The 72089-nt window shown below is 45.2% G+C and overlaps 1 protein-coding gene across 1 annotated transcript; it reads right to left on the bottom strand.

The window, feature by feature from the left end:
• Nucleotides 1-45083: 45083 nt before the first annotated feature.
• LOC119394645 (protein GVQW3-like) lies at nt 45084-46089 on the bottom strand. The gene has a single exon (XM_037661962.1). The coding sequence runs from the start codon at nt 45918-45920 to the stop codon at nt 45084-45086; it is 837 nt and encodes a 278-aa protein (XP_037517890.1). The 5' UTR covers nt 45921-46089.
• Nucleotides 46090-72089: the final 26000 nt, after the last annotated feature.

The raw sequence follows: 72089 nt of genomic DNA, 5'->3' as shown, positions 1-72089 counted from the left end.
GCACTTACATCGCTGCGCACATAAATGTTATTTCTTCTCGTCTAACATAATCGATGTTATGAAATTGACGGCTCGTTGTCGACAACTGTTTACTTATCACTGTTCTCGCCGCCGTCGATTGCGAAACGTGCTTCATCATCTCGCGCACGCGCAGTGAGAAGACACTGCGCCAAGAGACATGCAGTCTAGTTATCTAGCCTCTTGGTCGTTGTTGACGCATTCTGTGGCTTCGTGAATGACCATTTCCCGAATCACCGCGTCCTGCGTGAAATTACCATTTCCCGAAAAACCGCGGACGTTGTCCTTAATGAGAAGTTGCTGTAATACAAGTGGCGTCGTTAATTTAGGCTCACCGTCACGCTAGCGCCTTTCAGAGCTCCCACGGTAGCGTGACAAGAGTGTTCCTGCGAACAAATATATACTTTTGGAGCAGCTGCAAACGCTTGCGTTCGCTGTTCAGATTAGCGCCGTCAGATTTGTTGAGAGCATGGGGAGCGAGAGGTCGCACGTGCGTTTCCCATGAGACCGAGCCCGCCATTGTGATTCGCATTGTGTGGTTTTCCAATGGTAAGCAGTCGTTTACCATCGAGTATGGAGAATGTAGACAAAGCGCCAGTTAAGAACACTTGGTAAACAAACTTATAATATCTAAGAGTCTAAAAGTGGACCTCAGGTTTGGGGTAAGTCAGTCTGGCGCGCTTAAGTTATGTCAAAAAGGGGACCTTGCAGCATCTATTCTAAATACCGCGAACCCGTGTAGATAAAAACGCCGTCTTGACGTTTCCACGGCCGATGTGAAAACAAACACCTGGCGGTTCCCCTGTAGCATTTTTCATTCCATAAAAAAAAATTCCATGTTTATTGTGCTAACTTCCTTTGAAAGCGTATGTAATTTTCTATCTCTGTCGACGACACATGGCGTTTCAATAACGAAGTGGCCTTACGTGTTCGCGAAACAGAACGAGACATTGCTGATGTTAATCAGGGGCGAAATTGTGTATCGTTGTGTCTCACTGTGATGCATCGTACTATATATACTATCATTCATACTATATATCCTCTCAGGAAAACTAATCTCACGAGGACAGCTCCTCTGGCAGGAGTTAAAATTGTGAATCTAATCCGGCACATACAGCGCACTATAGCACGGACGAGAATGCTGAGTGCGAAAGCCAAGCATCATTGACTCAATACGGTGCGCATCACTGTATGTATGTGACGGTAGAAATGGGAGGTGGTAGAGCATGAAGTTTTCTAATTTATTATGCGGAAACAAAAAAAAAAGTGGCTACTTCATACGTTTATTCGCATCCGCAGAATGCGGGTGTTGTGCGAGATGCGCAGCGCTAGTTTGTGTGGCCTGGCACAGCGGATGTTTTAACTCACAAATTTCATTTGTCTGGTGCGAGGTTCGATTTGGAGGTTTCGCATATAAATGACTAGCAACTCGTTTCGCTGTGCCCGTTGTGATTAGCCTCTCGAGCGGTGTGTTCGAAGGCGATGATAAATGAATGACGGTGGCCAGCAGGGCGTTTCTCAGCTCAGTGTTGCGCCTGCGTCGAGCGTGCCGATACGTGGCATGGTCTGGCTTGACTCAGATTGCGAGCGCCGCTGCATGCACCCAGTGGCATTCGCCAACCAGTCTAGGTCACGGCGTTTACATCAATGTCACGAGCCCGTGCGGATTGTGTGCCTGTTAGGGCTGCTAGATAGCAGCGCTCATTACACCATGTTTTGAGTGGTAATTAGTCAAAGCTGAGGAATGACCAAAGAATGTTTGCGGAGTAATATGTTTAGTTACTAGAGGTTTAGTTTCGGAGTGCGGTTGGGGCTGTCTGATATATAGCTTTCAACTTAAGCTAAACTTGAAAGTAGAATCGCGACTTACGAATCACGATTGTTGGCGGAAACAGAGCTTCGTTTGTGCAAGTATACGGACGAGGGTGATATCATCGTTACATATAGTATCAGCGAAGAGAGTAAGCTAGGTGATATTCTTCAGGTACCGCGTTTTTCAAAGCATGACTCGATTGTTATCGCCCATATGCGCCATCAACCCTCATCTTTATTAACCGCCGGTAGCACCGTTATTCTTCATGATTTAAGTAGCGCACTGACGGTCGGTACGACTCTCTGTCCTCGTCCGTCAGTGCGCTACTTAAATCATGATGAATCCGTACCAACTAGCTCAAGTTTCAATTCTCACACCGTTATTCTGTATTTTCTTTGAACTCTTTCTTGCGCTCTTGAGGGCGGCTGATCGTTTGTGCGACTATTTTTACAACGACCCGGTGCACTATGTGAAGGTTGTCGGATCGTATTACGCATCACACGTTTGCGCAATGAAGACCACAGGCACGCACCAATGCAATATAATACTGTATTGGTACCCGTAATACGTGAAAACATTATAATTAGTCATGATCCTTAAGCACCTAAACATATTGGCTCACTGGACCTGGATAATTATCTCAGTCGAAGAAAACTGCAATATGCGACGTCAAATTATGATGAGCGCAAAGTTGCTCGGTGTCGCGAAATTGCCGTTTTTCTGCAGACTGAGTATAAATAAAAACAGGATCAAAAGCATGGCGACAAATCCGAAGCACTTAAACACTTAAACTGGTTCATAGGTAGTGTTCTGGTATATTTGCGGAGATTTCTTTTCTCTGTGTTTGTGACATATGTAGGAAGGGTTCGCTGAGATTTAGCCACACATTCTACCCGAAGTCTTTTCTTCCCGCAGTGGGCAATTATCAGAGCATCGAAATACTTGGTACAAGAAAACGCTCCTTGAGTAAAGAGCATAATGAAGCTAGGAAATATATTCAATTTTCAGACCATACAACATTATGCGGTGTTATGTCACGATACTGTATTCATTAGTCAGACGTTCGTAGAACTGATTACGAAGCATCGAACGGCTCTTACGAAAAATTTCGAGATATCCAATTGCATTTTAATTAAAATCGTAGAGAAGATAACACAAGATAATTGGTATATAACATTGCAGTAATTTCTATAAGCGTTTCTGTAAGGGGAATGATGAAAATTAAGACCGTTGTCAATCATCGCAAAAAAGCATTTGGGAGAAATTCAATCTAAGAAGTGCCAAATAAGTTCGGGTAATTGTGTCTGATAAAGAGGTCACCACCGCCTGCTGCCTAGGAAACGATTAGAAAGAAGTTTGGACCAAACAGTAATTGACGAAAAGGCAGGCGTAGGTATTTACTCCCCTTCGCTTGGCTGGTCATTTTTATTAAGACTCCCGGACTTGACCCCTGTTTTTGAGGCGGTATTCTCGGGAATTATACTAGCGCTGCGCAAGCTAGCTTTAAACGACCATTGCGCAGTAATAATAACAGACTCCCTGTCAGTATTGTTACGAGCGGCGTCGTTGGCCGACGCGGACTCGGGGGGTAGCGTGGAGCTGAGCGGCGACAGTAGTACCGCAGGCCCAGGGATGTGCAGAACAGCAGGAAGCCGAGGCAGATAGACCGGCGTTGAGGAAAACTTAACAGACGTTTATTTACATCATAGAGGACAGGATCGTCAGAACGACATCTAGTCCGATTGATCCCTCCCGAGCAGACGCTCTGCTGCTCCTTAAATACGCTTCATTTCCAAGATAGGGAAACTCCTTAACCGCAAATGTCCAATCACAAACGTGCATGCCTTTGAAGCTCCATAACTAGCAAACGTCCAATCACAAACGTGCATGCCTTAGGAGGGTCCGTCTCTTCGACACATAGGCCACCGCTCCCAGGATAGCAATGCCAGGGACCACTGCACTCTTACTCTCCATGTCCGACCACTTCGGAAGAAAGGGGGAGCAATGTCACTTCGGGGAACTGAAAATCCCTTTACGAACAAAGGCACTAGCTTTCACCAAAAACACACTCGTTGCGAACACGCGTTCCACGGAGGAGACCCGCACGTAGCTGCCACCTTCCAGTCGAAGCGCCCAGTTCAGGGAAAAGACGACAGGTGTAGGTGACAAATCCGTTCTCCGAAATGAGGGGGGGGGGGTCCAAGAAGCGAGATGACTCGCTTTGGGACAGCCGGCCCAGGACCCTCGCATCTGCTTTGTAACAGTATGTACTACGTCTCTAACAGCTTCATCAAAATCCTTAAAGACGCTCCTTACGCTAGTTCATCCACAGTTGAAACTCTTGAAGTTATTATGGGCACCTGGCCATTGTGGATTAGAACTAAATGAAATGGCCGACACACTAGCGCAAGCGGCATTGAATGGTCCAATACTTTCGGTTCTTCCTGTAGTGGCCAGCATAACTGCGATTAGGTATAGGAACTCTTCCCTTCGTGCAGACGCCATAGAATCAACAACTTCATGGACAGATTTTAGACATTTAAAATTTCCGTGGGAAATCCAGTGGTGTCAAACTAGACAATTGGAAGTGATATTAACTAGATTAGGATGCCGAGTGGCCCCGTTTAATCTATATGCACACAGGGCTCGTCTGGCGATGTCTACCCTGTGTCAATTTTGTTCAGAAATCGAATCAATAGAGCACTATTTTTTATCGTGTCGCCGCTATATATTACAAAGAAAAAGACTTCTTGAAACTCCATTTGCTAAGCTGGGGATAATCTTAACCATAGAGGCTATACTCACCTTCGGTGCTTCGGCTTTGGGCTTCAGCCTCAGGAATGTTTTTGATGCTGTTAGTGCTTTCCTTCACGAAACAAAACGAATGCGTTTTTAAATTCCTAATTGCAAACGTATTCCTGTAGTAGCAATAAATCAATAAGAACAAAAAAATCAATAAAAAAGGATAAGACGTTCGGTAACACATTAATTTCATTATTCTAATTTCTAGTTGGAATGAGTAGTCTGGTCTGAATGTACAAATAAGTATTTCACTCGTTCTTTTATATGTTTACTTCTCTTTTGTCTTTAAATCATTAGTTATAACTTCAGAACTTCGTATCAACAATTCTTGGTCAATCCCCAAGTGGTGGTATGAGCCATGTTTAGAGGCACATAATAATAATAATAATAATAATAATAATAATAATAATAATAATAATAATAATAATAATAATAATAATAATAATAATAATAATATAATAATAATAATAATAATAATAATAATCAAAACGTCGCGCGATAAATGCTTCTTGAAGGAAAACAAACGTTCTTCATAGAGTCCGAATTTTCTGTGGTTGACTTCAACGTTAAATTAACGATTGAGAGGAGTCGCAAAGTTACGCGGAGAAGGTCACTGTGTTAGTGCAACATTAATTACAGCAAACTTTTTAGTTATTTGCACGAGCGCTTAAATTCTCGTTCAACTTTTACGAGAAAAAAGTCGCGTCTGGTAAACGCTACGTGAGACAACGTTTGACCAGTAAACGTCTAATGCATCAAGTTACGCAATTGTTTCCGAGGTTGGTTCAGTCGTCTAGAGACCGCTTTCGTCTAGGGGTGTGCGAATAGTGTAATTTGATCTCGAATCGAATTCGAATCGAATAGTGTCGAATAGTGGCCAAAAATATCGAATATTGAATCCAATACCGAATAGAGAATATTTTATTGAAAATTGAAAGAAAGAACAAAGAAATGAAATCTGCTCATGTCCTCGAGCACGTAACGTGGTGAGTAAGCGGTGCGCGCACTCCGTCGCGTAGACCTTTCTGTTGGTGTAGCAGTGCAGTTTCACCGTTGTGCTGCAGCTTATCCATGCTCTGTTCGAGTATGTTGGATTCGCCGGTCTAGTGTTATGGCTCATGCCGCGGCAGATGCCGCGTGCCAACCTGTAACCATCATGTACCCATTACCTCTGCTCCTGATGCCACCTTCTGACACTGTGGACATTCACAAAGAAAATCTTCGACGCACCACGCGAGCTCTCATACCTCCGCGTGGTCATGACCTCCCGAGTGGACTTACTCGTCAAGAGGAGGTATCGCTCCGAAGAGTTCGCGTGAGTGCGGCTGTGACACCTTCAATCCGCGCTAAGTGGGGCTACACCGACACAACTTCAAGCTGCCCATTTTGTCCTGCGCCGGTGTGGGACGCATACCTGAACCACCTCTTATGGACATGCCCTGGGCTACAAGCGGCACGTCGACGCCATCTGCGGCGTGCAGGACTTCAGCACACCAGGCCACCGGACTTGCAGCGATGGATATACGGTCCGAACCATGGGTCCCTCCTGGACTTCATGGAGGAAACACAACTGCACCATTTTGTGTAATGTGTATCGATGCTGCAGGTCAAACTAACGCAATTAAAAAAACTGCTACCGAAAGACTACATTTTGTCACGCAGAAACACAAGTTGTTCCACATGACCTGGCTTCAGGCTTTCTCGCTGTGATGTTTCGGTGTTTCCTGCAGTTGAAAACATTCGCTCACTGGGCGCCTCAGTAGCAAGCATATCACAAAGTAATTTTGGCGATACTTGGATAAAGTGCAACTCCATGTTCTTTCCACTATTTCAAAGGATCATCCTTTCTTGGGATCAGGAGCTCATTGAAGTATTTTTGGACCGCTTGACTATCAGGTGTGAGCTCAGTGTGCTGGTTATTGTTTGAGGTTAGCAGTTCGACAGTCTCCCAGACTGTTCCCTGGCCTTCTTTGCTGTAGCCATGACGTGCGGGAATTGCATAATCTCTTTTAAAATAAACATGCGCTCGCTTTTCAAACAGGATATCGGTGAAAGTTTTTACGAAATGCCTACTGTAATGACGTTGGCTTGAGTTTTAGCCACTCCATCCTAACCAAGTTGCACCATTGGCCTTTTCGCGGTTCAGTTATTCGTCCGGTCGAATGATTCGAAACTTCGAATACAAGCTATTCGAAAGTGAATCGAATTATTCGAATAAGTATTGTTTGATTCGAATTCGAAACACGAATATTCGCACACCCCTACTTTCGTCACATTGTGTTGGCGGTCGAAGTTGGCAGGCTGGTTTTGGCAAGAGAGCCGGACACATTCGTGGTTTTTCATACTCAGAATATGACAAGAAAATCGCGTAAAGGATTCGCAAGAGTTGGCTTATCAGACGCCGATACATGCGGTTATACTGTGTTATTAGAATCGACATTGTGGAAAGCGAACGGCGCCTTGAAGCTATAGCGGGTATCACACTGAGCGCAGGCGACTTCTTGAGCTACACAGAGAGAAAGGTTTATCGTGGCAGAAAAGCAGAGAGCTAGGAAATGAAGGGAGGTAGGAAACGGGGTTCGCTGCATTACGTAATTGCGAAAACTCAACATCTGAATGCCTCCTTGCCGCCCGTGCGGGCACTTCACAGCCAGAAATGCGGCCAGCCGTTATTGGAAGCATTTCATTTTTGGCGCTTCGTAATCCGTCATCATTCAGTCCTTTCGTTTTTCTTTTCTTTGGCTCTTACCTCGAATCGCCCAAGACGAAGGTAGCAGTGCCAGCTTTTCTTCAAATAAAGCCTTTTCTCGGCCAAGCAGCATTATTTTTCTCGCGTGCTTTCACAGCCCTCTCACGCAATTAAACTGTCATCGCGAGAGGGTTTTAATGAATGGGCAGCATAACTCGCGACGAAAAGTATGCGCATTTGGTTGCTGGATTCACTGAGCGCATAAAAAGACTTCACGTTTTTTCTTCTTTTTTTTTGCTTCCACTAAGATTGCGAACGATGCTAAGTTTTTCCTGTTCATTGACTGCGTGGCTGAAACTTATGGAAAACAATATTTTTTTTTGTGTGTGTGTTCGCCGGATATGCAGCTTACGCAAGACAGATAATAGTCGCGTTGATGTCTTATTCATCTTAAGATGATTATAAAACGTCGAGTTTTTATTGATCCCATTGTCGCGACAAATGACAAATGACAAATGACAAAAAAGGACAAATGAGTGCGCCCTAACAAATCCACTATTTCTCCATTGGAAACGTTTCTTACTGAATATTCGTTTGCGCCGAAGTTGCCAGTAATTAAGCATAAGAAGCCTAATGCCGACGAAAGGGAGATTCGAAATATGCAGTAGGTACCAAGAATTGTTGAGGCTGATGAAAATATAGCCCAACTACAAATTTGCCTATTATCTCCGGACGCCGGTCGTCACTCACAATAAGAGCTTTGTGCTATTCGCAGGAATCGGAAATGAACCACTCGTACACGTCCCACAAGTGAGGTAACCATGCTCTGTTCTCTGTTGTTACATGGCATATTAAGATTTAATGACACTGGACTGTAGGCCCATAAGCCACCGGAAAATTCTAGGTCCATGCCCACAACACGCCTTGCAAAAACGCTCACTATACTAGCAGTCAGCAAGTTCCTAGAAGGGTGTGGTAGTCTTGGAAATTATCGAAGAAACCTTTTTCGACTGATTTTATCCATAAAATCTGACATGACCATGACGCGTTATGCGTCTCTTCATATGCGGACTGATTCTGCGTCCCTACGACTGGACTTTGCCGGTTTCAGTGCTGGTATCTGACTGGACGTTGATGTAGTATTACTTACAGCATAGATGGTGTTCGTGTAACTGCATTTTAAGTGAAATATAGTGTTATGCGACGGGACTGTGTTTTGTGTTTTTTTTCGAGTTGTTCTGTGAATGGACCTCCATGAACTCTGCCACACTGCTCTTTTATCTATTTTCTTCCTTTCATTGCTGTGAGTTTCACATATCCTATTACATGCGCAAATGAGTAGCCGGCGCTATAGAAAAGTGCCAACATTTCTTAAACATCACATAATAATAAAAAAAAAAAAGACGGAGCTGGTGAGTTAGCTTGGTGTGCATGACGTTGCTGTCGGCGCGCCATTTCCTCCACACTTCATTAGTCGTTGTGTCTCTCCCTTTCGCGCTCTGCCACAAGACTCAAGTGGCCCTTTCCCAGCATTCGGTGGTCCCGTATTTACCTTTAAATAAAAGTAAGTCTCCTCTCTGCCCTCCAGCTGTAAACAAGCATGTGTCTCGCCTCTGCTGAACTAAAATTTCACTTCTTCCGATCTATTCATACCTTAATCCCCTTCCTCCAGCGTAGGATAGCAAGCAGAACGCCCGTCTGCTTGGCCTTGCTGCCTGTCCTTCCTCCTCGTCTGTCTCCCTCCTCCCTCAATGCTCATGTAGCACCATGCACAGAGCACCATGTATAGACGACGTTTTGCAAAGAGCGAAATATATACATTTCCCAAAAATTCTATCATTCTCCCGGCTTACACTTTGTGCAAGGTGCGTTTATTTTGTGCTGGGCAAACGCCTCGTTTGTTGTTGTTCTCTTCAAGCGTCCCGTAGCGAACCGGACGTTAGTCTGGTTAACCTTCCCGCCGTTCCGCTTCTTGCTCTTTCTCTTCAAGCTCTCGTGCTTGGTCACCCTGACTTCGCCTCATCAATGTTCCTAACAAATTCACGTGGATTGCTTGGAATCCGCGGCTGCAGGGCACAATCTATACTTAACACGGCTGTATACGTGAGCGTGCGCTCTTTTCTACCTAAAATTATACCTCATTTCCATAGGTTGCGCCAGAGTCGCTGTGCTGCTTCAATGTGCCTTGAGAAAGAGTGAAGCTGTCGCACAAGGTCAGTCCTTTTTTTTTTTTTTTCATCCAACGTATGCCCACGTTACACAGTCGAGCAGTGAGTAGGTAGCATATGCAAAAGCGCCGGCTACGGTATAAATAAAACAGGGACAGTAAATATAGATGGCAAGACTAAGAGGTGAACGAAGACTTCCATTTTCCTGGCAGGCTGTTTTAGTCTTGCGCCCTTAACGTCTCAGAAGAAGTCGCTCGAACCGTTCGTGCTTCTTCTGCTCGTCAGAATAAGAATTTGCATGCGGAATTTTTGGCACTGAGTGGACTGAGCGGACACCCTGCTCTGTTATAGGCATAGTCGGCTGGCATAGGCCCAGTGTTGGGCAAGGTTAGGTTATGTTCGAAAGAGAACGTTGTCAACCGAAACTTTTCCAGATCTTGTCTCTATGAACCAATTCTATCCACACTGTTATGCGGACAAATTGTCCGGGATGTGGCAGGTCACCCTCAGTCTTCCATGTCACGATCTATCTTCTGCGATAGCAAAGCAGCCCTCCAAGTCTACCCGGCTTTACGTCATGGCTCACATGAGCAGCTCGTCGCGGAAATCAGGCAAATCCACCATGAAGCAATAGAAAAAGGACACCGAGTAGTATTCCAGTGGCTGCCTAGTCACTGCGGCATTCACAGAAATGACCAAGCGGACGCAGCTGCCCGATCCGCTCACGACGGTGTCAGCAGTATCACCATTCTCCCTGTCAAGATCGGACGCCGCAAGAGAACTTCATGTGCTAGCTCGTCGTATAACGTTGGACTTGTGGAAGTAATCATAGACATTTACAAGTACACAGCTGCATGCCTTGGACCCTGATCTTGAATTACGCATCCCGTCCACCTTATCACGACGTGACTCTACCCTGCTGGTCCGTCTATAGCTTGGAGTGGCCTTATCAAATGCCTATTCGTATATTATTGGAATGGCTGAGAGCCCGTCGCGTGAAATCTGCGGGTGCAGCGAAACAGTCGCGCACCTTTTCTGTGAGTGCACCCGCTTCAACTCCGAAAGAACGGCCCTCTCAGCCGCATTAGGCCAGCTGGACAACCGCCCTCTCACGGAGAACAAAATCCTAGGGCCCTGGCCTACCCGGTCTTCAGCACGAGCCGCTCTGAGGGCGTTGTTGCGCTTTCTTCAAGCAACCGGACTCAATGTCAAACTGTGACTGCTGGAAGAAAATGTTGCTGTGCAGTACTTGGACTGCGGTTATGACTTCGTTTTGTTTTTTGTTGTTGTATTTTGTCGCGTGCTGTCGTCACAAACTCTTCTTCTCTTTCATTCTTTTACATCCCCTTTCCCCTTCCCACGTGCAGGGTAGCGAACCGAAGACTGCTTGTGGTTAACCTCCCTGTCTTTCCTTTCTCCCTCTTCTCTCTCGAGTGCATCGCAAACCTCTTCCCTCCGTTGCCAACTCTCCTATACCCGCTACGCAAAAAAGAGCTGGGGGACGATGCCCTCTACAATGGACCTGCCGAGGTCCTCCGAGCCATTACACAACAGGCTCGACACATTGCCGGAATCATCCTAGGCATAGGCGTGCGCACAGGGGGGGGCAGGGGGGGGGCGGCCGCCCCCCCTAATCATCTAAGAGGGGGGGGCGCAAAATCCGACCCGTACATTGACCCTTCTAGTCACCGAAGAGGGGGGGGGGGAGCGCAAAATCTTCCCCATACATTGACTTAGTAGGGTGGGGGGGCGTTGCGATGAACCGTTGGCCCCCCTAATGGGGAACCCTGCGCACGCCTATGATCCTAGGGACCCCGGACTAGGGGTTCCTCCCTGCTCCTCGCTCAATGGAAATTCGTAATAGAGATGTTTCACTCTCTCTTTCATTTCTTTAATGATGTCATATAGGCTTATGATTGGGTGTAATGGCATATATGTTACTTATAATAACGATGTCATGCAAAGCGTAATTCCGCCATAAAGCGGAAAAAGGGAAGTCGTGAAACGAGTAACATTAAGCTGTTCAAGGCTTTCAACAAACGTAAGGGTTTGTTTTTATTAGGCCATCTTATTGTTACAGGACGGTGGTGCACAGTAGCTGCAGCTGGGATTAGACTGCCGATTATCCGGTAGTTGTTTCATCTGAAAGATCGGAGTATAAAACCAAACGTTCTTTTTTGGTACCGGAGTCTTTTAACAAGATAACTTGCCAAGCCTGCTAGTGTCTTATACTAAGGCCTTTTAGGAATGCAAGATTGTGCAGGTATGCATGCTCGAATGAATATTGTCTGCACATTTCAAAAAAGAACATTCCCTACATCGTGGTAACCAGGATAACTGGCTCCTAGCTGACCCGTGTTTTGTAAAAAAATCGGGCGTTATTATACCGCAACGAACTGAAACCCCGACTTTAAGTTCGTCTTTGAAAGAGATCTAATATGACGCAATAACCAGTTGTCTTGCCCTTCTAGGAAACATGCAACGAAGAAGGCGCTTTTGTTGGTACGCGCAAGCATTCTTATTGGTTAGTTATTTTACGCAAGTCGCACGAAAGATGCTTTATGATGTCTGTACATGTATCGTGCTTTCAAACTGGACCGAGATAGCACAGTTTCCCACAGGAGGCAACGCACTTGGATGGCCAGTGCGATCGGTAAAGGCACTTAAGACTTTGGAGCTGAAGTGCCGAACACGAGTTCAGAGAGAGAGAGGAAAAAAATATAGGGCCCAGCAATTTCTATCTTACGCAATAACAAGTAAGAAAGAGACTCCTTATCTAGGATCTGAATTTCGTCACGCGAAAGGAAATCCATAGCTCACACAAGGAGGTTTCTCTACTGCTAAAAAAAAAGTCTAACTTGGGCTCACTGCGGAGCAGGTTGCTACCATGAGTCGCCAGAAGACCAGCTTCTCCACCATGTGATGGCGCGCCAATGTCGTCAACGGGGAGCTTCGACGAACGAAACGACATGATTTGCTTGCGCCATGAGGCGAGCGTGACTGCTGGTTTCCTTTTCGTGATGCTTTGAGTATAATATGTTTGTTAGGCATCGACTGGAAAGTGTCTTGGATTATGCTCCTTTGTGGAGCACTTTGCGAATCGCTCTTTGCATCCGCTGACGACGTTGCAAAATGTGAAGATGGTTGTTGTGATGTTGCAGCAGGCGGGGTTAGCCTGGCCTACGTGGCCGGTAATATTTCCGCCTGAGCATCTCCTGAATTGTAGGGGTCTGTCCCCACGTGTTTAACAGCCCAGTATCTCTCAGAAGGCTATCAAAATTCGTTCACGTTCATCCACGCTCCTTGCCGCGGGCCCTTCAGGTGGAACGATATCCTCAAATGTCCGGCGCCTATGACAACCCCTTTGCAGACTGCGGACCATCGCTGCTCTTTTCCTGTCAAACTGCGGGCAAAGCCAAATAAAATGTTCAATGTCGCCGATGTCAGCGCAGAAGGCACAGAGCGGGGAAGCGCACTGCCCAGATCAAGCAAGTGTGATCCACGCACTTTTTTGAGAACAAGCGACACTGTTGCATCGGAAGATTCCAGCAGTAGAAATTGATAAATAGCAGACATAGAATAACGATCTAATGGCACTCATTGGTGCTTTCTCAAAATTTGTATAGGCAAAACCAAAAACCAATTTGAAAGTCTGGTAGCTAATACATGCGTACAGAAAAAAAAAAAGCTATATATATATATATGCGTAAGAAAGCCTTACGACGCAAACATTTCGTGCCTAAACAGGAAACTGCGCTTGGATTCCGATTTGTAGAGAACAATTCTCAAGTGCCATCTTTGATATTACGTAGGCGTTTGGCTTGTTCTTGTGAAGCATTCTGCAGTCTTGCAATTGTTTTAACGGAGTGAAAAAAAAATGCACGCATCTCCACAAAGTGAATCATGACGAGTGGGCGAAGCTCTGGGTATCGTATGGGTTAGTAACCGTACGTTACACGAGCGTTGCTCCACATGATGTAAATTGAGTGACATAAGAGAGTTTGAGAATTGGGGCCCCAAGTAGCTTGGGGACCCAAGAAGCTTGCGAGCCGCCGGGACGCATGCGCAGAACCCAAGCCACTCTTGTGCTCTTGCGCTCGCGTTGACCCGAGACGCAAAATCTGAAAACTAGCGTGGGGCCCCAAGGCGTCTTGGGTCACCAGCGAGAAGACACAGACGCAGCGCGGGCCACGGCGCAGTATGGCCCGCGTCTCGCATGATTTTAAATTTCGTCACGCGTGGCGCTCCGTGCGCTTGACCCAACGCAGCCTGCGTTGGCCCAATTCTCAAACTCTGCTGATCATCCGAACGCAAGAGTACGCTGCCCAACGCGGCTTGGTGGCCCAGCGTCTTGGGTCCCCAATCCTCAAGCTCTCTATAAAGTAATATAAAGTGGAATAAAGTGACATAAAGAGTCGACGACAAAGCTAGCTCCTAAGGTCCATAACGTGTACGTTGAAGTCGCCGGCTAGTATAAAGGGTTTGTGCTTGTAGGTGTTTTATATTGTTCCGTCGCAATTATGATTGATATTAGTTTATTGTTAACCTGATGTTTCGATTTTACAAGGTGCTGTGCCGTGAGCACGGACAACAACGCACTACGGACAAGCCTCCACTCTAATGCTTTGCCCCTAAAAAAAAAAGACAAGCGGCTGACGCAGAACCTAGAGGTTTGTTGCTTCTAGAACTAACAACAAAATGATGGCAACCATTCCTTTTTCTTGTGCTGCAGATCGCAGAGAAAAGAAGTAGCTGAGGTGCTATTAGCCTCAACCGTTCCACAACAAATAAGTTGTAACACAACGGAACAGAATAGAACAGATGCTAGTAAGCGTCAGCTGGAAATGGGTCGACACTTGGTGGGGATCCATAGGTAGCACATCGAACAGCAAAACATGGAAGATGGCGCCAGTACCACAATGCGAGAAGAAAACATTGCTTTTCAATTTGTAGCCAATAAAGGAAGTGGTCCCGAAGGCAAGTAAAAGCTTCGTAAGTGCCACGATACGATGTTGGCAGTCGTACGAAGAAACACAACGTTAATTTACGAAGCGCGGAAATGGCATTCTTTTTGTACTCTACGAGGGAGACTCGCTTTTTGGACGGCGCTTTCGTATAGTTCGGGTGACAAGCGGTAGAACTGCCGGGCACCTTTGCACTCACAAAGCAGAGACTGTCCGCGCCAGGCGACCGGAAACGTAACGCAGACGTTTCCTAACGAACACTGTGCTTGGGAGCCTTTCTCGACCTCCCGCCTGCTTTTGCAGTTACCGCTGGCGACACGTCCGGGTTTGGCGCTCCTTCCCGAGTGTTTGCTGTTGTATCCGATTTTCGCTATTCCTGCAACTTGCCCTTGCTCTAGAGGCAATGAAAGCAGGTTTAGAAGCTACAAACCTGGTACTGTCACTCGCACCGTTCTTTCGTTCTTGTGCGGCTTATTTCTTGCTTATAATCTTTGGTGACATGCTTAAAAGTCAAGAACACATTTCTCGTTGCTGCTTTCAGATTTGCTCAGCTTATCCACACTGCCTTCCGTTCTGTTCTGTTCTAACTGGCTTGCTAAGGAGAGGTTGAAGTTTATAACCTCTCGGCTCACCTGGCGCGGTGGTGTAGTGGTTATGGTGCTCTAATGCTCACCAGAAGGTTTCGGGATCGAATTCCACGACTTTCTTTTCGCGGGATACTTAGCTTTAGGTGCACGTTCAAGAACCCCAGGTGGTCGAAATTTCCGGAGCCCTTCACTGCAGTGACCCCCCGTAATCACATGGCGATTTTGTAACGCAAAACTCCAACAATTATTAATCCCCTCGGCTACTTTATTCCTGTAAGTTCTTTACGAAAAAGAAAAGATTACCTTAAAACAATATTGAGCAAATAAAGAAAGAGACATAACACACTGAAGCAAATAAAGAAAAGGAAGTGGGAATGAACAGTTCGCTTGCAGGAGTTCACTTTGCAATAGAACACTCACACGCACACATATCTGTCCAAGTTCTACCAACAGTATACGGCCTAACATGCAACTTCGCATACAGCTACACAATTTTTTTCGTTGGTTTTATTGAATCTCATTCTCCTGAGAAGAAGTAATCGGCATATGTTAGTGGTCTCAAAAGATATCAATGCTTCAACGCAACCAAAACACTGGTGGTTGTAACGTGGGTCGCAGCACCATTACCACGTATCAGTGTGACGTAGAGCACTGGTGAGAAACAACGCTACAAACTTCGGAATTTCATATGCCACACTGTTTGCCTGCTTACTAGACAAATGAGCAAAACACAGAGTTCGTTTCTTCTGCTTTGAAATTGCAACCTACATAAAAGGCCAACCGAAACGAAAAACAAATAGTGACACCATAGACTCGTAAGCTTCTTAGCCTTTCCCTTCAAAAAGGCTACTCTTATCAGCTTTGATAAAGCAGATAAAATAAATAATCATCACTCGTAGCGCAGACATTTCCTAGCGTGCAAGCACTGATAGCATATTTATAAGTTACTGACTGCGTTGGCGGCAAACGGAAACATATGCCCTCTCTGAAGGCGTTTTTCAAATCGAAAGTAGCATCGCCAAAGGTAGCGAGCTCATGAGTTTCGGCCCGTAAGCTATGGTCTTGTGTACAGTTTTTGTGTTTCGGGTTTAAGCTTTACAGAGTTTTCTTTGCAAGGAGACATATCGTTATACCCTGCTGCGACACTTCGAGTATGAATCAGAGACCACGGTGGACTAGGGAACGTGGCAACTGAGCAGGAGAGGAACTGAAGTGTTTATTGGCTGAGAAACTGAGACATACTACTGTCGCGTGTGTGTTACTCGAACTTGCCACCGTACGGCGTACCTAGAATTTGCGCGAAGAAACTTTGCATATAAATTTGTATTCCCAACGTGAAAGCTTGCTTTACGTATATATAACAAAACTCTGCAGAGATAAAACATTGCCAGGAAAAAAAAACAGACAGATTTTCAAGATTGGGGAGTTGTAGTTCAGCGAAGGCTTCGTGCGTTTTATCCACGACGCAATCTCGCAAGCCGGTGTGTCAGCTTTCTTATGACTGAGCTCCTGAATGCATGTGTCTGAATCGTAAAAACAGACCTGAGAGAAACCTGGTGTTACTGGATAGATTTCTGTTCAATACGTAGTTTAAGATAGACAGTGTACACAGGCAGTGATATCACGTGATGAATCGATTGGCCCTTTAAACCGCTTTCATAAGGTCACCGAGGTGTTGCGTGATTTTCGAAGAATAAATGGAAAAAATTTGGACGGTGGAAACAACCCTCAATACTGTCACGTGGTCGTGACGTCGACGAAGACAACAGTCAGCACGTCCGAGATGAAACTGTTTATTTGGCCGAACTTGTGGCCGAGAAACTGAAAGTCAAACTACAGCAATACACTGATAGCGGCGAACAGAGCGTCGACCGTCGATCAACTGACAAGCGGTCAAGCGCGTCGGCTTTTATACAGGCGCTATCGAACTTTCCAGCAATATCGCTGGTGGCGGCGTTATCTCTAGACAAAGCTGGAACATTCGCGTGCGGGGTGCAATCATAATAAAACGATCTACTACAATCGAGAAGCTTCTCGAACACTGCTTCGCGGACAGCGTCGAGCGTTGACAACCGTCCCTGCCGGTGAAATTCGAATACATCAGAACAAGACAAGAAGTGGGCGTGGCAATACGTTGATTGCGTAATGGCTGCATGTCCCGTATATTTATTTATGAAACTCCTACGTGATAGCTTTTATCGAAAAGTGCACCTCATTTCGAGCTTTATAGCGTATCTAAAATACATTTTATCTGTTGTTTTCTATGCGAAGGTCTTTTATTGGGCTATAAATGAACTTCAGGGAACATGATTACTTTAGCCTGAGAAGTTTTTGAAGTCAGTGGGAAGTCGACTGCGTTTTTCTTACTTCTCGAACATTTTGTTTATGAAGATACTACACGCGCTGCGTAAAAAGATAAAGTAAGAATTTTTTTTTATATTTTCGGTAGCCTGGTTCTGCGCAACAACAGGTATGAATAAAGGCGAAAAATATCCGCAGTATTTCTCTGTCATACGAGGTATTGCGGAACAAACAAATTACGGTCGGAGCAGTTGGAGTTGTACGTCTTGTCTATTCCTGCTACTCATACAAGGTGGCTCGTGTGAGCCGCCTTGACTAACTTCTCATTTTATATTTATTTTTGACCTATATGTCATATGAACTTCGATCGCATGGCATATGATCATATAGCATCGTCGCGTTACCGCGACGATGCTCGCAGGTCACGTAATTCAGTGAGGCGTTACTGATGAGGTGCATGTAAGTTGAGCTCTACGGGATGATAATTGAGAGACTGTATTTCATGCGCAATGTTTCATCAATCGTATGCAAACTTTTAATTAAAATTTACAAACAATAGACCTTTTTCAAGCACATGAGCGCTACCAACGGGCGCGCAGGCGCTCATGGGAAATGTGTGTACGCCGCAGCAGCCGCCGCGATGAGCGCGCGGACATCGCGCTGTAGCTTTCCGCTTGCGCCGTGCCAGGACTTCTTAGACGCAGTGAATTTGGCAAGGTGCAACATGTTACTGCGCAATTCAATCACGAACCTCAGTGTTTAGCTGCGACGGCCTCTCGACGAGTTCCATCTGTCTCACTGTTGAACCAGTTGAGCGGCTCAGAAGCGTCAGCTCATGTTTCTTATTATTTTTTTTTTGCGCCAGTGCGCCTTACGGCATAAGTGAAAAAGAAAATGCAACTCGGTTGCCTATGAAGTGCAGGAGCAGCCTATGATTCGCGGATGCATTTGGAATCAACGTCTATCGACACTGTCGACGAGTACAGTGCGAGGTTCTGATATTTAAAGAGTACACTAGAAAGTGTAGTCGGCATTTGGGGAAATAAGATACATTCATTGCGTCGCTTGCACCATATATGTAACGAACGATAAGTGCCTACTAACCTTCGTTGGTGCTATAACTACAGGTTGGAATAATACTTAGAGCGAAAAAAGAAAGGAGCAGTACAAGGAAGGAAATGCACACACAAATGAAAGTTTATTGCACGCGTGAAAAAAAGCATATATACAAAAATGGGAGTGCATCGCGCATTTCATAAAGAGGTACAAAAAGTCAAACAACCAAGGCGCGTGCTTACAGTCGATTAATAAAGTTGAATTCCTTGTCTTGACTGACACAAAGTGTGGCGTTATTTGTGACATGATATGCCTCCGAAATTTCTCGCGTTGTCTGATTAAGTTGATGGTACAAAATTAGTGTGCTTTCGAAGGTGGGATTACATTTTCATGACTGACATAGCGATGCGAGATGAGACGGCTCCATTCATTGAATTTAGATGCTCGCTGAGGCGCGTATTATTAGACCGACCAGTCTGGCCGATGTACATGTCGACGCAAGAAAGAGAAATTTGCGGTTAACTCCTGCACAATTTACAAAACAATTGGCATGCCTCTGACCGCATTTTTATTTTTTTGCCCACCGCAGACCCCTGCGACCTTGATGCGACTAAGATTATTTGGGGCGGCAAATACAACCTTCACTCCCACATCGCTTCCCTACGTTCTTCAGGCCATGCGACTTCTTATACAAATAACTGCAATATTTCTAGTTTCTTCATTATTTACGGATGCAAGACGTCCGTGTTAATCTTTCTTTGCCATGCGAACAGATGTTCGCAAACCGATACAACGATACGCAGGATATCCCGCCTCTTTGATCACTTTGCAGCTGGAAACTGCTGCTCATCTTATGCGCGTAAGTATTTTTTCCAATGCCGTGCGTAATCATGACATCACAATTCCTCATTTAACAATATTCGAATGCGCCGACGCGATGTTAAACACCTATTTCGCTGAGCGCGGACTATACTGCCCGCAAAAGTACTCCGCAGTGAAACTTAAAAGCACGTATCAAGAAACTGCAAATTATCAGACCAAGGCATCTCGCAAGTTAATTGTAGTCCCATCCCTTTTTCTTTAAACACGTTTAGAATGTGCTCACTTCTTTGTACAGCGTCTGACTTGTCAATTAAGATCAAATAATCATGTGTATACCTGAACATTGTAACAACTCTACAGTTTGGTTAAACCCGATCACGAGCCGCTATGGTATTAAATGCCATGGCGGCTTGTGAACAAGTAATCATTGAATAAATACGAATTCGGTGTTCCAGCTCACATCGTTCACGAAAACACGTTTTGACTGCATGTATCGGCACGTACGTGATAACTCGCATGCCGCTTAACTGCTACTTCCGGTATACATCCGCTCGGTAATACCTACACTGACTGCATCATTCCTTTCGCATTTAATTTCATTGCAGGTGCGTTAAGACATGTGTAGTATTTAGGATTTAATAATAGTCAACCAGCGGCGACGCGTTTTTTTTTTTTTTCGTTTGGTGCTCCCACTGCGCCAACGAGCAGCGAGCGACGGAAAAGCCGGTGGGCTCGCCGTGCACACTTTTCCAATGGTGCTTCGCACGTCCGCGGGGGGTTCTGGGATTACTTGAAAAAGGTCTATTGTCAGCTGTCGTAGTGGAGGTCTTATGCCTAACCTTTCTTTCTAAAAAAATCTTTGGAATACTTCTGAACTGCGCATGCGCTGTCTTCTCTTCTGTCGGTAGTGTTCATAGCGTCGTTAACACTTTCGTGAGCGTTCCCATCGTTAGTGTGTTATCGATGACTTCAAGTTCAAATTTTGCGCTCTTTTATCGCTTCTGGACAGCTAACGCCATTTAAAGGTTAAAAAAGGCAGCATTTTATCAGTTTCGCATTTAAGTTTCTTTTTTTCCTCCGCGGGGGAGTTTTTAAAACTCAGTCGCAGTCGGAGAGGTGAGCGTTCGTGGTTTCAGTTATGGCGTCGAAGCCGCTCGTGGGTGCTCGACGAAAACGGCGAAATTCGACGGATTCCGATTAATCTGAGCGTCAATGTCTGAATGATGGTAGCAGCACAGACACGAAAGACGACTTAGATTCGTCAGACTTCAGTACGGACGGCGATAATGAGTCAAGCCGCCCCGGAACATCAGAGTGCACCTCAGATGGCCCAGCACCAACCTAGAAAAATTGAAGAATACCAGAACTGCAAATTATGCTGCGAAGAAAGGAAAATTGAGCAGAAAAAAAATGCTTTCTGCGAAGTGCAGCAGCCTTTGTTTCACCGCGTTGAGAAGCTGCTTCACTTGGTGGCATGATATGCACTAGTGGTTATATTTTTATATGTATATAAATAAATTTCGTACTTACAGAGCTTATATTTGCAGTATTATTTGACGAGGTCTTTTTGTTCAAAACGTATATTTTGATTTTTATTTATGTTCACCACGTGCAAAGTAGCGTTCATGCTTTTATGGTTTTTTTCTTTTTGTTACATTTTCTTTCCTTTAATAATTTTTTTCAAAACGTTTGAAATAATTCTGTTGTTAGAAATTAAGACTAATAGAAAGACCAATTCTTCTTCTATTATTTGATACTCTACAGTTTAACATCAATCAGTATCTGTGACAGGAAAAAAAATATTTCCTAGACTGCTGAAAAACAACCAATTGTTCTACGGTCACGAAAGTGTTAAAACTATTTCAAGATGAACTTCCACCAACTTTCCCAACTTGGTGCTCTAGTATAGAACATTATATGCCTGTTTCCCAGAACGCAGCACGAATCATTGGTGCCAGTGTATACGAAATACAGCAGAACATATCAAACAGTTATGAACATCATCGCAGCATCCATTCAACTGCATCAACAATGAAAGTTTGAGCGATTGGCGTCAAGATGCTGCGCAAAAAAAAATTATCCGTAGTGAACAGAATTACTAAGTGTTTCATCCGTCGACACTTATTGTGGATGGCTTGGTCGTTTCTTACAACGCGGTAAAAACAGCGTACCAAACAAGAAGATACAGATGTTGACGCAGAAGCAAATTCCAATGCTTAACGCAGCATTGTGAGCTGAACTCACGTGGTTATCAAAAAATAGCTGAACATGAAAGTGGTATATATACATTCCGGTTACTATTCGCCACCGGCTAAAAATCTTAACTAATTTACGACTCTTGGAACTCTATTGGCCCCACTGCATCGGGGAGCTTGTGATAGTTTAAAAAGACAACTTTGAAACAAAAATGAAGTGCCTGTCGAGTTCTTTTTTTTAAAGTATATTGCTGCGCCTGGTGCGGAATCATTAGGGATTTCCTCAAACCACGTACGGCCTCAACAAATTTTATATCCACGTCGAAGTCTGTCGATTTGATTTTTTGGCAAAATATAGGAAGAAATAAACGCTGTTATGTGCGCACGTCAGACGGAATGAGCCTCGATACCAGAACAGCCACAATATATACTGCTGTTCATTCTTACTCGCACTGAGACCGCAGAATACAAAGCAACACAAAATTCGTTGATGTCGAGATTACTGAGATTACTTCCGCTCTAGAAATTTTTCGTCTTCCCAGAAAGATCTGATAATCTGAGTTCGAAAGAGGATGGCAAACGACAGCAGTACGATGTGTGTGTGCGTCTTTTTGTTACATGGGGGTTTATGCGATTGGAAAAAAGAGTTACTTTCGATGTCTTCTCTTCGTGCCATCTAAAGTGATTTGTTGAGGGTCTGTTCAGAACGGGGGGAAAAAAAAAGAAAAGCGAGAAATTGGGACGGTCCAGAAAGCTTTGCGGGTATAGTGTGGAATACAAAGCATCTCTTCCCGCTTTTTAGCATTATGACTCCATGAAAAAATTAAAAACAACGAGAGGACGCTTGTTCGAAGAACGTTTGTGTGACATTGAAGAATCAGAATGAGTTTCATTGCACAGATCTCATATCAGCGCTTGATTTTCAGGCAGTTTGCTGCAAAGGGTACTGCAGACGTGGTGACTCATGAAACAAAAATTAAAGAAAAAACCTCAATGTTATATGCATGTCCAATACATGCCTTCTGCGTACCTGTCGCTGTGACTTGGTTGGTACGATGCTCTGTTTCTGAAAACGATGCCTTGTGTTTGATTGTCTGCCTTTTTTTATTGAAATGGTGAAGTAGGAGAGGTCGGTGCCATTATGGTGGCACCGGCTACTCCTTCTCGCTTAGCAGACAAAACATGTAGTAAGAAAATTAATAGGGGCACAAAATGCAACACAGCAGAACACACGATGTGAAAATACGCAGCCAAACATCACATGGCAGTTCAGATACGTCTAATAGGTTCATATGTACACGAGTGCTGTATCACACGTTCAAATAGGAAAAGTCAGTTCACATGTAGACGTTCAAACTGAAATATTCCACTTGACATACAAAGGAAAACACACTGACACAAATGATTACACGAAGTCAAACGCACTATCACAACAGTACACATATCCTTAGTGGCGGTTGCATTTCACCAGGAAATAATGCGTAGATACACATGTATATCTACGTTTACGTCTGCATTAAGACCCACATGTGGGTTAGGATTTTTTAAATGGGCGGAACCTTATTCGGCCTTTGTGACCTAAGTAACCAGAAATCTGCTATATGCTTGCTTGGTTAAGAGGACCACCAGCTTCGGATAAAAACACCGACATGCGTACCTCTAGTGATTTGATAAGTGAAATGTGGAGTTACATGTTTTCACCGTGTTGACTGTACATTGTAAGTTAACTAGCGTGTGCATCAAAGCAGACGTTTTTATCACCTTCAAGGTCAAAGACTAAGCAATTGTAAAGTACGTAGATTTAATATGACATTAAATACCATTATATAGGTTTATTTAACATTATTACCGTCAAGAGTGATGTAGCTAGAGAGAGTTTATCTAGAGAAAGAGTTTAACCAGAAAAAGGTCAGGCTTGCGTCCCTACAAGATATTTAAATAAAGAAGACCTCAATTCAACCATAGAAAACGACTCACACAAGTTGAATATACATGTTAATTACCGAGCCCAGAATACAAGATCTACAAATGCAATGCAGTAAGTGGTATAGGAAACTATGCCACAATTTTGCCACAAGACAATCGATGTTTTATCATTAAACGGTTCTCATTAGGTTTTTCTACAAACTTTTGCCGCTTCTGTGTGCCATCATTTGGTTTACAGTAATTATCGGGACTAAAGAGAGATACATGTACCAATATTATAATTTTGTACAATGGCTCTCGTTGATGTAGTTTTCTGTTGTTGAAGCTCGTATCTTCTCTTTGTCATGCTCATGTGCTTTTATGTAGCGTCCACGTTCTTATCTATTCGGCATTTAATGGTTTATGGTGAACATCATTAGCACGCTTGCCAAAAATAAAAAAAAATGAAGTAACGGGAGAGAAAAAGAAATGTAAGTATTCGCCCCCTTTAAGCTGTCTGTCACTGCGCTTTGATTACTTTCTTTCGCGGAGAACGGCGCTGATCAGATGTGCGGAATTAAAAGCGGCGAAACGAAAGGGCAACGACATGAAATCACTCAACAGAACCATTACGCAGACGTTTACTCGGAGAAAAAGAGCTCGGCTCTAAGCTGACACGCTTAAGGCCGTGGACCCTGAATGCATAACGACGTCTCGGACCACTTTGGACGGTCAACCTTTTGAGATTTCATTGGGGAGGCGCCGTCGTTAACTCTCACCTCCTTCGCTGCCCGGCGTGGGAAGGGTCGCCCCATTATCTTTCCTCAACGACGCACTACAACCGTTAGGCGGCGAGGAAGCGCACCCCGCGGGCTCTTATCTAAATGCGAGTGCCTGCAGCCCACAGCGACGCTATTGCTGGGGATGTGGCAGCGCCGAATTTGTTGGCGGGGGCCAAAGACAAGGAGCCCGATGCAAGGAAGAAATTAAGAAGATCAATTTATCTCGGCCATCGAATTGCCCCTCCGCTGCTCATAACGAGCAGGTTCGGAGAACATTATCTTGCTTGCAGGACGGGCGATGTACGGCAGAACACAAAATGGAGCTTGGTTAAAATTAACGCTATGCCGGTCCCGTTTATTGAATATGGAGAATCCTTAAAAGGAAAAGGAAAGAAAACGCTGCGCAGTCACGAATGAGCACCTTTATATAGAGAAAATGTTTTGGCTCCCTGAGCAGATTTTGGACAAACTTAATAGCTAAAACAGAAGCTTGATTTATGGGCACCTCAGATATCAAAATGATATGTATTAAATGGCAAACCAGACATTTTGGCCGTATCTCCCTAACCTCCTACATCATGGCTCTATTGTGATGGTTTTCATTAAGTTCGTATTTATCAGGATTTGCATGACATGATGTGAATGGAAGTTCATTACATGAATAACATAACATAACATAACATAACATAACATAACATAACATAACATAACATAACATAACATAACATAACATAACATAACATAACATAACATAACATAACATAACATACCAACGTGCATGTCATGACATACATGACGAGATGCCATCGTGATGAAGTGGTGTTTGTTTCATTACCTTGGTATGCGTCAGAATATGGACGGCATAACGTGCGTGTACGACTCACACAAACAACCGGTCGTGATATAAATGGCATGATATCTACGTCACGTATGTCATGACATAAATGACGATATGTCGTCTTGATGAATTGGAGGTCGTTTCGCTGCACGGATGTCGTGACATTAATGCACCATCTAACAAAAATGACAAGATCGCCTTACAAAACATAAGTGACACTGCAGTAGAATATAAATTATACGCATTTCATGTCATAACGTGCCATACCTTAAGATGTCATGACATTCGAACGTTGTGTCACAGCGAAGATCCGGGCTTCCTGCCGCGGCTTCCTGTCAGTGTAAAAAAAAGAAGTGGTTTTGTATGCACTTCATACTGAACTAAACATAGATACGCTAATTGCATAGTCGCTTTCGTTATAATTCAGTACATCACGCGTAAGGTATTGCAACCATGAGCTGTCAAGGTGTGATGGTTTTATTGAAAAAGGTTGGTAAAGGCCGTTTGCGAACACGCGTGGTTATAACAGCCACATGCTAATGAGCAGACACTACCAAAAATTAAATAAGAAAGAGTATATATGCGGAACTCTGTCTTGTGCCACGGCAACTATTAATGCGAGGTTTTGTTAATTTCAGACTCGCGTAACTTTACCAGTGGATAGAAACTACAAGAGAAGCTGTTTAACCACTGTATTTTTTGTTCCTGGCGACGCACACTACACGCCGAGAATAATTTTTAGAAGGACTAGTGGGTTCGCGAACAAAGAGTGTGGATCATTAAAAGCGTCGGACTCATTCGCTCATAACGGATGGATACTGATCCGCTATTCATTTACACTTTGCAGAGCACGTGCCAACACCCATTAACACCGGGCGCACACACGCGCTCTGTCGGGCAAAAGCATACTCGACCGTGTGAAAACAAAGCTGGCGTGCAAGAACTCCGCCCCTGCAGGTAAGCTTCCGCACGCCATTGCATTTGATTGTCAAGCAAAATATCTGCGCGCCGTTTGGTTGTCCGCATAGCGTTCTGGAAGTGTAAAAATAAGTAGTGTGCTTGCTGCTCATCCCATCATCTGCAAAGAGGGTGATATGAGGGACCAGGTAAAAAAAAGAATAGCTGTCTTATTCGTAGTTTTTTTGATGTACACGTTCCGCAGTTTTTTCTAATATTCCATTGAGAGAAATGAACAGTTTTACAGGTGGCGCTCCGAATTTTTTTGTGCATGTATCGTGGTACTGTTTCTTTATGTTAACGTTGCCACATGCCGCTTTGTGTTTTAGCATTTAGAAGGTATTTGGAAGAGGTCAGGCTTAACGTGACAGTTAGTACGCTAGTTAATTACTCAGCGCAGCGTTTTATGCCGTTGTTCTAAGTATCCCTGGCGCATTGTGGGTATTCGAAACTCGCAAAATCTTCTACCATTCTTATATGGCCACTCATTCTGGCCGCTCCGTGGGTACAGCTGAGGGTGTACTTGACCCACGAAGGTATACACTGATGAGAAAAGAAAAAAAAAACAGGAAGGCAACAAATTTACGAAAAACGCAATTGTGTATGAGAAACGGTGCACTGTGAATGCCATTTTATTGCGATAGCAATTAAATGGACAGTCTCGGCTGGTTCTTGCCGTCGCCACCGTCATGCACCGTATATGTATGAATATACATATATATATATATATATATATATATATATATATATATATATATATATATATATATATATATATATATATATATATATATATAAAAGTCCCAAAGAAAAATAATTCCGAAATGCTTCCGAAGCGCGGAATCAAACCAGCGACCTCTCGCTCCGCAGCGCGTGGCGCTAACCACTACGCCACAAAACGCAGATCCTTCAGGTAGCTAACGACGAGCGTTATATACACACCCTTTACCGCTGGCAGTACTCCCAGACGGCAGGCGCTTATAAGCGTTTCTTCATTACCAGCGAGATGGCGCGTGGAGCGCAACGGGCGCATTTAAAAGTCGTCGGCCAGCTCACTCGCTCCTTCTAATATTTGCGCAGGGAGAACCTTGCCCTTCTGCTGTTTACTCGCGCGGTTATCTCGTGGTGAGGGGAGGAGGGATGTTCCGAGCTTTCACCGTGATGTCAGCGCTGATGTTACGGAGCGTACAAAAGTCACTCGAGCTCAAGGGACGCCACTAAACGAACAAACAGAAGATGAGTGCGAACTATCAAGTGTCACAGCTCGACACTTGAAGCACGCTAGTTTCCTTCGCTGCTTCGACTGCCTTTGCAACAGGAGCGCTGTTCAAACTGAGAGTATCCATTGGCGAGCCTCACTTTGTATAGCATTACAATTTCTTGCTGTCGCATTCACTGCTTCACCCTTGCGGCGAAACTGTGACATTTTTTTATAGTTGAGGAACACACTTCACGGCCGAACGTGCACAAATGAAGTAGAGGCACGTCTATACGTGAGCGGCTTTCAAGCTTTGTAAAAGTACGATGCGACTCAGAAGAAAAAAGAAGTACATTCAAAAACTCGTCAGCATCTAGCAGGACCAAGGGGGGGGGGGGTTGGGGGGGTTCAAACCCCCCCCCCCCCTGAAATTTTTCAGTTTTGCTTGCGTATATATACACGCACACATACAAACGCACGCACGAACATACATAAAGTATGGTTGAACCCCCCCCCCCCCCGAAAAAAATTTCTGGCTACGCCCCTGGCATCTAGCTATATTAATCAATTGTTAAAGCACGTGGATCCTTTCAAGAATAAGAGAAATAGAAAAGAAGGGAAGCCACAGGGCAATGCTCACTCTTGTTTTGGAAAAATTAATGGAAACTTTATGCACGCTGGTCCCTCATTTGAATGCAACTGGGCTGGGCAGAGATACTCAGAAAAGTATTCCGGAATACAGATATCGAAATACATGAACTGCAAGCCTAAAATACAGATACTGAGATACATTTGCCTTTAACGTAACGGCATATTTCGGAGATACTTTTGCAATATGACGAAAAAAGTATTCCGGAATACAGTTACAGCGATACAGATACTGGAATACTTTTTTTATTTCAAGGATGCTCATACTACGCAAAGGCACTTATTAGTGCAGCCTAATGTTGTAATTAAAGTTACAGCGCATCGAAACGTTCAGTTCATTTATTTATACAGTACCATCCGCACTATTAAGACATTGCAGGGGAGGGGGGGGGCGGACAAAATACATATTTAGTAATATTGACATAATTACAAGTATCAATTGCAATAAAAATACAATATTTCACAGCAACAGTAACAAGGATTGGACACCGAAATCGACATACTTGGCGATCAAACTAAGCTATGCTAGAAATAACACACTTTAAGCAAATCACTCGAATCACTAATGAACACCAGTGAATTGAGAAAAAACACATATTTATCTTGAAGATCTGCTTTGCTGAGCAGGTTGCTGTGTAGGCTTCTCAAATGGGCTGTCTTCTAACAGCGTCGGTTCAGGCTCAGCACAAGACTCACGAAAGAAAGAAAGTCTGTCTACCGCTGAAGGCGAGCACAAATTCGTGTTATAGTGAATAAATATCGCCTTCATAGCCGGATTGCCCTGCACCGTGGCGATATCTCTTCTCGGGTCACCTAGATACCGAAACACTTCCGCCCTCACTTAAGTTGTTCAGACTGTTCAGAATCCGAAGTCGGTCCCCATCTTCGGAATCTTCAGCCGTCTGAACCTATCGGCTTCACTGAAGCTGTCACCACCACCGACGCTACCAGCACCCATTTCAGAAAGCCGCAACAGGCGAAGTCGGCTCCGGCGGTGGGGAAGCCTGCTACCACAAAAGACCGTTTCACGCATGTAATCAATTAGGAACGCATCCTGACATTGGAAAGGTGGCTGAAAGCGCGTCAAAGACAGCCATCTTCTAGTCACTTCCGCCGCTACTACGGGAACTAACTGCTTTTGGAAGTGCCGCCGCTTTGAAAACTGAACGCACGCGAAGCCTGTTGCAAGGCGGTATCCGCGCGGGGGGTCGCGAAGTAGTGGCTTGCCAGCCGAAAAAAACTAGGCGTGCTGCATTGACCTTGAGAGACAGTGACTTTCGTCGGCAGAGGCCGACAACACTGCCCCCGCGATTCTGCCGTCTGGGGCTTCGCGCGCTTTACCACATGGACCATTCTGTGCTTGAGGGGAACCATCGCCGCCCCATCTGTCGGCGACCGGCGGCGCGCCTTTGCTTGTCTTGGCACAAAAAAGAAAAAGAAACGTCATTCCCCCATTGGAAACACGCCCCAACTCATTTCCGACACAAAAAACAATGTAACGAGATACCCGTGTCCTGCATAGTAGCGCGATACAGGCGATACCTCGTAAATGTATTTCACTACTGAGATGCAAATACATTTTTCAAATGTATCTCGATACAGAAATACAGATACTCAAAAGTATCTCTGAAATACTATCGCGATACTTTTGTATCGCGATACTGCCCAGCCCTGGGTAAAACCAATCTCAGAATTTCTAAGGCTTCGCGTAGGGAGTTTATAGAATCTAAAGATCTAATTTTTTTGGAATCACATATCACGAGCGAGCATAAGCGTAGTACTGTTGAATGTGCCATGTTTTTTAGGCAAACTTGAATTCTTGCGGGATGTTGCATATTGAAGGGAAGTATGGCATGTGATTTCGCTACTTATAACATTAATTATAACTTTTTTGAAAGTTTAATACTGTCAGTTTAATCGCGCAAAGGTGCTAGCACGTGTACCGTCAGGCAACAGAAAAAAATTCGTGAGATGTGTGTATGCGTCAGTGTAATAAATTCATCTCGCATGGACGTGAGTTAAGTCCGCGTGGGGGTTATACCACGCTCTGCCACAACAAACCTGATGATTTCCAAACGTTGGAACGACGAGTTGCAAAGAACTGCAAAATCCTGAAGCGTCCATGTGTGACAGGAAACCCAAGTAAAAAAGCAAGGAAGAAACCAAAATTTGAATCGGCGCACAGAAACCGAGAAAGAAAGAAACATCACCTAACTCTTTCTGTTGCTGTTGGACGTAGGTTGAAAGCAAGGAATATTTTAAATTTGAAAGTTTTCTTTTATTTCAATCTATTTGTTTTCCTATAAGGAACGGAATTCGGAAGTCTCAATAGGAAGATGCCGAACGAGGTCTACCGTAGATTCCGTGGAGGCACTTTGATGCATCTCTTTTTTAGGTATCTACACGAATGCCCCTGAATGCCTACTTTGAATTCGTTTTTACGTGCATGTCAGTTACATTGAAATTGTACAGCTAACAAGAACACGAACGCACACAGAAAGAACGTCGTGTTTTTCTATTCGTCGATAAAGAAAAGAAAATAGAGAGAAAATAAACCGGCCTTTTTTTATAGGCCTCTTCGCTTAAATATAAAACAAAGGATCAGAAGTTCCTGAGAGGCTAAAGAATGTCACAAATGCTGGAACCTGGACGAATCATGCCCGCGCGCAGGGAGTGGGCAGTCAACGGCTGTGTTCCTTCTAGAGCGCTGGGCTACTTACTGCACCGTTATAACGGCGAAGAATTGCATTCTCGGAGGACAGTATTGGACGGAAAGCGAAGCCTGAATGGTGATAGAATCCTTAGCAATAAGGCTGTACGAAGTGACGCGTAAAAGCGAAAGTGAAAACGAAAAAAATCTATTGGAAGAGAAACACGAGGTGAAGACTGGAAACCGGCTATAATAAATGCGCGCAGGAGCGCGACAGACAAGCAGGACTTCTTTCAGGTTCGCATTCCTTCCGAGCGTAAATGGATGCTTACTGCCGATCGTCCACTTTATTGTGTCCCCGTAAGGTTGCAGAGTGCTCAAGGAACACCGTAGGGCATAAATAAAAAAGAAGAGAAACGAGGATCACACCATAAAGAAACACTAAAGATTGGATGGAACAAAACGCAAGCTTATTCTGCAACCTATTTTTGAGGTTCTCGTAGTAGCAATTCAGAAAAGCGTCCTGGTACAATCTAGCCTTGCCGAGCTGTGACTTTTTCCTTTAAAGAAAAGGGGGTGTGAGGGTGCTTTGGCTCTACATATTCTGCTCGCAAAGCACGCCGGCGAACCTCTCTCTCTCTCTCTCTCTCTCTCTCTCTCTCTCTCTCTATATATATATATATATATATATATATATATATATATATATATATATATATATATATTGTTACGGATGATATGGGTTTATTTACAATGAGCTCAATGAAGTGGCAGGCAAAAGACAAGGGACGGTCAGATGATGCCGATCACCAAATCCCTCGCGCCCATTCTACTTCTTCGTTCTCTTTCGCGCTCTTCCAGCGCCGCGTTACATTTTCCTCGGGGCCAGACGAAGCTCACCGAACAAGTCAGAGAGCTCGCTGAGTGCAGGGCTTCAGTCGTGCAACATGCACAAGTTGCGTCTTGCGTGAACGGCGGTTGCCAGCTGTCACTTTTGCGATGACGTAGGTGACGTCGCTCAAACCATTGACGACGACGAATGGGCCGGTGTACTTAGAAAGAAGCTTTTGGCAAAGTCCCTGCTTTCTTACTGGTGTCCACAGCCACACGAGATCACCTGTTTCAAAGGTGACTGGCAAATGTCTTGCGTCGTAACAGGCCTTAGCACGGGAATGGGACGAGGGAGTTCTGAGCCGGGCCAGTCGACGTGCTTCTTCAGTGCGACACAAGGTCTGCGCGACACTTGCGTTTTCGTTAGTCGAGAAAGGAAGCACGGTGTCGAGGAAACTTTGAGGATGGCGAGCGTAGAGCAGAAAGAAAGGTGTATAGCCTGTTACTTCGTGTTTGGCGGTGTTAAAGGAATACGTTATGAAAGGTAGTATGGCATCCCAGTTCTTATGGTCCGCTGAGACATGCATTGAAAGCATGCTAATGATGGTACGATTGGTGCGCTCAGTCAGCCCGTTGGTTTGCGGGTGGTAAGGCGTGGAATGCCGATAGTGGCACCCACAGAGCCGTAGTAGTTCTTCGACAACGTCAGCGGTGAACTGCCGGCCACGATCACTTATTACCACACGGGGAGCTCCGTGACGGAGGATAATCGAATGCAGTAGGAACCAGGACACATCAGATGAGGTGGCTGAAGCAAGTGCCATCGTCTCGGTGTAACGTGTTAGATAATCCACGCAGAGGATAATCCAGCGGCGTCCAGTGGAAGACTCGGGAAAAGGGCCGAGCAAATCTATGCCGACTTTTTCGAAATGCAAAGTCGGTGGCGTAACTTGTTGCAGTGTACCTGCAGGAAGAGCAGTCGGTTGCTTGTGCCGTTGGCATACATCACAACTGGCGACGAGTGCTTCGTCGTCTTCCACAGCCGAGGCCAGTAGAACCGCTGTCGGATGCGATGAAGCGTCCGTGCAAATCCAAGGTGCCCGGACGTAATGTCGTCGTGCGTTGCTCGGAACACCGCAAGGCGCAAGCGTTCTGGGACGACGAGAAGCAGTGGGGCACCATTGCTTGAGTAATTCTTGCGGTACAAAACACCATCACGAATCACGAATTGCGTTGCGTGTCGAGATCTGTTGGTCGCATCAATAATTGGTCTCAGTGATGGGTCGCGCAGCTGCTCCTGACTGAAGATGTCCAGACTCGGAAAGTCCAAGGAGACCGTCGCAAGGTAATTGTCGAAATCGTCGTCATCGGTGCTTGTAGTTGGAGATGGTAGACGAGATAAGCAATCGGCGTCAGCGTGGCATTGCCCAGTCTTGTAGGCAACAGAAAAGTTATATTCCTGAAGCCGCAAGGACCAACGAGCCAACCGGCCAGCTGGGTCACGTAGTCCAACAAGCCAACATAGGGAATGATGGTCGGTTACGATCTTGAAACAAATAAGGTCTGAACTTGTGTATGGCGAAAACAACTGCGAGGCATTCCACTTCTGTTACAGTATAATTGCTTTCAGCCTTTGTCAGAGCACGACTTGCAGACGCAACGACGTGTTGGCGCCCGTCATGAAACTGGACAAGGACGGCACCAACGCCCACGCCGCTTGCATCGGTATGCAATTCTCTGAGTGCCTCCGGGTCGAAATGATGCAAAAGGGGCCCAGAAGTGAGCAAGAACTTCAACTGTTCGAAAGCATCCTCATGCTCAGCGGTCCTCCGGTAGGGGGTGTCCTTTCGAAGCAAGTCTGTCAGTGGATGAGCTAGCTGGGCGAAGTTTTTAATAAACCGGCGAAAATAAGAACAAAGGCCCAGGAAGCTACGAAGGTCCTTCACCGTCTTTGGTGGCTTGAAGTTGCGGACTGCAGTGATCTTGTTGGGATCTGGTCGTATGCCGTCCTGGTCGACTAGATATCCAAGAACAACGGCTTGGCGCTCACCGAAGTGGCACTTCTTGGCGTTTAAAACAAGACCAGCTTGTTTGATAAAATTGAGAACAACGCTGAGCCGCTGGTTATGCTCGTGGAAAGTCCTGCCGAAAATAATGACGTCATCGAGATAACACATACAAATCTCCCATTTGAGACCGCGAAGGATGGAGTCCATGAATCGCTCGAAGGCTGCTGGAGCGTTACATAAGCCAAACGGCATAACGTTAAACTCAAATAAGCCGTCGGGCGTAACGAAAGCAGTCTTTTCTCTGTCAGACGGATGCATTGTTATCTGCCAGTAGCCAGACCTGAGGTCGACGGATGAAAAGTACGAGGCGGAGTGAAGGCAATCAACAGCATCGTTGATGCGTGGTAAAGGATACACCTCCTTCTTCGTGACGGCGTTAAGGTGGCGGTAGTCGACACAAAATCTCCATGAGTTGTCTTTCTTTTTGACGAGTATAACCGGAGCTGCCCAGGGGCTGCATGACTCCTGAATAACGCCCTTCTGCAGTGCGTCGTTGACCTGATCGGCGATCACTTTTCTTTCTGAAGGGGATACGCGGTAAGGCTTCTGGCGTATCGGTATAGCATCTCCCGTGTTGATACGGTGGTGCATACGGGATTTTAGCAGCGTAAAACAATGATCGCTTTGAGCAAAATCAAATACTGGCGCGTACCTGGCGAGTACCTCTTGAAGAACGTCCAGCTCAGTAGAAGCCAACGACTTGTTTATCATGCGCCGCAAGTCGGCTGAGTAGTCAGGCGATGGTGGACGGATGTCTGGGGACACATCAACCGTCCGGACGTTAATTGTGGTCTTCTCCTCAAACGTTCCCAATTTGAATCCGGCTGGCAGACAGACAGATTCTGCAGAAGCGTTGACTGTCCACAAGAGAGCACATCCGTCGATGACTTGAATAAACGACCGAGGGACCAACACGTTCTTCTTAAGTGCGTTGGTATGATCTGGTTCCACTAGGCCGCTGCAGGATCCCAACAGGACACGAGAAGAGCACACGGGAATAAAGATGGCTGAATGACCAGGAATCAACGCGTCTTCAGACAACGAAAGAACATCGGCTGGTTGAGCTCGAATATCATCAAGTACGGTAGTTGGCAACGTGCTTTGGAGAATAATTTCCCCAGTCCCACAGTCAAGCGTAGCGCCTCATTCACGCAGGAGGTCTATCCCTAAGATAACACTATGAGTTTCTTGCGCCAATACAATGAATTCTGCTCTAAAACTTTGTCCTCCAATTGTTACTAAAGCCGAACAAACACCAACGGGGCGCAACATTTCTCCTCCAACTCCACGAAAGGTTTCATTGCGATCCCACGCAAGCATAACCTTATGTCCTAAAAAGTTACCTTTAAAATGAAGGCTCATAACCGAAATAGTCGCACCAGTATCTACGAGAGCTATAGTGTTTACACCGTCTATACACACGCACTTTGTTCTTCAACATCACAGCAGAAGGAAGAATTGGCGAATCTGACCGTCCCGCGACCGCACCTCCATCGGTCGCACCAGCTAGTTTCCCAGCTGGGGAGGAGAAGGCGACCGAAGACGCGGGGACGGCGAACGGCGTGGTCGTCTCGAAGGCGGCGTAAGGCTTCGTTAGGATGCTGGGGACTCGTCGCGCAATCTGTTAGTCCACTGCTGTCGTAGAGGTCTAACGATAGATTGAGAGGTCGAGGTTTCGTGTACACGAGCCGGGTATGCCGAGAAACGTGGCGCTCGCGGCTGGCGGCGACAGAAGCGTGAGATATGCCCTCGGAGGCCGCACGTGTAGCATATTGGCACCTCACGGTTCAAATTAGTGGTAGCAGAGGTTCGCGGAGTTGGGTGGTACTCCGCAGGCGCACGTCGTGACGTCTCGTAGTAATCTGCAGGATGACGTTGTGGTGTCGGGGGATATTCCGCAGCAACACGACGGGGTGGTGACATCCGGCGGCGACCGTGACTTGTCGGGAGCGTTCGGAAGTTCGTGCTGGAGTGCGCCTCTTCAGATTTTGGTCGATACTCGATGCGACGCTCTCGCTTCCAGAAGGATGGTGGTTCGAGGAACTCGTCGAATGCGCATTGATAGCCAGCCTCTGCTCCCTGAAGCCGTGCTAGCTCTTCTTGAACTACTCGACGCACGAGCAGAGGGAGGTCTTCGCAGGCGGCGACGTCCATACTTGCAACCGTAGGGACGTTGTCCAAGCGCCCGAACTTCAGCAAAATTCGTCGGGTCTTCAGCGCCTCGAATGCCCGACATTGCTGCCTAACCTCGGAAGGTGTGTTTAGGTTTTCCTTTGTAATTAGAAAGCTATAAACATCTTCAGCAATGCCCTTTAACAGATGTCCGACCTTGTCTTCGTCGGACATGTTCGTGTTCACAATGCCACAAAGCTTCAGTACTTCCTCAATGTACGTCGTACACGTTTCGCCGGGCAATTGTGCTCTACGTGCGAGTGTCTGTTCAGCCTTCTTTTTCTTGGTACTTGTGTCCCCAAAGCAGGCCTTCAGTTCCTCAACAAAGGTCGGCCAAGTGGTCAGCACGTGCTCATGGTTCTCGAAACAAAGCAGGGCGGTCCCGGCGAGAAAGAATGCCACGTTCACGAGCTTCGCCGACGTACTCCACTCGTGATAGCGGCTCACTCTTTCGTAGTGCTTTAACCAATCGTCCACGTCCTCATTGGTCCTACCTGAGAATATGCGTGTTTCAGGTGCCCAGTAGCTAGGTTGTCTTGGTCGGTGGTTGCTTTGCTCGGTGGCGTTGCCGGCCGAAGTGCCTTCGCGGGCGTCGGTCATGTCTGTGTGTTCCGGAGGTAGTCCGGCTAGGCGTCGGCTTCTTCGAAGGTCGTCTGCGACAGCGTTGTCCAGGGCGTCGGTTACCCCGCACCAGTCCACCAAAACTGTTACGGATGATATGGGTTTATTTACAAAGAGCTCAATGAAGCGGCAGGCAAAAGACAAGGGACGGTCAGATGATGCCGATCACCAAATCCCTCGCGCCCATTCTACTTCTTCGTTCTCTTTCGCGCTCTTCCAGCGCCGCGTTACAATATATATATATATATATATATATATATATATATATATATATATATATATATATATATATTATGCAGACGTACCGGTCATCCCAGCTATTACCTACGCACAGCCCTGACTAACTACTGCCTTACTTAGTTAAAGGCCAACTGTAAATGCCTCTTTTCAGCAGAGTAAAGTTTGGAGATTCCTTTAGGTCAACGCCGCTGTTTAATATGTGCCTTGTTGCGCCTGACGATGTGATCAAATACAACCATACGAAACCTATGGCATTCTTTTATTGGAAAGGAATTAACATGCGGGGTGAGGAGGGTGACGGAACTTTATTTTTTCTTCTCTTTTGATTGATTAGTGCTATAGATCTGTGCGAATAGCAATATTTTGGGTGCGAAGCGAAATCTAATAGTAAAGTCTGAGTGCGAATCGAATCGAATATTTTTCAAATACTTGGAAGCGAAATTACAGAAAAAAAGTTGAAGAGGATCCCTAAGCGTATTCTTATGAAATAGGAACATGAAAGCGTTTCTTTCGGCTATGGTGGTGAAGCGCCGGAGGGCTGTTGCTCGCTATCTGTCTTATCAAGGATGATGCAATGCAGAGGCCGAATTTCATTTACTTACACGATTTGGTGAAACCAACGTAGCGTCGACAACAATTTACACGTGAAAGGAAAAGATGCTATTTCCTCAACCTCTCCTCCTCCTTCAACTTCTGTGGAGGCCCAAGTGATGTGGCGGACAAGGGCGCGCTACCTTCGAGTCCGGAAGCTGCAGCATATAGATGTCAATGTATAAGAAAATCTGAAATTTCGGACGCTGAAACTCTTCAACGTCCGATTTTTTGGACTTTCTGTCCACATTTCAGGTCCTAAACGGCATTAATTAACGCCCCTACCTCTGTCGCGTCTATCATCTCGTAGGGTCGAACCAGCGCTTTCGCAGGTCGGTCCGTTTGCGGCCGTAGCAGAGTCCGAAAGGCAGCTCTGCCGGAATACCAGAGCGTGGACCATATTGAAAATTTTAAGGGGCCACTGTCACGGCGCAGTGCGACGATGTCTTTACGGATAAGCACCGGAAATGCACGGAGGCGTGATAGTGGCAGGCGGCAAACGCGCCATTACGGCTTAATCACTGACAACCCTTCTCGTAAGCATCGTCAGCTAACTGCCCAGTAGTGCATGTGTCCTAGCGCAGTGGTACGCGTGTAACCCAAATGCGCCACGCCGCCGTTCATGCTGCCTCTTTGTCCGAGATCGCAAGGTGCGCTGCACAGACGCGTTGCCTTCACGAACGTAAGCAGCTCACCATCGCCGCGCCCGTGTGCGGTCAGGAACGGTGCGAGCATCACGAACGCTTTCATGACAAACGCGTGCACACCAAGCGCCCCGGTAGTGAAGGCGTCAGCTTAGTTGGCGATGTGCTCGGCTTCACGCGGTAGCTGCGTATCGGCGTAGTTTCCGCGATGCGTATGGGCATCGTTTACGTGCTCACACGCATGGGGGAAAGCCGGACGAGTTGTCCGCTCTTCCGCCACAGTCTTTTGTGTTCCGCGTCATCGTTTCCAAACGCTTCATGCGAGAGAGGCGTAATCTATTACGCGCTTTGCTGGTATCAGCGGCGCTCATCACGAGACGCAAATTTGCAGTTGGTGGTTGGCACGTAGTTAAGCAGGATTCGCGGCAGGTACCGAGTCTATTCACGAGAGTTTGGGCGCGCACCAAAATGCGTGATAAGCGTACTGTGGACGTGGCTGTGGCGATGTGACCGCTTGAGCGGAATAAAAAAGCATGAATTCGTTTTTTCCGGCTGCCCGATTTTTTGGACGATTGCGCGGTCCTTAGGGAGTCCGAAAAGTCGGACGTTGATTGTGTTTATCTCTTGATGTTCGAGTACTTCGCATAGTCAAATTCTGGTGCGAATCTAATAGAATAACAAACATTATTGGAAAGATATTCCAAAGTTCTAATATTCGCACATCCCTCTTACCTTCCACATGGTGACCGCAGACGGCTTTTTTGTTCTCCATGGCTTTGGACGCGGCAGCCTTTCGAGAGTAGAAACTGTTATCGATTTACATATAACCGAATTTCAAGTTTTCAGATATTGTGTGAACCTTGGGCATAATTTGTTCAACATTACTAATTATAGGTCCTCAATGTGTTGACTATTGTCACGTGCTTTTGAGGTGTCATTCCGAACGATAAGCGCAGCCCACAAATTCTCGGCTAATTTTGTAGAGGACCAAGTTGTACGTTCGCGTAAGATGTTCGTGTAAAATATAATTATTGCGTAAGATGAAATAATTATTCGTTACTTAATGACCTCTCCGAAGATATATCACGGTACCAAATTCATGGGTATAGGCATTTATTTGTGTTTCGTGCTTAGCAGGTTTTTAGAAAGTCCAATGACCTGCTTTTGCTGATGTCTACTTTTAGTGTTACAGAAGCCAGGCAGAGCATAATCATTCGCGTATTTACGCTACCGGCGTGCATTTATTTACACCATTGCGTGACAAAGACAAAGTTGAGTTAACCAGGCTATAGGTGATCGCACAAGATTTTTTGGATTTGTAACTGTATAAATTCGTGACCATCTTGCACTAAGACGAACCCTCCCCTGGCACATAGTAAGGTATAAGCAACTAGTTATGCCACCACGTTTCTGTCGTAACGTAATCGTTGATCAACGCAGATGAACTTATTCATTTTTGTCACACCTAAACAATATATGAACCGCCGAATGAAGTTCCCACTCGAAAGAAAAAATAAATGCGAACGTAGCTCCTTATACTTTTCAGTAATACCATACTCCGTATAATAAAAGGCTGCCTCTAGCTGAATTTTGGTTTGCAGAAGTGAGTGATGCCGTACAAGTAGAACTTACAGCTCAGTGTATCTGCGAGTGCGCAGAACTGTCATTGCGTAAACGAAAAAAAAAGGTCGTTCAGTATTTCGCCCGTGTACTTTGAAAACGGACAGTGAAAAGGCGGGGCAGGGCAGCTTTCAAGACGATGGCAAACTGTGATGCACCAGCGTCTTGCACTCGGCTCCGATCGCTGGAAAACATGGCGGCTCCAGCCGCTCCTTTCGCTCGAAGCCCATGACATTTTATCCTGGTCGCAACTCACTTCAGCATTTTATTTTTACGGCCCTCTTGAGGATCGCCTCATAGAATGCCTCGATCATAAACAACGATTACGGCATAATTCTTCGCGGCTCCCTCTCTACATTTCAGTGTTAGCTTTAGGAAGGGTTGGACGGTCGGCCCAGCTGCGTAATAGAGGTGCATACACAATGACACGAGGTACTATATGAAAGCCGCCAGAAAGCGGTGAAGCTATTGTTGCGAAGAGGTCGACGTATAAATGGACGCGCTTTAAACGGAGCCAGATATATGAGCCCGCATGAATCGCGTTCGCTTGCTACCGAGCTTCCGATTCAGGGCAGCGGGGTCACAGGACAAAAACGGTCAAGTTTCTCTGATGACATGCGCGCAACGTGCACGCGTCGGTACACCATCGCATAAAAGACAATGATCTGCAAACACACGTACTCGACGGTATTCGTGGACCTCCAGCGAAAGGGTTGTTTGCGTGTGCGAAGTTGCTCAGGCACGCTCAAAGGGAAAACAGGCTTGGCCTCTCGTGAAGTCTGTCGCAGATGAAATAAGCAGCATAAAACACTTTTATGGAAATGCACGAATCGTGCTGGCGAATGCGGTGTTGTCGTTGCGTAAGAAGTGCTTGATCTAGTGACAAAAGCGTCGGTTATTTTATCAAATACGAAATTATTTTATCAAATACGAAATGTCGTCTTTTTGAAGCGACGAAAATATCTGCGATTATCGTGACGTCCCGTGGCATGAGTAAGGACGATTGTGCGTAAACGAAAAACATTTTCCTTGCTAAGCGGAATAATGATATTAATAATTGTTGGCCTTCGGCGTCCCAAAACCAAGATGTGATAGAGAGGCACCGTAGTGGAGGACTCCGGAAATTTCTAGGGGTTCTTTACCGCACACGTAAACCTAAGCACACGGGCCTCTATCATTTTGCCTTCGTCGAAGTGCGGCCGCTGCGGCCGGGATACGATCCCGCGACCTTCGGGTCAGGAGTCGAGCACCATAACTACTAGACCACCGCGGCGGTTTGCCATGCGGAATAACAACGGGAAAAGAGACAATTTGTGTGTCTCCTCAGGTAGTCGTTTAAGTTTGCGCCACTGCCACATCAAGATGCAAAACCAACTAGCTCAATCTGCCACCTTTCCAGGTCGCCTTCATAACACCAGACTCAATCTTGGGGCACCAGCATCATTATAGAACACTGTTGGCATCACAACAACAACAACAACAACAACAACAACAACAACAACAACAACAACAACAACAACAACGTGCGCCTTGGCACCCAGAGTCGCACGCACAATCTCGTGGGTGTACCTCTTCTTCGGCTTAAGATAAAACTATTGCCACCGGGAACACACAGGGAAGTCCTGCAGAACTGGCAGCGTGCAGTGCTATCCATTTCCTACTGGCTCATTAGGCTCTCGCTCTCCCATTCCCAGTTGCCGGTGACCCTTGCTTTTCCGCGCGTTTACGCGCTCCAGACCGCAAAGCTCAGCGCAGGGACCGGCCGTGCTTCGATGCCTCAGCTGAGCCAGCGGTTTCGTGTTGGCGTTCGGCCGCAGGCCTTTCTAGTCGCCGGCGGTCAACCGTGGAAGGACAGATGGTGGTTCTGCTTGTTCGCCGGGGGCAATGCCCGTTCCCGAGATCGAGGAACACTCGGCGCTGGTCGAAACGCATTTCGCGAAGTACAAGAAATGTCTCGTAAGAGATACGCGCATAGCTCAATCGGCCCTATGAAGCTGCCCTTGCGTGGCGGAAGCAGGCGTTTTACCTAACGTGCACGTTTCGCGAAGCGGGTTTTCGTGCGCATTCTGATGGAAGTCGTGCTGTAGCGACCAAACCCTAATTCAATATGCGATTACAAGAATTTGCTTTAGAATGGTGAAGATTACGTTCAGTTAGAACAATGAATATTAAGGGATGTAGTCACTACACAAATAGTGACAGCTTGATTATCATAATGCGACCTTGAATAAGGCGGGTGGTTTTTATAAGAACACCGTTTCGGCATTGTGACTTGCTTTTTTTTTATTTTACTTTGCAGAAAACACTAACAGAGCAAACACTTGGAGGAGCATACAAAGTCTGCAAGCCGTCGCAGAGACCTGTAGACTTTCAGTATGCTATAGCAACGGCTTCGTTGCCCTCTGCGGCGAGATACTTAACGTCATTCGGGGAGGAGGGAGAGAGAGAAAGCAAGAAGAGGAAAGGCAGGGAGATTTACCAGACTAGCGTCCGGTTTGCTTCCCGGCACTGGGGATTAGAAAGATAAATATAGAGAGAAGGAGAGCACCGCACTTACACAGGAGTACAATCGCCAGATTGCTGAGACAATGGAGCTATTCAGAAAATAGCTTGGGGATAGGTAGTTTTGTAGTATGTGAAATGAGACGGGTGCAGTTTTGTTAGTGTTTCAAATGATCAGTCATTTACTGCAGAACTTATTTAGCTTTAGTAACTGGAGAGTGTTAATAGGCCGGACAGTGTTAACCTCACTTAATAGGCTGAAAGATTACACAATACGCAGCTTAAAAGCGAAAGTTCGGCGAAATATATTCGTGTAAGTAATTAACGTCAGTTAAAATGTGTAGGAAGCCTAGTGCTGTACCCTGTGGAACACAGGAGAGTGCGTTAGAAAGGGAAGGAGACTTAGCTGATGTTATATCCTGTGATATTTTATCATTCTCATTTTGTTTTTTATCGGACGTTTCTTACTTCGCCAAATAGAGTCGACTGGCCAGATTTTAATTTTTGCGAGGCTGTTAATAGATCCTAGTTGTCGTCAATGGCAGAGGCACGAGTGGTATGTCCTAGAATTAGCTTAATGTCACCGTACGCAGCAATAGAGCCCAACAAACTTACAAGCGATGATAAACGTTGCTTGCAGGCTTGCCAGCACTCAAAGATTGCGGTAGCGCGTACGCCTAGTGAATAAGAAACAGCTGTTTGTTACCTGCGCAAACAGAGGAGCGCGATGATTCGGTGCTGTTGCGTCTGTGCTTGCAGATGCACTGAGGGCGACGTTATCACACCGGTTCATGTAGGACTCATTACTTATACTGATAAGAAATAACTGCATGGTCGTGAACGGAGCATGCGCAGTAGTGAAGTGGAAGATGCTATGGAACGAACCAGACATTGTTGTTGTAGAAGTATGCGTGGGGGCAGTGTATGGACGGTCAAGTGCTGTAGTTGATGTTTCCAGGAACTATGACAGCTGTCCATCCACGCCGTGAAGCCGGTAAGCTCAAGGCATAGTTATTTCTTCGGTGGTGCTGTTAGCTCTGCAGGAGCTTTAGCTCAGGGTGTGCAGCTGCGTAACGAATAGCGATGTGCGATGGGTGTGGGCCATTGCTTAGGCATATTTCCAAAGAAAACACAGAAAAATGACTTGCACGGCATTTAAGCTTCGGCGTTAAGACCGCAACGCGATAGCGTTATCGGACTATCTCGCATCGTCGTCTCATTCACTTACCCAGCTTTGCTTTGCTTCTCGGTGTAGTACACCTCAACGATGCTGTCATGGGAAGGAACGTCTGCGCGCGTGATACTGGACGTTGTGAACACTCCTAGGGCACTTACATCAATTGTAGTTGCGAAGTGCCCACTACGCGTCTGTAAGGCAACACGCGCGCCAACGTAGCCGCGCACTTTGTTGTTGTTGGTGATGATTATGACGATAAATGATTGCGGAGTCCTTTGTAATGGCTTGGCAGCTTTCAAACGCCTCCTTGTTGCGCAATTCACATGGTGCGAAGCCTGGTGCGACACTATGCTTTTACCACGCAATACTGCATCGGTTAACGTGACTTCTCGCTCGACATTACGTTTTTATAGAATCTTTTTTTCCGACGCAGTTTCAAGCACTGGCGTCGCCCTATGGTAGAACGCTCGACTGCCATGCATAACGCCTGGGTTCGATTGCAGCTGGAGCCCTCATTTTTAACCTTTGCATACGTCGGAATTTTTTTGCTCGCAGACGACGCCGATTTTTGGCTCACCGACAAGGCTGCCGTCACTGACAATGTTTTCTGGGACACGGGCTCTCTAACGCTCGAGCTTAAAAACATCAGTAATGTAGGCTTGATGCCATAGAAACGTTCGCAGATACCACACTAACAGGTTTAGATACTAGAATGAAGCTAATAAATGGTGATAAATATATATGGGCCAGTGCAAGCGTTAACATAAATAATCTAAGCGATAAATAAAATAAAACTACGTGACACGCAATAAGGTCGAGAAAAGTAGAACAACGCTGAAAACGAAGCAGTTGTGTGATATCGGCTTCGTTTCCAGCTATGCCCAGCGCAGAAAGAGACGCAAGAAAGCATAAATCCTGCTCGGTCGGCCAGATGCTTTACGGGCGGGCTATTTATCTGCGCCTTTCTCTTGATGTTGCAAACCTTGTGAGCCGTTGCTGGCCGCTTGTTGGGATGCGAAACGGCTGCGAGGTCTGCTGATAGTGTTGTTTTCTTCCGCAATTCATTTCACGCGCCAGTTGCTGCGCGAAGGCTTCGTTGCGAAACATCCTCGAAGGCGTTGCACGTACCGCGCTCATCAACAAGACTGACTTTTTTCTTTTGCTTTCATTGAATCGGCAACGAGCTGACTCTATACCGTAAGAGCGATGCTATCTTCCGAGCAAATGCTTATGTTTTGTCCTGCTTTCGTACTTCACAGCCATACGCTCATAATGCCTGGCCTTCCACATTGCTGTGCTACAAAAAGAAGAGAAAGGGCAATCGACAAATTGACGGCACTAATACTAGCCCTCTTATAACCAGTTCATGTCGGCTTGTAGGCTTTCTCATCTCAATTCCTTGTCAATTTCATGTGTAAGTTTCAAGGGCTTCAAAAAATTCAAGCACGCGTTGAGTTCTGTGTGTCTTTTACGCCGTTCAATGATCCTGGGTGTACTTATGGTGATGGTTTTTCCTTTATATGATCTATCGATTCAGTACAATCTGTACTTCTCTTCCCATGCCGTGTTATGGTTTGCTGCGACCAGCACTATATTGCGGCGCAGTTACCATCAAAACTGCGCTTGTCCCATAGGGTCTAACCCAAGCTGGTGATTTTTTAGGGGCTTGGGACACGCTTTTCGAGCCACGATGACCTTGCTCTCATACTCAGGCCAGCCAAGTCTTGATTATTTGATATTTTGTTTGTCATCAAGGCTTGATATGATTTGATCCTGTTTTTCCAGGTTCTTTTTTCTACCTCTTAACAGTATTCTTTATTCCTGCGTTTAATCTCCAACACCCCATCTGAATTGATAAATGACGCATGTAGCAGAGTTGACATAGTCACCTGTCATAAATTTATATATCTCAGTATATTGGAAAAAACTGATTGCGAGACATATACGAGGTCTGTTAGAAAAGTATCAGACCTTTGGTGGAAGAAAAAAAACTGCCATAATTGCAGCGTTGGAAACCTACTCCCCCTCAAAGTAGTCCCCTTGGGAATGCACACACTTCTCCCAGCGGTACTGCCATTGTTGGAAGCATTCTGAGAAGGCTTCTTTCGGAATGGAGTTTAGCTAGCTGTCTTTGCAGCCATAATGTCCTCCCTTGTCTGAAATCGCTCTCCTTTCAATGTCTTCTTGAGTTTGGGAAGCAGCCAGAAGTCGCAGGGGGCCATATCAGGAGAGTAAGGAGCCTGTTGAACTACAGGAGTCTGACTTTTCGCCAACCAAGTGTGAGGAATGTGCAGGAGCATTGTCGTGATGAATGCGCCACTTTCCTGTTGACCACAACTCAGGTCTTTTGCGCCGCACAGCATCACGTAGGCGACGGAGGACATCCCTGTAGTACCCTTTGGTGATTGTTTGACCTTGTGGCGCGTACTCGTGGTGTAGCACACCGCGGTAGTCAAAGAAAGCACTCAGCATCACGTTGGCGTTGCTTCGCACTTGGCGGGCCTTCTTTGGTCTTGGTGACGTAGAATGCTTCCACTGTGACGACAGGGATTTGGTTTCCGGGTCGTAACCGTACACCCAAGACTCGACGCCAGTGATAACGGTGTTCATGAAGTTAGGGTCACTGCTTATGAAATCCAGCATGTTCTGTGAGACTTGAACACGAAGTTGCTTTTGCTCCACCGTGAGCAGTTTCGGCACGAATTTTGCCGCAACTCTCTTCATGGCCAAATCTTCGGTCATAATGGAATGTGCAGAGAAAGTGCTGATGCCCACCCCTTCCGCAATTTCCCGGATAGTCACACGACGGTCCCGCATCACCACAGCGTTCACTTCGGCAATGACCTTGTCATTTCGGCATGTTGATGGCCGACCGGAGCGTGGCTCGCTCTCCACCGATGTGCGGCCGTCTTTAAACCGGTTGTACCACTCCTTAATCTGTGTGCGGCTCATAGCGTCGTCACCGAAAGCCGTCTTGATCTTCCAAATGGTTTCCACTTGGCTGTCGCCCAGTTTCTGGCAAAATTTGATGCAGTAGCGCTGCTCCAGTCGCTCCGTCATTTTCCTTGCAATGAAAAACCGACGAGAGCACTGCGCACGACCTCACTCAAACGCTGCGTCCCATCGACTGACGCTATTGGCAGGCGAGAAAGAAATTCACGCATGAGCACGAAGGTTCAAGGTCGGCTGATGCAAGCGCGCTTGTTTCAAGTCCATCAGGTGCTCGCAAAAAAAAAAAGTCGGATACTTTTCCAACAGACCTCGTATGTCATGTTTACAGCCGTCATTTAGATTTCTCTTATAAGAGTTAATTTTAAATATTCAAGAATAAAGAAACATAATGTTGCTATGTTGCAAAAAACATCGCGTCTGCTAATACTGAAGCAAAGGCCTTAAATGATGCTAAATCTATATTAAAGCACAACAACAAACACAACGGCAGCACAATTAGAAAGCGTCACAATGATGTTTCAGCAGCTACCGTGCGCTCATTAGCCACAACCTCATCCGCACCGGTCTAAAACTCAGCGGGATGTTCCCCAGAAGCGCCGTGCTCTGTACTAGAATCCTTAATGCGCTTTGCGAAGGGAAACGCAAAAAGAAACATCAGCGATCATTATCCATTAACACCCTTCAACACGGCGATTCCCGGAGCTCGTTGGTTGGAACGCTAAATGAAAAGGAGCAGTCCGGCACACACTCATCTATTCAAATACAAATGAGTGTGTACATCGTTCTCATTTCCGCGCCAACTTTATGTAAAGCCCAACACAAGCCTGTATCCATCCCAATCAGCGTCGGCCACAGATACGCCTAGCCATTAGTCATAAGGGCGCATTAGCATTTGCGTTGAGTGGGTGTAGTAGCTTCTTTTTTCCCTTTCTCAGAACGGGATATTTGTGCTTAAGACATGCGGCACATGTATGTATTTGTACCCCGGCTACTGCATCTGTGAGTAGTTTACTTTAAGAGAAATACGCGGTAACGACTAACCTGTATTAGGAACAGTTTTAGGAGCTGGCTCGCCAGGTTCTTAAGCTGGGGCGAAGTCCCGCGCCGTAAACTGCATTCATTGCTGGCGCTAGCTTGGCTCAGCGCACGATCGCGCGGAAGAGAAGTCTTCTTCCTGTTGTTCTTCGAACGCCTTGATGATGATATTAACGCAGGGAAAACGACATATAGCATAGCCAACTGTAGCATGCGGCGCTCGCTCCACTCCGGTGCGTGCTCTAGTTTGATAGGAGACCGCTAGAGGGCCACAACTGCGCGGTTCCTCTCTTTCGACAGTCGTCACTCAATGCGCTTCGGTACTAATAACATGAGCGAAGAAGACAAGGCGGCGGAGCGGGGGGCTCGCAAGGCAAGAGCAGCGGGGGCTCGCCGCCAAGATCATGCGGTGAGAGCTCGTGATGCCGCAGAGAGACGTCAGCGTCGTGCACATGTGGACCTCGAGATACAAGCCCACGAAGCCGAAGCAGCGCGGCAGCGGCAGCAAGAGAACCTCGAAGAGGTGCGGGCGCGGGATGCAGCGGCCAAGCGCCGAAAGCGGTCGCTACCTAAAGTTGGTGGCGCCGACGCGCGCTTTAAGCGCGATTTCCTCGACCACACGTTCGGCCACAGCTGCAAGGTCTGCGACCGCTTGTGGTTCGACAACAAGCTGACCAAAATCGCTACTATAACAACGTGTCACGTCTTTATATGACAGTAGAGAAATTGTACGCCATATTCACGAAGTTACTGAGAACTAACAGACAATAATGCGAAGGAAAGTATAGGGGTGTTATTTGTAATAATTGGGATATAGATGTGAAGAAAGTAAAGTGGACGAAAAGATAATTTGCCGTCGGCAGGGACCGAACCTGCAATAGTAAAGTGGACGAAAAGATAATTTGCCGTCGGCAGGGACCGAACCTGCAATCTTCGAATAACTAGTTCGATGCTCCACCACTGAGCTACGGCGGCGGTCATCCCCCCGTCCACTTTATAGGGTTTATATATGTGCATTTAAACGTAGGCGTGTTAGCCAGCGCCGATCGCAGCCATGGCGGCGAGTGTGGAACACGCTTTTTCTGCCTTTTTGGCATCACGTAGCACGTGATGAGTGAGTGGTACGTTAACTCTCTTGTGGCTGATACGACTCTCCGAAGAGAGTATAATGATCTTCAAGGAGAGTTGATGTGTCTCTTTAAAGAGAGCCATATACGTGGCAAGCCCCCAAAAAAGTCAAATGACTCCTTTTTTTTTTTCTTGGAGTGTAACACGCTGCCGTAGTTTTCCTCAAACGAGCTCCCTCTCTGTCGAACTCCATAAACTAGCCTGTAATGGCACCAAATGATGGGTACGTTCGTACAGATCAGGTGGCGTCACTATCTCGGCTTAATATATTCAGTGTTCCTTTATAATGAGGAAGCTACCATAATTACTCAATTAGCTACGGTCAGCTTTTATTCGCTAAATCTCTTGTGGAGGACCTCGATGACAGACGCAAAGGACGTCAAGCAGTAGGTGAGAGTTGCCTTAGTAAGGTCAAAACAACACCATTAGCTGTTTGAAAGTTTCGCGGTGCTTTGCCCTGTTTTTCCACAACATTACTACACATATACGCCTATCTATCTTGTTCTGTCAGCGTGCCGCATATAATTTGGGCTTCTGCTCCAGCTTTTTCTTCTTCTTCGTTTTAGCACAAATGTGCGGGCGATGCATGTCCCATCCAAGCGGGTCATAACGTAATGTGATCTATGGAGACTCTGTTTATATGTTAACACTAATACCTTTTTTTGTCAGGCGGCTTTTACAAGTTTACAGGAGCATTTGTCACTGTCTAAGCTCTAAGGAAATCACGGAGAAGCAGAAATGCTTGCCCTAATCATTGCTCAAAGTGACCGTCGTTATTTATTCCTTGATGCACGCAGAGGATTCGTTAGACGATAGGGAAAAACCCATCTGTACTTCCGTCTTTTTCTTTTTTATTTCGTTATCCCAGATTGCTCATAGCAATATAGATTAGGTCTCAACGATTCCCTTAGGAGCCGGCTTTTCTTTCTTAACGTTGTGCTCAATATCTTAGAAAAGTGAAATCTTGTCCGATGGTACAAAAGTAAGAATTGCAGTGGACTACTGTTTGTCTAAGGAAAAAAAAAGTGGGGGAGAGATAACTAATGAATATATCGAGTGCGAGCGCAGGGTGGAGTTAACGAGATCTTTACTTTGAAGACGTCCCGATGAAATGTCCTCCCGCATTGCGAATGCTTTAGGGGGAATGACAGCAAGACGCACAGTCGTTACTGTGGCCCCTCCCAATTTGAATTACTACCGACATTTATACTTTTGATCTTATTCGATCTAACAGAATCTGCCTTGTGATCCGAGAAGCGCTAATCGATATTTAAGTCTCTTTAACGGCACAACACGAAATGTGTTTTTTCTTTAAATAGTGGCGGGTGTTGGGCCGCTATCTAGAATGGGGTTTGTATCGTGCCTCTACGCGAGAAGCCGGTGGGGAGATAACCAAGACGTAACCGCGAAGGAAAAGCGAGGGATCTATGCGCACATTATGAATGGAATGGAAGGCGGTGTACGCCCATGACAGCGCTGTGGAACACCCTCCTAGAGCCAGAAAAAGAAATCACTGTATGCGACTACCGCCTGAAAAGCAATAAAAAATGAAGGAAGTAGAAACGACAGATAGCATTACATGGCAGGGGAAAGGGACCGATGAAGCCAAACCGGCGGATAATTGATTGCATGACGTGATCAAAGAAAGAAAGAAAATGACAGACCTGAAAAGAGAGAGAGAGAAAGAAAGTGATAAGAGAAAGGCAGAGAGAATAACCTAGCTGAGCTCGATTCGTTGCTCCTAGACTGGGGAAAAAAAAAAAACACTACAAGATGAATTGCAGCAGGCAAGATGTTACCCGCACGCACGTATTTATACACTCTCCGGTATGCTGCCGCTCTTAATCACCCCAGCGGTGTGACCGCGAGTGCTCGTCGGGAATAAGTGAACATTGTTGACGTCTTTTCCGGTGGCGAGACTACAGGCGTGTCTTTTGCAGTCGACGAAGTCTAGTGCAAGTCATACGGTAGGACACAAGAGCTGCGAGCTATAGCTTGTTTGAAGGAAAATGAATCGAGGGGTGCATTTTTTGTTGGACACAAAAGAAGCCGACAGATAATGAAGCGAAGCAAAGCATTTGTGATATTCTTGAGGCTTTAAAATGAAGTGTACTAATTATGAAATAAAGGGAAATCAAGGAAAGGGAACGAGAAAGAAAGGATCGCCGCTGTTGGGGACTGAACCCACGACCTTCGCATTACGTGTAGGATGCTCAACCGAATCAGCTGCGGTCGTTGTGATTGCCCCGCCCACTTTCTTCGTCATATACTTTTGGTTATTTATCTGTTCTACTTTGTGTGATAATTCTATGATTTGATACCGCTGCCAAGGCTTCGCCTTTCGAGTGATAATGTGAACTCTTATTACTGCAGTGGACTGAGCTTTTGTATCATATGTCTAATGCCACATTAAGGCCTCGAGCTAGTGTCAGCGCAACTACTTTAAAAGCCATTTTAGTCTCTTTCACTTCGGTCGGCTCATTTTGCTAATGAAGCAAGCCTTATGGCTCTTCATGTACAGCTATAAGAGCAAGCACGTAATTGATTAGGCAACTTTTTTTTCTGCGAGCATGCTACACACTGATGGCAGTAGTGCTTTACTTGGAAGATAATGTTTGCCATGACAGTAACGTACGTGGAGCGTCACTAATGCCCCTTTGCATCGAACAGTAAAAGCGCTAGCAAGAACTGTTTACGATACTTCTTGCGCGTCGGTTAGAGCTTGCTATGAGGACAGTTGAGAATGACTAGAATAGACCAAAGAGCCCTTAATTTGTGAGTCCGAGTGCCGCGTTAGACATGGTTTGCAGTGATGAAAAAGGGAAGGTAATGAAGGTTATGATGATACTAGAGGATTATACGGGCATGATTAACGAACAAAAAATGTAACTCGAGGTTTTCAGATAAAGGAACAAAACAAATACGAATATCAGCTTTTAAAGGTGTTCAACGGTAATGAACGTCTGTAAATATGTGCACACTCTTAACTCCACGAAACGCGGGGGCGGAGAAGAAATACAAAGGAAACACATTTAAGAGTCCCCGAAAAAAGAAAAAGAAAACGTAAACACTGCGGTTTTCAAAGCATTGCCCATCGACGTTAGCTACAAAAAGACGCTCATGTTCACCCAACGAATACAAAAACCAAATAGCACACATACCCTTGTCGCTGCTTGTATCCGATGTCGCAAAGCACTAACACAAACTCACCTGGGACTGCGGAGCATCGCGCTTTCGGGCCTAGCCAGCGACACCAATGTGCCTGGGTCTCAGTGGGCCGCGATCAGTTTGCACGGTCACGGATGCGGAAGCCCGTGCAAGGACAGAATCTCACCGCATCTAGACACGTTCGGCACAGTTTTCGCTATTGTATTTTTACATCCCCTTATGTGAGGCTCCTTTAGCTCGGTTTTTTTTTTTGACATATGTTTGCTGGGCGCGCGGAATCCACTTTGGCGACATTGATTTCTTTGTACATTGGTAGACGTCCAGTCACCGACCCATTGGACGTAGTGCTGCGGCAGCAGCAGAGCTTGGAACTTCGGCAATCAGATCAAAATGAAGAGGAGAGAAAATAAATATAAAAAAGAGGAACAAGCTTTAATGAAGCAAGGCATTGAGTGGAGCCAGGGGTAGCATTCCCTTTTTTTGTCGAGAAGTAAAACAAAAAAATTAGTCAGAAACTTACGTCCCAGTACGAGGACAAGGTTATGAGGTGTACCGTATTGGCGGAACAACTTTCACCTTAGTTGATAAGCGCGCACTCAGCGCACGGCAGACGAGCGCTCTTGAATTCCACCACCATCGCAATGCGGCCGCCGTGGACGATATCGATACGCGATCTTGTCCTCAGCAGTGCAACACCATAGGTATCGGTAAGTCTTCAATCAAAGAGGAAGCAAGAAAAAAAAACTAATAAACAGGTGGACAAAACAGTTTTCTAATTGCGTGTTCTCACGTAATTTTTATATATTTATTGTAACTGTGTGTGAGTTTGCGACTCGAAGCGGCGAATACAGTCCCACTACTTAAGAAACAATACAAAGGCATGAATATCAGCATGAAAAATAAACGCGCCTATGGTTAAAAAAAGGAAAAAAAGAAAAGGCATATATGGGATAAAAAGGTCAAGAGCCATCGCGTAGGCATCACTAGGATGGTCACAAGGTTGCAAATATGAGTACTGCCATCTTTAGCACCATTGTAACTGCATTCTGCACTGAGTTTATGGCGAAGCGTCTTTTTGCAGACCGTGTATGCGTTCTTATATGTTCACAGTTACTGGGAATAAAACCACATGAAGACGAAAAAAGAAAAAGACAAAAACGCGCTCATTTCCGTGCAGTGGACCTTCCCTATTCTTTTATTACGGCGATGCTGATAGCTATTCACTCGAATATCTCCACGCGAATGTCCGCCTCTCGTTCTTATTTAACCCCTCATGTCTCACCGTTTTCGCTCGAGAATTCCTTTGCCAGAATAAACTTTATCATTCATTCATTCTTCTTTAACAGCATCTGCGTTGTTATAACTTCTGGAAATGCACGACAGTAATATCTCTTTTTCTAAACTATATTTTTAATAGTTGACCGGACGGTGCGGGGTTTCATGGTTATTGTCACTATGGCGTGATAAACTTACGAAAAAAGAAACAAAAAATATGACAGCTTCGCACTATAGTCGGTGACAAGCTAAGAATAAAAAGTAAACTGTACCGCTGTCCATTTGTATTATGCGCGTCCAACTACGGCCGATCTTTACATTGACGTAACGGTTAAGACGAACCAATGAAAAATGCAACATGGCGCCGTTCGCGACGAGAGACGAGGTACCGCTGCATCGAGACCGAGATCCGTCATTTCGAATTTCCTGCGGTGTTTGTTACTTCCAGAAGATGCCATTTCCTACTGTTATTCGCACGTACCCAGCATCGTCCTCGCCGGTCGTCATTCGATGCAGTAGAAGCTTGTGACTGTGCCGCGTTTGAAGTGCACCGAAGCGGCGGCAGCTCGGAGCATGTCCAGGAATTCGGGACATCGACAACTAGCGCCATCTGTTGCGTTGGCTGCTGAGTGGCAGTTTCACTGAATGGGAAACGACCTTTGAACATTTATTGTAGTGCAACGCCTCAATATAAGCTTAAATCACTTCGTCCATATAATCTGGGAGTCATCATCTCACAGTGCGAGAAGTTTTGTTTTATTCCCATAAATTTCCTGGGTTCGAGAACCACTTTTATGTGCTATGTGAAACTCCATAGGAGAGAATTTAAAAATATATATAAAAAGAATGCGCCATCACCTGCTTAAATCACTAAAGTGATCCAATCTAGATGATTCAGTCTTTGTACCTGTGAAGTATGGCTGATGTTGGCGAAGTTCCCGAGGTTCGACGGGAACTTTTGTAGAAAGGTGCATTGCAGCGAAACCACCTTATAGGGGTGCATGCGCTTCATAGTGCTTTCGGTGGCCCGAAAACACGGGAAAATGTCAGTTTTTTTATACAAATTTGTTTTTCTTGAAGCTGCTCAAGATATAGAGGGTATGAATACTGTGGAGTTCTTCCGTTGATAATTAGCAATGAGAAATCGTAGGTTAATTAGAGCAGATTATCAAAAACGAGAATAGTTCCTCGTAATTCAAAGCAAGTGATAATTAACAAGAGACATTGATACGAATGCGAATCTTCCTCTATTGAGTATATGTAATCAAAGGTACTAATGAATTTAACAATTTATTTAAAGCTTATTGGTGAAAGCGCTCAGTACAGAAGGACATGTATCATATATAGTATATTTATAGGTAGTATTGCAACGTACACCATTGATACTAGATGGCTATCGCATGTAACTAGCAGTAGGTACTGTTATAGCTAATTACTAATAAAAAGTATAAAAGACATGGTAATCGTACTCTGGAATTATTAATACTCACACTTAGTGTTAAATAGGAAAGGGGTAAATAAAAATCAACTAATCGGAGGATATCGTTGTGATGTATCACATGGACTGGAGACGAAGAGGATGAAAGATATAAGAATCTTAATTTGCTATTTAGTGATTAGGGGCATTTTAGCTTAATTAGATGTAAGAATGTCAAGTTGCTAATTCGTGATTAGGGGTCTTTTAGCTTAATTATTATAGATAATTAACACAATTGACAATGACGTACCCGCAAGTATTCACACTGACTGAGGTTTACTCAGCAACATTATGCACATTTGCACCCTGACGATAAAAGTCATCACTTGTAACGATGAAATCACCAATTTTAAGCTCATAATAGAAGCCTTTCAGTATAGAAGCATACGTACATAAAATGTATACGGTATTCAATGCAAGAAATTACGATCAGGGATAGATAATAACACGCAATTTTTTATCTTTACGGGTAGTGATCGATGGTTAGTAGTCGCAGATGATTTTGGGGGAAATCTATGGAACCGAGTGATTAAAGGTGACAAGTGAAATTTTATGCAAGAGAAACATATTTTATCGTTTATTAGTGATTGATGTAGGCAATTATCAAGTGTGGGTAGATGGTCAATAAATTAATAGGACGATATCGTCGTAATGGATCAAATGAAAGCATAGAGGGAGAGGCTGAATACATTTAGAATGTTTTGCTAATTGGCAATTAAGGACTCTGCAGCACAATTAAAATATTTATTTTTACAGCAGAGCTGTTATCCCACCCTTTGTCTGACTCGCGATGTAGACAAACAATCATCATCATGTCGGCGTGTTCAGCATAACTGGGCCTAGTTAAGCTAAGTGAATCATAGCCAATCCTAATTAACCAGGCATAATTAACTCAATGGCTAATTAGCCATAATTAAGCCGAGTTGAGATTCTTGTTGCATAGTCATGCCCGCTCGGCAATATGTGCCGAGCAAATGCTAATTAAAACTAAACACTGCTGAACTAATTAGTGTTAATTATGCTAATTAGTTCATTAGGCTTATATTGACTTCGAATGCAAGCTAGTAGAGGCCGAGCCTCGAATGTGCGAGATACGCTAATTAAACTAATTAAGTTATAATTAAGCCTAGTCTGACTTGGGATTCAGGCTAATCGAGACCAAGTCTCCAATGTGCCACTAAGACCTATTAAGCTATTGCATGTCGGTGGGCTCGTTGGTTTGGTAGCATTCTAACAAGAAGAGAAGAAATAATAGAGAAGGAAAGGCAGGGAGGTCAACCAGTATAGGACAACCGGTTTGTTACTCTACACATGGGAACAGGGTGGGGGAGAATAAAGATGGAGAGGAAAGAGAGAGAGAAGATAGAAAGATAGCGCATGACACTGCACACACAGAATCAGTCGGTCACTCTTGCGTGGTACGCGACATTTCTCGTCGCTCTTAAAAACCTCAGCAGTGCCTTCGTCGCCTTCAGCTGTGATGTCTTCTGTTGACGGCATGCAAGAACTGTTTCAACAGACATTTGTCCACTGTCAAGGCGCGCTAGAACGGACGCCAGTGACTGTCTCTGCACATTATATGCCGGACAGTCGCACAGGACGTGGTGTAGCGTCTCCTCGCAACGACAGGCATCGCAAAGAGCGTTGTCGGCCATTCCAATCCGAAAGGAATAGGACTTCGTGAATGCCACGCCTAGCCATAAGCGATAAAGCAGTGTGTCCTCTCTTCGCCGGAGTCCAGTTGGCATACAGAGATGCATCAAAGAGGACAGGTGGTGTTGACGATTGGTCCGGTTGGTTCGGCTGCTTGATAGGCACCATAGAGCGAGCGTTATCTCATGTGCAAGCCCTCGAAGACTGCTGGCAGCGTCAGACCTTGAAAGTGGGATGGTATCTTCCCGTGTGCTTTCATGAGCTTCCCGAGCGGCATTATCGGCGTGTTCGTTCCCTATGACGCCGCAGTGACTTGGCAGCCACTGAAACGTCACGTGGTGCCCTTTGTCATGTGAAGTATGGAGAAGACATCTAATTTCAAATACGAGCTGTTCGTACGGCCCCCGACGCAGAGCAGATAGCACAGATTGTAGGGCTGCCTTTGAGTCGCTGAAGATAGACCAATGTTGAGGTGGTTCCCGATTGACCAAACGAGGTGCAGCGCGCAGAGCAGCTAGTTCCGCAGCTGTCGACGTCGTGGAGTGGTCAGTCCTAAAGCTGATGGTGATAGCTCTTGCTGGGACAACCACCGCACCGGACGAACACTGGTTGTTTGTGGAACCATCTGTATATATATGTACACTGTCCGCATACTTCTCGTGCAAAAGAAGCAGAGACAGTTGTTTCAGCACAGGTGACGACAACTCAGACTTTTTCCGGATCCCTGGTACACTGAGTTGAACTGTGGGTCGAATAAAACACCAAGGGGGCATCGGTGGTTTAGATGCAGTGGTGAAGCCCGAGGGAAGTTTGTCCCTGTACTTGACGATAGTATTAGAGAATGATGCTTGGCGCCTCTCTGAAGGCAGTGTTGCAAGGTGATGACAGGGAGCACGTGCAAAATGTGACGTGTGTTCTCAGGACTTCCACCGTAATGTGAGTTTGCATTGGATGGTCATGAGCAATCGCAATAGTTGCCTCTGTTGACGTACATCTGGGCAAACCGAGGCACGCTCTGAGTGCTTGAGCTTGTACTGCCTGCAGAACACGAACACTAGTCTTACAAGTACTGCTCAGCACGGGCAGGCTATATCTAAGAAAACCGAGAAAGAGAGCTCTGTAGAGTTCCAACATTGCGTCTACTAACATCCCCCATGTCTTTCCTGCCAAGAACTTGAATAACTGGGAAATTGCTGTCAGGCGCTGCTTCAGGTAGGCCACGTGCGTGCTCCAACAGAGGTCCCTGTCAATGATGACGCCAAGAAACCTGTGAGTTCTGGCATAAGGAATGGGCCGCCCGTTGATTGAGATGACATAAGGTTTCATTAGTTTCCGAGTGAATGCCACCGCTGCGCATTTTTCTGGTGATATGCTAAGACCTTGTTTACACAAGTAGCTAGCTGTCAATGTTGCTGCTCTTTGAAGCCGCGCACGTATCTGAGGACGTGTGACTGCCGAAGTCCAGACACAGATGTCGTCAGAGACCTTGATGGTAGTTGGCAAGTAGTCAGCAAGCCCAGTAAGTGCGAGGTTGAATAGCGTCGGGCTGAGAACTCCGCCTTGAGGAACGCCCCTGGAGGTATAGCGTGGTGTAGTTGGGCCATCGTCTGTTAACACAAAGAATGACCTTGCAGCCAGGTAACTTGCAATCCACGAAAAAATTCGACCACCGAGGCCCGCCGCCGCAAGTGTATCGAGAATGGCCTCATGTAATACGTTATCGTATGTACCTTTCACATCTCAGAACAAAGCTGCAGATAGTCGCTTGCGGGACTTTTCGTGCTCAACATACGAAACGAGATCAACTACATTGTCGATGGAAGAGCGGTCACGTCGGAAACCAGCCATGGAGTTCGGATAAATCTTGTAGTGTTCAAGGTACCACTCCAGGCGGCCAAGGATCATTCTTTCCATCATCTTTCCTACGCAGCTGGCTAGTGCAATTGGGCGACACGAGGCGAGTTCGAGTGGCGATTTGCCCTGCTTCAAGAGGGGCACCAAGCGGCTTACTTTCCAGTCATCGGGAACATTGCCGTCCTGCCATGAGGAGTTGTATAGGCTCAGCAATTATCTCCTTGCGGCTTCTCCCAGGTTGCACAAAGCTCGATATGGTATACCATCTGGACGCGGAGAGGTAGAACGCCTGCAGAGAGCTACTGCCGCCTCGAGCTCCTCCATTGTGAAAGGGAGGTCCATGCGGCAGTCACGGGAATGGGGGACGTCACCTCGGGCTGGAGAATCTGGACGAATCGTTTGGTTGGCGATCCGCGCACAAAAATCTTCTGCGACATCGATGTCTTGCCGCCCTTCAAAGAGTGCGAGCGCTTTGAATGGAAAACGTTGTTCCGGAAGGCAGCGCAGCCCTTGCACAGTTTTCCAAATGTGAGAAAGTGGCTTGCGGGGGTCCAGCGTCTGGCAAAACCTCGTCCAACGTTCCGACGCTAATCTGTCCATGCGACGCTGAATCTTCTTTTGCATCCTCCTGGCTGCCCTAAGGTCGTGAATTGATTTCGTGCGCCGATATCGACGCTCCGCCCGGCGTCGCAGTGCTTGAAGTCGTTCCAACTATATGTCGAGATCGTTTCGCGTGGAAGAGACTGTCAACGTGCGAGTGGCGTTTTGCATTGTACTCTTAATTGTTTGCTGTAACCCACATCGTAGGCCCTCGCTGCAACCTTCTTCCATGTCAGATTTGAAGGTGGTCCAATGAGTCGCTCGAACAAAAAAACAGCACATGAATACAGGGACGGAAGGGGTACACACACAAGCATTGTGTGTGTGCCCCTTTCATCCCTGTCTTCTCGCGCTGTTTTTCCGTTACAATGCTATTAAGCTAATTATTATAATTAACCTGCTTAAGCACATTCATTGATTGCTTGTGATTTACTGGTGTTGGGACCTACTTGGTGTTGTGATTGCCAAGCGCTACCCAATCGAACCCTATCAACACATAGTCTATACTCGCGATTTACAATGTGATCCTGTGAACACTTCGTGCATCGGCCTGTGAAGGCACGTGTCGACACTTGGCTGGTCAAGCCAGGACCAGCCAAGTGTCGACCAGCTCCCCTCTAGCCCAGCCTTGCGCGACTCAGTGCAAGCTGCGCGAATTTTTAAAATTAGGTTATATCCCAGAAATCACAGTAGGAATGACTTACTATAATGTTGATCTATAATCGCACCTTGGCATGAAGTGCATTACTAATGAATGGCGACGATGAATTCAACATATTTTAAATGTAGGGGTGAAAGCTGTCAGTGCAGGACATAATTAAGATGCATAGTATATTGTCACGCAGTCGTGACGTCGACGAAGACCGCAGGCGACGTGTCCAAGATGAAACTCTTTATGTGGCCGAACTTGTGGCCGAGAAAGGGAAAATTAATTTACAGCAATACACACGGTATGCACTGATAGCGGCGAACAGAGCGTCGACCGTCGATCAACCGACAAGCGGTGAAGCGCGTCGGCATTTATACATGTGCCGTCGAATATTCCAGCGTTATTGCTGGTAGTCGCGCAAGCTCTAGAATAAGCTCGAGTGTTCGCGACTTGCGCGCAATCTGAACAAAACGATCTACAATAATCGCGAAGCTTCTCGAACAATGAGGCGCGGTTTGCGCTGAGCGTTGCTGACGGTGATAGATGAGCGTTGCTTATGGTGAGCAAAAGTGATAAGAAACGCTCGTGGCAATATGAATCTATGCAGTTATAGTACGATGGCGGAAAATAATAGAATATCGTTAATTATTAGCAGCGATAAATATAATTAATTCATAATGAATTATAATTATTCGTTTAATATGGGTGCCATTAATCACTGACATGTGCCACAAGAAACATTTACGAGAGATCACGATTTAAAGGAGCACTGCTTTGAAAACAGCGCGAAAACTGGACGAAGGCTAAAGAAAAATTTTCGGCAGATCCCACGCGTTGTGGGAATCGGTTTCATGCGAAGCAGTCAACGAGTACTTTTATGCTGTACGTTGTGGCTTTGAGCCAAGCGTTACGAGGTGGATCGACGTGCTTTTGTAAGTGCAGTAGCTGTGTGCACATCGTGGGCTTACCAGGCACGTAGACAATACTGGCGTTTAAAGGGTAACTTATGGTGCGACGTAACGTCAGCCCTCACGTTAGAGCACATACGTTAGTATTATCGAAACTAAGTGCACTTTATGCTGTAATCATGTGAATATCATACGTAACTTTCGTTAATGTGTTCCGAAGGGGTCGATTTATGCTTCAGTATAGCTTACTGAATCATAGGAATACAACTGTAAGGTTTATTAGACTGCTATAAAAGCGGAGGCAACACTGGAACCACATAAATTAATCTGATATGACGCCTGTATCGTAGGGATGCATATGTAGTGTTTATTGCTTTCTTGTCAAATTAGTTACCCAGCACCACAACCACAATGAATGTTGCACCGACATTACGTCTGCATAGTCTCTTTTTCCAAACCACTTTGTAGCCCTGGTGTGGCTCTGTGGTAGAATGCCTGACTACCACGCAGAATTGTACTTGGGTTCGATTCTTGCTGAGATCCTAATCTTTATTCTTTCCATTTGTCAGGTCAACGCTGCCGATATCGGTTTCTCTTAACGCTCTCGCATTTAAATTACCAATGTCTGTTTCGCCGTTTCTGGGTAGATATAAACTATCTATCACCTGTGGCGCATACCCGTACACCGCGGCCCGTGGCACACGGGTATGCGCCACACGTGTCTGGAGAAAAGTGTTTGACGACGTACGCGACAGGATTTTCACGTTATTCACGTCAAGACCCGACAGTCATATTCGTCAAATCCTCTTACCCTCTCCTGCCAATTTTGGTCTACACCAAGTTAAGGAGGCGATCAAGAGAGCACCCAGGCGTAGGCGGATAGATAGATAGATAGATAGATAGATAGATAGATAGATAGATAGATAGATAGATAGATAGATAGATAGATAGATAGATAGATAGATAGATAGATAGATAGATAGATAGATAGATAGATAGATAGATAGATAGATAGATAGATAGATAGATAGATAGATAGATAGATAGATAGATAGATAGATAGATAGATAGATATGCCCAAAGCGTCAAGTGTTCGCTAAGAAATGCTTCGCATTTAAAACAATACAAGTGCTGGTAGTACATTGATGAGTCATGCAAAACACTGGGTGCGAAAGAGCCTGATGCAAGAGAAACAAATTGCAGAAGGCTGTGTTGAAGGGCCAGTTGCTACATGTTACTGCATTGAAAACAGAGCGAAAAAGGCCCGAATGCTAAGAAAACATCAGAACAGTGCTTGTGTTGTTTGTTACCCTTCGTCCCGTTCTCGCGCTGTTTTCAACGCAGTAACAGTTATACCAACTGGCCCTTCAAGAGACCCTTCTGCAATTTAAAGGAGTAATTATTAAATTGATAGTTACAGGCAAATAATAATTAGGTGCAGATATATAGTAAAAATAATTGAGGGATATGATTGCAAAGCATCAGATGATAGCCTAAAGAAAGAGGGTGAATGCATTGGGAGATTCTTGCTAATAAACCTTTTTTAAGCAATCCCAGAACGCCCCGCGGGAGCGTGAAGCACTATGGGAAACGTGTGTACATCGAGCGAGCCAGCCGTTCGGTCACCCGCTGCTCGTTGGCGCCGTGGGAGCGCGAAACGAAAAGAACACGTTGAATATTCTTACATCGTAAAACAATTCACATATCCGAACGCATCTGCATATATCTGTACGCATGAAATGTGAAATGAATAACGCAGTCAGTGTAGGTATTGCCGAGCGTATGTATGTATATCGGACGTAGCACTTAAACGACATGTGTGTTACCGCGTGCCTATGCCGTCAAGATGTTCTGTTGTCATCAATATGAGCCGAACACCGAATTAATGTTTAGTGTACGAATACTTGTAATGTACTAATGTAAATCTAACGCACTGAATCGCCATAGTCACATTTCCGTTTGAGCATTTGGTGTCGTGAATACTTTTGCGCTTGCTCGCTGAGTTTAGCCGCTATGGCCTATTTAAAAGGTAATTTCAGAGTTGTATGTCATCTTGCTCACGACTATACATATCTGCGGCATACATTCACCTGCTAGCCAACACGCGAAAGCACAACCAGCGTTTCTAAAATGCAACAACTGCAGTTAGTATCAACGAAGGTTGGTAAAAGTTTATCGTTTGATGCGTATATGGTGCGAGCGACGCGCACGCGGTCTATCTATACTTTATTTCAGTGTACTTTATACTTCAATGTATACTTTATTTTAGTAAACTCCGACTATACTCTCTCGAGTACTCTTTGAACATCACAACCTCACCTTGAACTGGTTGACAGTGTCGATGGACGTTGATTCCAAATGGATCCGCGAATAGCATAAACCGCTCCTGAACTTCATCTAGGAAGCCGAATTGTATTGTTTTACTTAATTTATGGTGTAGGGGCAGGGGACATTGCCCGGCTCGCACGTGACTGACTTCGTCCCACGTTTCTATTAGTCATCTCTAGAACGGACGAAGCCTCAAAGCGGTGAAGAGGAAACTGGGCACAGGCAAAAACCAGATGTATGTAATAAGGGACAAGGAAGGCAAAGGCACTAACACAAGGGTAGGATAGCTTAAACAGCTGAAGAGTTTTACGGAGATCTGTACACTAGGCGGGACAACCAGGATGATAATGTAAGAAGTAATAGTAGCCCAGAGGAATCGGACATCCTACCGGTAACGACAGGGGAAATAAAGAAAGCCTTGGAGGGAAAAAGAGACAAAGCCCCTGGTGAGGATCATGTAACATCAGATCTGTTGAAAGAGTGGACAGACTGTGTTATAAAAACTGGCCACCCTGTATACAAAATGTCTCTTAAGCTGAGGGTACCCGAATCTTGGAGGAATACTAAGATCATCTTAATCCATAAAAAAGGGGACGTCTAGGACTTGACAAATTGCAGACCGATCAGCTTACTGTCCGTTGTCTACAAGCTGTTTACAAAGATAGCAGCTAATACAATTAGGACACCATTAGAATTCAGTCAACCAAAGCACCAAGCAGGATTCCGTACAGGCTACTCGACAATAGACCATACTGACACTGTCAATCAGGCGATAGAGAAATGCGCGGAATATAACCAAACCCTATATATAGCCTTCATGGACTACGAGAAGGCATTTGATTCGGTCGAGTATCAGCAGTTACGCAAGCGCTACGGAATCGGCGTCGACGAACCATATTTAAAAATACTGAAATAAATCTTAGGTTTAGGCGCACGTTAAAGAGCCTCAGGTAGTCAATAATTCCGGAGCCCTCCACGACGGCGTCCTTCATAATCATATCGTGGTTTTGGGACGTTAAAGCTCAACAATTATTATTATTATTATTATTATTATTATTATTATTATTATTATTATTATTATTATTATTATTATTATTATTATTATTATTATTATTATTGACTACGATATTTAATAACTGCCTGGACACTTCCACATTTCCTAGCATGTGGAAAACTGCTCGTGTTTTTCCAGTATTTAAGTCGGGCTCTAAAACAGGTGCTTCTAATTATCGCCCGATTTCTCTACTATGTGCCACATCAAAGATCTTCGAGCTGGCTCTTCACAACATATTGTCTTTTAGTGTGAAAAACTCATTGATTCCTAATCAACATGGTTTTCTCGCTGGCCGCTCAGAGAGAGAGAGAGAGAGAGAAACTTTATTTGCGTATAACGCGGAGCAAAGCAAATGGTCGGGCCCCTATTCCAGGGCTCCGCTGGCCCTTGCCATCTTCTCTGCCCGTTGGATCAGACAAAGCTGATCATCAAAGGCCGAGCTGGACAGCAGTGCCTCCCATTTTTCCTCTGTGTTATTCATGTTGTGGTGTTCTTCGTTGTGAAGTGTACACTCCCATGTAATGTGAAACAGAGTTGGTGGGGCCCCGCACCACGGACATATATCTCTGTATGCTGTGGGGTAGAGTACATGTAGCCTGTGTAAGTTCGTGTATGTGTTTGTCTGGAGTCTGCGTAACGCCGCAGATTCCATTGCTGTGAGGTTCTTATGCGGTGCTGGATAGAGTTTTCTATTCTCCCTACTACCACAAATCTTGCTAGTTTCATGACGCAGATCTCCACACCTATTTCTCAGAGAGGACAGGTTGACGTAATTTACTGTGACCTGAGCAAGGCTTTTGACGTACTTAAGAAGGGTAGAAGCGCACTGAAGACGAGCACACAATGAAGACACACACACGCACACACATAGCGCTGCGTGTGTGTGTCTTCATTGTGTGCTCGTCTTCAGTGCGCTTCTACCCTTCTGAAGCATGGAATACCAACATGCCCACTTTACCACTTTGGTGAACTTTTGACGTAGTCAGCCACACACTGATTATGGTTAAACTTGCGCACTTTGATGTTGACTTGTCAGTTGTGAATCTCCTGCAGAGCTATCTGCTCAATAGATATTGTTATGTAGCCGTAAATGGCCAAACGTCTTCTTTGTATAAAGTGACTAGTGGGGTCCCTCAAGAGTCGGTATTAGGCCCACTCCTATTTTTAATTTACGTTAATGATATTTCTTTTGCCATTCGTAATTCTTCTTTCCTCTTGTATGCCGATGACACCAAGATTTTTAAGGAAATTCATTCAGTTAACGACTGTCGCTTTGCTGCAGTCAGACTTGCGCTCTTTTTCCGAATGGTGCAACGGTAATAACCTTTCTCTGAATACCTCGAAGACAAAATTCATGTCTATCACTCGCAAAACATCTAGCGTGTCATTTCAATACTCTGTCAATTCTGTGTCCTTATGCAAGGTTTATGAGATCAGTGATCTTGGTGTTGTTGTTGACAGCGCGTTAAACTTTTCTGCTCACGTTAAGCGTGCTGCTATGCGGGGCCTTCGTTCTCTCGGATGTGTTTGTAGAATATCTCGAGAATTCAGGTCTCCCATGGCCCTACACAAATTGTACACGGCAATATGTCTTCCGCAACTTGAGTATGCGTCCGTGATATGGAATGGCATTGCTCAATCCAGCGGTAACACCATTGAACGAGTCCAGAAGAAATTCCTCAGCATATATAACCATCGCTTCGCTAAAAATGACTCTGGATCTCGTTCAAATACTGCTGAATTATTATCACTGCCATCACTTCACTGCCGACGAAATCGCTCTGATCTCTTATTTCTTTACAAGCTAGTCCACGGTATCATATCCTGCCCTGTACTTCTCAATTGTGTAAATTTTCGAATTCCGCGTAAGTTAACCAGAGAGAACAGACCGTTTCACGTACCCGCCTGCTTCTTCCCACACTCTACCGTTCACAGAATACAAAGTCTCTGTAATGTTAATTTTCCTAATCTTGACGTTTTTCATAGCCCACAATCATTGTTTTTATCCGAGCTTTGCACTGTTTTGACATAGTGTGGCACAATGTACAGACGGGTCCACTGTTAAAGGGAACACTTGCGCTTCGGGTATGTCCGGATATCTCTCACCTACAAAAGCATACTGGCTTAGGTTTGTGTAACACTACTGGTGGTTGACAGTTCTGAAGCCTTATGATAGACTAGTAACGTGCACGAACAATCTTTCCGCATCCACTAGCCGTTAGGGGGCCAACAAAATGAAAGTTGCTCATTCGAGTGTTCCCTTTACCAGTGGGCCGTACTGTACAAAAGTCTTCCCTTCTCAGTCTTTCCACATAGTTGTATATATGCAATCTAATTTTTTATTCCCCGTCAATATTTCTCGTGTTGTCTTATTTTACTCCTCCCCTTTTGTGTTCATTTCTCTTTGTCTACGTGTTTTTGCTCTTTTTATTTCTGAAAACTGTCTGTATTGTTTATTTTTATTGTTTTTTTTTTGCGTGCGTCAGCACAAAGACCTTACGGTTGTTCCTGGGCACGTTAAATAAATCATTGATTGATTGATTGAATATTATTATTATTATTATTATTATTATTATTATTATTATTATTATTATTATTATTATTATTATTATTATTATTATTAACAACAACACTCGATAATGGTAGAGTGTTGTTTTATGTAAATTGAATTACCAAAAATGAAAGCTCGAAGCCTTTATATGCAACCTGATTGAATGTTTTCTCCGCAGTGCATTGCATGGTTTAAACCGCACTCGTCTTAAGCGTCTAGTCGTGTTTTCGATTTCTCATCTTGCAATATGACTAAAAAAAATACAAAGACCAGGAGAAGCCATTTCTTGACTTGTACCCCGTGAAAATACACACTGCGGTGTAGCTTTTCGCATGCGACAGCAGCGCCAGAAGACGGCCTAGCGAGCAAAGCAAGCAAAACTAGAGGAATATCATAACCTTCTCCCTTTATATATGGTTTTTTTATCCTGCGAAGAGAGCATCTGTAATTCCGAAGTATCCACGTGCGCATTCACGTGGATACTTGCGAATTATTAAAATAAGCAGATGATAAAACATGCACAACATTAATTTATGCAAAACTCGGTATGTGACGCTATCGCGTTAATGATGAAGCGTGTGTACGGGGTTGTTTTTCATGTATTATTTCTGTTGTCGCCGAGCGGCCTATGTAAATAATAACATATCCAGCTTTTGTGGACACATCACAGCCAGCGCCCCTGGCGGCCCCGGCGCGAAGCTAGCGCGTTTTCAATGGAACTGGCGAGTTTTTCCCGAATAATTAAGTGTAGAGGGTGAATGTTGAAAAACGCAGACCACAGAGCGCTTCTGGGAACCTAAACGGACGAGAAGACTGCAGCGATCATGTTGCAGTAAGCTTCAATTTTGTTCCCAGAGCAGTTAAAGATTGTACAATGGGAGTCTATGGAAACGGCGAAAAATGTGGCCTGTTTTTCGAGACAAAAACGGTCACTGTCGTAAAACTAAGCAAGGTATGGTAATGGTCAGGAAATCACATGTAGTCCTGACAATCAGCTTTCGTTTGAAGCCAATCTCAACTTGCCGCAATTGGCATAACATTGTTCCCTAACTCGTTTTATGAAGCGCGATCGTTCAAATGTTTGTGGTGAATTGATAAACCCTTGCTTACCACCGGCGTCAAGGCATCCACCGTGGCCGAGCGAGCTAATCGCTCAAGTTCAGAGCGCGGCATAGCCGCGCCGTCGTAGGTTCGATTCCTGGCGACGGATCAGCATTCTTTTTTTTTTTCAGCCAGTGACTTAGTTCTGCAGCTTCGCACAGGATGTCGCCGCCGAAACAAAAAAGAGCTTTCGTTTCGGTTTCGGTTCTTGACTGTGATCTTGAGGTGCCGTTTCTTTTTTCTCTTTATTATATGACTTTTTTAGTGTATGTTTAAACACTCCACGCGTATCACATCGTTTAGATCTACATTTGTAATTCTTACTTTGCTCTTTTATAAACGTCCTAAGGAACAGAACGCCCGATCAAGTTATGGTGAACAAAGCTCTTTCGAACTTTTGTACGCGTATTGTGGTGGAAACTTATTTCTCCCTTCTCAATGATGTCGTTACGACCTTCTCAGGTACCTACAATTCAGCAACGTAAAGGAAGCGAACTAAGCTTAGACAAGCGAGGCATAGTAATTAAATGACAAAGTTAGACGTTTTTGCAGTTGCTTTTTACTTTAGGGCTAACGCAAGTGTTTGTCGTAATCTTAACGAACGAAGGGGAATTTTTCGAGGGGTTCTTTTTTTTGTTAGACACTACTAATGAAACCAACAGATAGTTAAGCCAATCAAAGAATAGGAAAAATTATTTGTTCTTTTTCAAACAGCAGTGCAATGATTTCGCCCTAACTTAAATGAAATCGAAATCGCTATCTCGACAAGCATCAGCGGACGGCTCATATACCCTTCTATATGCTGCGCTCTCAACTCGAAGAGACTGTGCGAAATCCCCTTTCCTACCTGGAGTGGCTGTGTTCTCTTACAGCACCATTTTGTAGAGTTACGCGAGACTGCATCTGAGTTAGCTGCCTGCAGCTTTACTTCATTTGTTGCTATCGCACTCATTGCATCGTCCTTGCGGTGAAACTGGGATTTTTATTCATCTCTTGTCATATCTATCGCCCTACGTGAACAGAAAAAAACCAGCATGCCTTCTCCTTTAACATCACATAGCACTGTGCGCTGCATCGGATAGGTCCGTGTGATATGACGTGTGTGGATCAAAGCTTTCGGGAAGTCCAGGGACTGGTGCTGTCAGTTACAAAACGAAAATCCTGTGATTCAGCAGCTTTTCGTACGCACCCGCAGCCCACCTCAACGTACCGCAATAAGATGCCATTTTAAACATCTGTAAATGAAAATGTGCGCAGCATGTACTGGTTGCGCAAGGCTGGAACCGAAAGCGGAGCTAGCGTTCGACCTAGCTTCTTCTAAGGTTTTGCTAGTAATACCAAGCTATTGCTAGAGGTGCAAAGTTTTCGCTAGTATAGTATTATAGGATATGGCTAGGCTTGGATAATCTATTCTTCTCAGGTTTCGGTCGGTTCCCCAGACTACGCACTTGTGCGTGGTTCTGAAGGGGAAATGTCGCGTCACTAGTAGTTACGTGATGGGATCTTAGTAACGTGAGAGAGAAAGTACATCTTTATTAGAGTCCAGTGCGGACGCTGAGGTTGCCCCGCGCCACCCGGTTGTTCCGAAGTTTTTGGCGCCAACACGTCACGTCAACAGTTACCTGACGTTACGGGATTTTAGTGGCGAGACTAATTACTTGATTTTACGTGAAATGTAGTCACGTAGGTAGTTGTTACGTGATTGTAGCCACATAAGTAGATGTGCGATGTTACGTGATTTTGGTCACGCGACAATTGCGGGCCTGGTGTACAAAAAATTGTAGTCGCTCGTTACGCAGGAAACAACAACCCATCATCGATATCACATATATTTTACGATTACGAGAAATTCACTTTCGTTGCTCGAAAGAGCAAGCGAAGCTGCACTCGTGCACTTTTTATCACGTTTCAAAATTGTTTGGGCTTCTACGATTTTTTCTGGAATTTTTTGTATGCTTCATTTGCTCTATTCTTTTTTCTTTCCTGGTGAAGAGCGCATATATATTGCTGTAAGTTTGAAAATATAGTCAGTTTTAAGTTCAGCTCTGTGTGTGTTTTCCAATGTCGTCCTCGTTCCTTGCGCTGTGAAACATCGAATTATGGTCTACAGCGCATTTTTGCAAACAGAAAGCAGCTGTTTTCACTTTTGCATTCCGTTCCTGCTCTTTGGAAGGTGGGGACACTTGCAAGGAGCGTTGCAAGGAGAGTTTGACCGTAGTATCTTTATAACAGCTATCGTATCACGGGCTAGCCGCCGCGCGCTGTGGCTGAATGGGTTGATCATCCATGCTGGCTGTTTGCGCGCAATCGCTGGGGCCTTGGTTCGAATCCCAATGCGGTTTTTTTCTTTTTTTGTCTCTCTCAGAATTGCTTATGTTTGCCGCGGTGGTACAGCGGTTACGGTGCTCGGCTGCTGAACCAAAGGGCACAGGTTTGACGGCGGCTCCAGCATTTTTGAACAAGGCGAAAATGCTAGAGGCTCGTGTACTTGGTTTTAGATGCACGTTACGAACCTGAAGTGGTCGAAATTTCCGCAACCCTCCTCTACGGCATGCCTCATAAACATATTATGGTTTGGGCATGTAGAACTCCAGCAATTATTATTACTAGTACAACGCTGTTGAAGATTTAGTTGCTTGTTTTTTTTTCGCTGGAGCATTGCAACCAAGATATTTGCTGCAGTTTCGGTTTCGCTTTTGGAAATGGAGCAAGTAAACTTCTAATGTTTTATTTTTTATTACCACACAACCCATTACTTAATAACGAAGAAAAGGAACCCAGATTTTAGTTAACCTCAACCGACCGGGGCCACCTAGGAGTCCAGAGGCCAGGCCCGTAGCTAGGGGGTATGTCCCAAGGGCCCGCCTCCCCTCCCAAAAGTTTGACGGAGGCGGTGTTTTACTGACAAGACTAATGAGAATAGTGTTTCTCTCAAACGGTCAAGGCCTTCAGCAAGTGCCCCCTCTCTTTACCCAACACCCCCCCCCCCCCTCCGCTCGCTGACTGGCGCAGGCCGGCGGCGGGGAGCGGTGTGCACGGAACAGACGGCGAAACGGTAGGCAAGCAGACTCGGAAGCGAGCGCGGCCGCGCGCGCCGTTGCCATAGCAACGACGGAGAGATCTTCAACCGGCTGCTTTGCTGCTGGCTTGCGTTTCCTTTCTTGAATTCTGGGCACTCGCCACTTTCCTATGAAGAATGCTGTCTCACGCTCATAACGTGCATGCCATTTGTGACCTGGAAGTGCCGGGCGCGCGGCGATAATGCAATCGAGAGGCATGCACGATATCAGGACTGTTTTTGTGTGGCTAAACGACACCCTTTCAACACGTTCTTTAGTGTACGCTGTTTTCCTGAAAAGCATAGGTAATTTCATAGGGAATATTAGCCGATTACACACTGCCTTTGTTCCCGCAACGCCACTTCACGAAGTTGAAAGAGTAATAAGAGGGAAGTCCAGGCATGGACACATGCATGTTGTCTTTACTGATGACTTTCCCTTAACAGGTACCCATGTTAGCAGCAATGTAGTACAACAGAGTGAATGAAAACAGCGAGGAAGAAGACTTCAAAACTAACAAGCGCTTTTCGCTTTACAGTTCTGCTTACCGATTCAATGAGCCAAGTATTCGATGCTCACTAGATTGCCCTCCGCACTGTGTTCCCGAGCCAAGCCTAATTACGGTTCATCAAACTAATGAACAGATCAAGCTCGTCTTGCTTGTTCGCCTCAGGTTTATGACTAACGTGGTCGGTAATGCACTATATATATATATATATATATATATATATATATATATATATATATATATATATATATATATATATATATGTGTGTGTGTGTGTGTGTGTGTAGGGAATGAAGAAAGAATCTACGACTTTCGTTGGTTTGGCACTGTATATTTTCACTAACGTTTCGTCTGGTGGACCAGACTTTGTGAAAGTCTGGTCTATATATATATATATATATATATATATATATATATATATATAATGTGTGTGTGTGTGTGTGTCTGTGTGTGTGTAGAGAATGCCTTGCGGGTAGTACTCTCTGAAAAAAGAAAAGATGCCTTTACTAACGTTTCAGCCGTGACACCGCCTACGTAGGTCAGTGTCTTGCGAAGCCCATGCCACAGGCCCAGCGGTATGGAATGCCTTTTTTTCCGGTTTTTGATGTGTGCTACATGGAAGTTCATTCAATGTAGAAAGCACCGCGCGCATGCGCCGTTGCTCGACATGCGTTCACTAGTAGTCGCGAAGGCAACGCCACCTCTCAACGTCAATTCCTTTTACTCTTTTATAAGCACAGAATAAATCGAGAATGCCTAATAACGTGCGGATTAATTTTAAACGCATTTTTGTTCTTTAGTAAATTGCAGCGGACTGCGTACAGCATTCTGCACATCTCATTCGTGCACTATGAAGGCTTGCCCGTCAGGCAACGCGACATGCCGTTGTGACTTTCAAAGCGCAATTCAACAATGCAAATCCTAATCATATGGTGAAAAAAAAGCTCGTTTATGTCACTGTAATTCACAGCCAGGGTCTTGTGACACATTTCGATCGGTTTTCAGTCCCTTTAAGAAAGCACATCGCGAATATATATAGTGATAGAGTAAGTATTTACTCTAAAAAGGCGTGACCTCACTAATGCTCACCTCATGTTCCACGATCCCAAATATTTGTCCATAAGTAAATATTGAGAAGGTTATTGTGTATACATATTTGAACTTTCTCACTATCAAGGAGGTAATTTCCGCGTCACTACAAAATCTGCCCTAAATGGTGGCTCTGTGCTGTATAGAACACGTGTGCGCTGTACAGCGCAGAGCCACCATTTAGGGCAGATTTAGGGCCTAATCTAAGAAAAAAAAATTATATGTTATCAGATTGACAGGAATTCAATTCTTTGAGCTATTTCCACTCAGACAAACCTGAGAGGGAATACCATTTCTAGAGGGTGTTTTCTAAAACGCATGCATCTATGATAGCACTGTGTTATTGATGCGCATTAACCAGACTTCACACCTGTGTGCAGATATCCCTATTATTAAAGTCGAGGCTACCTGCCAGTTATCGTGTCTTCTGAAATATTATTAATTTTTCTTAGTCGCTTTCGCGCGTATTTCTATTGCAACTTTTATGTTGCAGTAAAATTTAATATTGAATTATATATTTCTTACTATCTATTTTACTATGATTTCCTTATCTACAATAGAGGCAAAACTACCCGATACAGTGGAAGGGACTTTCAAGGTGGGCCTACACGTTTGAGCCAAAAAAGAATCCCAACCAGGAATGTCTTCGCAGCTTTGACATTCCTGTCAAGCCAGAAGATTCCAGGATTCAATACGCGGCTGATATTTTTCATCATGAAATACAAAAAAAAGCTCCGGTTTTGAAGACCCTCGAGCGGAGCTGTAATTATTCTATTCGACATGGGTCATTTTCCGTTGGGCTTTCAGAGGAAGAAGACTACTGCTTGAAAAGCAGTAGAT

This window comes from Rhipicephalus sanguineus, chromosome 5, assembly GCF_013339695.2.
Source record: "Rhipicephalus sanguineus isolate Rsan-2018 chromosome 5, BIME_Rsan_1.4, whole genome shotgun sequence".
In the NCBI taxonomy this organism is placed as follows: Eukaryota; Metazoa; Arthropoda; class Arachnida; order Ixodida; family Ixodidae; genus Rhipicephalus; species Rhipicephalus sanguineus.
Note: the sequence above shows the minus strand (reverse complement) of the source record. Positions and strands in the feature narration are given on the sequence as shown.

What these genes read in the sequence shown, in the direction of transcription:
- LOC119394645 (XM_037661962.1), bottom strand. Translation starts at nt 45,920, where the DNA reads ATGACGGAGCGACTGGAGCAGCGCTACTGCATCAAATTTTGCCAGAAA.